This window comes from Pinus tabuliformis, chromosome 2_2 (genome assembly GCF_031772625.1).
Source record: "Pinus tabuliformis cultivar Carrire ecotype Pingquan chromosome 2_2, CPIR1, whole genome shotgun sequence".
Lineage (NCBI taxonomy): Eukaryota > Viridiplantae > Streptophyta > Pinopsida > Pinales > Pinaceae > Pinus > Pinus tabuliformis.
This window is the reverse complement of record NC_142300.1, coordinates 974667286-974739374: the sequence shown is the minus strand read 5'-3', so window position 1 is coordinate 974739374 and position 72089 is coordinate 974667286. Positions and strand designations below refer to the sequence as shown.

Genomic DNA, 72089 nt, shown 5'->3' with positions numbered 1-72089 from the left:
TTTTATTCATTTTCTCATACACTTTCATTTGTGAATCACTTGGAGAATGTAGTGAACCATCATTTTCATGCAATTAAGGGAAGGGATGTTGGTGCAATTAACATGAGAATACTTATGAGGACGTCATATCTAGTAAGGAAGTATACATGCACAATCACTCATCCAAGCATATGTCAAGAAATGATGTATGAGAAGATTTGATGACTAGTTGGTCTTCCGAGTGATAATTGACCACAAGAAGTTGAAATTCCTACATAATAGTTTTGAAATTCTCCACTAAGTATTGAAGTTAATGTGTATTGATTCAAATGCACCTATGATATATTAGCAGGATTATATACTCGGTTTCCTTTAAATTAGTTTTGGCTATGTCGAAAACATGATCGACATGAAGGGATAGACAAACGGGATTGCACTTTGCTAGATTGAATTGAAAGATTACCTTTTGAATTTATGGTGATATTTTGAAGGAGGTGATGGAATCCAACATTGGTCAAATTATGATTATTTGAGTTAATCATCTGTGTGTTTAAATACTCGATCAAATCATGTTAGATGGATTGGATTTTGGTTTGTGAGATGATTGATCTGCGCTGAGCAATATTGACAAATTCATTTTTTGTGGAATATCATGGATGGATGATTGACAAAGGTGTGGTCAAGATAACATATCTAGGGTCTCTTTTGTGGAAACATTTCTTGGAGGTTTGCCTAGAAATAAATAAATCTCATGTGCAAAGATCTTGGGCACTCTGTGAGAAATTGATGGCTAAGCTTGAATATATTAGAATTAAGATATTATATATAATTGGAATGCATAGGTGGAATTCGTTATTGATGTGCATTTAATGGTTCCGATATCATGATTATTCAACATTAGAGTTTATCATTACATTGAGTTCCAAAAACAGTCATAACTATAGTTGTTAAGCATTAGAAGGTGGATATCGCCCAACTGATGTGTGTTGGAAGGTAGGTCACCCTTGAATAAAAACTCAAATTTCCAAGAAGGAAAGTTTTCATTTGGAGTTCTGCTTAAGGTAAATCTTTCTCACACTGCCTATTTTATGCAAAATTATGTTTAGTTGTAATATTGAGAGACTGAATACTTTGTAATTTGAATTTTGGTATGAAGCTAAACTGAGATCCATGAGGAGAGAATATTTAGGCAGAGCATTTGGTTTATTAGAAATTATTTTCGCTCTTATGAAATTTGAAACTAAAATATGAAATGATTATGCCCAGCTTTAAGATGAGTTGTGAATGGTTGGAGTTAACCTTTGGTATTAAGATCTATAATGGGGTAATGAGCCCAAGAAATTATGAACTTAACATGTGAACTATAAATGTCTATATATCCAATTTCGACCATTGTTATCACAACTTTTCATATAGTTCTTTAAATGGTGCTAGCTCAATGGAAAAGAATTTGGCTTATAAGGAGGAGGTTGTTGGCTTGATTCCACTATGCCCTAATATGAATTAATCAATGATATTATATTTTATTTTTAATTAAATACTTCTTATATTGATTTATTTCAATGATGAGATTTTTTTGTGGATTCATTGTTTTATATTGTCTTTAAAGAGACAAAAGATATATTGTCTCTATGAATACAATACATCTCTAATCCAACTATTGTCTCTCGTGAGACAAAAATTTAATCCAACTATTGTCTCTAGAGGATAAAAATGAAATTGTCTCCTAATAGCCAATAACGCTTGTGTTATATATCGTTTTTATAGATACAACTTTTAAAGACAATCATTTGAGACAATCGCTTAAAGACAATACAGATGTTTTCTTTTGTCTCACGTTGAGACAATTTATCCAAAAATTGTCACAAATATTGTCTTAAAACTGCCCTCGGCCCTCTTTGTTATAATGTTAGAAAAGAATTTAAATCATTTTGGAATGCATTCTTTGTTCCACAAATCACATTGATTTACGTAACATTTAAAATTAGTCTAAATGAATTTCCTATGTTTGAACTCATGAAATAGATGGAAATCATTCTCCCCAACATTGTCGCATAAAACACAATTAACCGAATCCTTGAACTCTTGCATCTTCAACTCATGACAAGTTAGAACCCAATTCGTTAGAATGAGTTTAATTAGAATGATATCTTTAAATAAAGTCACTATTTTCCATTTGTTTTTTTATTACTAGTTATACCTCAAGCTAATTACATACTAACACCTAAAATATGGTATGCCCCAACAAAGTCATTCTTTGTTGGTTATTCTTATATTGTAATTTTTTTTTAATTCATAAATAAAATTATTCCATATTAATCAACCTCTATACCTGAAAACATTTATCAATCTTCCATATATATATATATATATATATATATATATATATATATATATATATATATATATATATATATATATATATATAATATTATATAAAAACTCACGATAAAATCCAAACCAATCCAAACCTTACTGTAATCCACTTTGTATCTAAAAAGACTTACAACCAAAAAGTCCACCTACAAATCTAATTGTTGAAAGAATTCTTAAAATTTAATGTTTATATATTTTAATATTAAATTGAATAATTCAAATACCATCTCAGTGAAAGATACCTTCATCAAAATTATATATATATATATATATCTCACATTTTCTTTGGGCGCTTCAAACGTCATTGTATTGTGCATCTCATGTATTTTACTGTTTTCAACGTATAGCATGTTAATTTTGTGATTCAGTTAACACGCCGCATATACCGTACCTACATAATAAGAGGAGGGAATAATACCGGAGTTGTCTAACGAGGCAGAGGAATTGCTCGGACAGCCAAAAGTGGCTGGAATCCGGGCAAAAAAATTTCAAAAACTCTTGTGGACATAGTGTTTGAATTGTGTTTTTGATGGTGAAAATGGATTCAACACCATCAAAAATATCTAGGACACCTAAAATTTTGAAGTTTAATAGCGATAACTTGGATTTACAAAAATCCTTGCCGGATTTTCTCTAAATATGCCCAGAATTTCCATAACTTTCCAGGCAACTCCTCTAGGTAGTTATACTATGGAAATAATACCTATCAAACACGTCAACTCAACAAATATCAACGCAATGTATTGTTAAAAACCTAGAGGTCGTTATATACCAGGTATTTATTCTTTTAAAAATAAATAAAGAGCTTTATTACAAATATCTAAAATATAAAAAATATTTTATAATAAATTATAGTAGAGGAAGATAAATAAGACATGACTCATAGGAAATGGTTCAAACAAGTTTTACTTACTCCACCATAAAAATCTTTCTAAAAATAAAGTCTCGTATTTTGTTAAAATTTGATTCACTTTTAGAAATAAAGATGTCATCATTGAATTTTTCTTCATTCAATGATGAAAATATTAAGATGGCCCATTCAAGCTTCCCTGTAAAGCTTATAAAATATTATCAAACACACCACACACTCCTCCAATTGTAAGACTATATATGAATAAGACTTGGATCAACAGTCTAACAATTATTTATCATTCATTGTATAACCATTTTAGAATATGCAAAGAGATGTAAAGTCCAAACATTTAGGGATATCTTAGGATATAGTAACCCATGGAATGCATGTAAGTCTGCAAAATTATTTATTCCATGGTTTAGATATCAATTCCCAAGAAGAAAAATCATTTTCCAAGAGATGAAGAGTAAAACCTAAGCCACTATAAAGAATCTCCTCCTACCCATCAAAAATAGATTTCATTTCTTTCAATTATAAGTATCTCACTAGAGAGCTATTTGTCCTTTTAGAGAAAATTATAGAATGTGAAATAAAACACCCACAAAACTATTAAGGCTGGGGTATGATCTTGTCTTTAAAACATTTTATTATGCCTCATGCCATAGTAGTAGGTAATAATTTAAGCTCCTTGGTGGGCTCCAGTATTGTAGCAATGATGTTGCAACTCCTGGGACTACCTTCTTTACTTTTATCAACCCGGTAGTTCGTAACAAACCTGGAAGCAACGTTGCTATATGCACAAGTACTAGCTCTTACTGCAGGCTGTAACTTGATCAACTGGCACAAGTTCGCTAGAAGCTTAAGCCAAATTTTATGAGTTCTTAGAAGAAGATTTTAACTGTTATGGATAAAAGCTAACTCAAAAGAGGCTAGCCTACTTGCAGAAAGGAGATAAAAGCTTAAAGGAAACGCAAACCCTAGAAAACCCTAGTTCTATCGACTAACCCTATTTGTGCAAGAAAATAGATGTAAACTACTGAAATGGATGCCATTGACTCTTGAAAAGGTAAAATGCATGTGCTTAAGCTACTTCTAAACGAAAATATGGAAAAATCATCTTTTTGTATTTTTGAGCAATTTTATGCAGAATTATTATGCTTGTGTTTTATTATTTCTGATTGTGCATAGGTTTAGAGCCGAAAAGAAATGGAGTGGGCATTTGCAGGAAGTTGGGAAGGTGTGGAGAGGACTTAAGGAGTCCCTAACATCCCTATGGAGATTTCCACTATGCTTATATTTCGGAAAATCGCTCGCGTGAACTTCTATAGGAGGTTGTAGGGGATCTACAGGAAATTCTACAGGAAGTTCTACAGGAACAGGCCGAAAGTGGTTTTTAGAGGGTTGATGGTGGAAAAATGGTGGGAAAGTGGAAATGAAAGATGGATATGGATGTTATGGGGTCTAGGATCTGATAGATGAAGCTCGGGAGTGATGAAGATGGTTGGATCTATTCAAGGATGAAGGAAGCAATGTTGCATAAAAATGTAGAAATTAGGGTGAGTAAGGAAAGTGTGGTGAATGAGGGAAAGAAATCTTGAGTGAAGGATTGGAGCAAGTTTCATGATGGAGGTAGGATAGGCTGGAGTGTATTACAGGTTTTCTACACACTACTTTCCAAAACTGATCCAAGCAAAGGCTAAAAAAATAGATATTTATCTATTTTGACCTAATCTGACATAAAAAACAGAAACATGATGAACAAAAGTTTGTAGAAAGGAAATTATGCAAGAAGGATATGGAAACTGAGCAAGAATAGATCTAAATATGAAAACACAACTAATAGCAACTTTTCCAACTTAAAATCTAACACTAGTAATTGCATTGGAAGGGAAAAACAGTGTTTTGTGGCAGCAAGTATGCCTTGGTCTCAGCTCATGGTCCCAAGGAGGGATAAATGAGATCAGGGACTATTTGATAGCCTTTTTGTGGATCTTTTCTTGTTACCAAACTGTCAAATCAACCTGAAGCATGAACAACTATCTTAATCATAAAAAACAACCTAAGTAACAAAGTAAGATTTAACCTATATAACAGAAATTATCCTATGAATGTAGTAGAAACAAATAAAAGTACACAAAGGAGGTACTCGGCACTTGGGTTGGGCCCAACCCCAAGAGATACAACCTCCTAAGAAAGCTCAGAGCTAGTGCAAAGTGGGAATCATCTTCAATGATCAAAAAAATAGTTACATCACAAAAACTGTCAGCAGGAAGAACTCGAAAATGTGTTGATACAGGGTTGTATTGAAGTGCGAAAATAGACTATCAATTGGCTAAACTACTAAGGCTTGAAGCCTTCCTACTTATGCAAATGAGGACTCCCAACATTCTTCCTTAACTTTAGGAGCTTGGCTGCCGAAAACTATAGTTAATCAACCACTTCACTAGACCTACTCAACTGCCCCTTGAAATCATCTTTGGTGGGCTGTTGAACTCCCATCTGATGGTGGAGAACTAGAAGAAACGGTCATTTAGTGCAGGAGACACCCATCCTATAAATCGTCAGCCTTGTTTCTTCGTATTTCGCTGCCAATCTACTCATAAATGCCTGATCTTGGTCCAAAAATGTCTAAAAGTATGCAGTAAGCACGTATTAGACTTTGTGGTCAAGTGAGTATTCCCATTCACTCAATTAACATAAATATATTCAAAATCATGCATAAAACTACGGAGAATGGTGGATTAAATGAGAATAATAAGCAAAATGAGCCCATATAGTTACCCATTTCGGGGGCTCATCATCACCCAAGATGGTGGGCTCCAGTATTGTAGCAATGATGCTACAACTCCTGGGACTCCCTTCTTTACTTTTATCAACTCAGTAGTTCATAAAAAACTTGGAAGCGACGATGCTATATGCACAAGTACTAGCTCTTACTGCAGGCTGTCACTTAATCTGCTAGTACAAGTTCGCTAGGAGCTTAAGCGAAATTTTATGAGTTCTCAGAAAAAGCTCTTAACTGTGTTGGATGAAAGCTAACTCAAAAGAGGCTAGTCTACTTGTAGAAAGGAGATAAAAGTTGAAAGGAAACGCAGACCCTAGCAAACCCTAGTTCTACCGACTAACCATATTTGTGCAAGAAAAGAGACGCAAACTACTAAAATGGATGCCATTGACTCTTGAAAAGGTAAAATGCATGTGTTTAAGCTACTTGTAAACGAAACTATGGAAAAATCATCTTTTTTTATCTTTGAGCAATTTTATGCAGAATTATTATGCTTGTGTGTTACTATTTGTGACTGCATAGAGGCTTAGAGGCGAAAGGAAATGGAGTGATCATTTGTAGGAGGTTGGGAAGGTGTGGAGAGGACCTAAGGAGTCCCTAGCACCCCTTTGGAGATTTCCATTGTGTTCAAATTTCGGAAAATCACTCGCATGAACTTCTACAGGAGGCTGCAGGGGATCTACAGGAAATTCTACAGGAAGTTCTATAAAAACAGGCCGAAAGTGGTTTTTAGAGGGTTGATGGTGGAAAAATGGTGGGAAAGTGGAAATTAAAGATGGATAAGGATGTTAAGGGGTCTAGGATCTGGTAGATGAATCCCAATAGTCCTCCTTAACTTTAGGAGCTTGGCTTCCCAAAACTACAGTTAATCAGCCACTTCACTAGACCTGCTCGGCTGCCCCTTGAAATCACCTTTGGCGGGCTGTTGAACTCCGAGCTAATGGTGGAGAACTCAAGGAAGGGGTCATTTAGTGCAGGAGACACCCCTCCTATAAGTCCTTAGGCTTGTTTCTTCGTATTTGGCTACCAATCTACTCATAAATGTCTGATCTTGGTCCAAAAATGTCCAGAAATCTGCAATAAGCACGTACTAGACTTTGTGGTCAAGTGACTGTTCCCATTCACTCAATTAACATAAATATATTTAAAATAATGCATAAAAATATGGAGAATGGTTGATTAAATGAGAATAATAGGAAAAATGAGCCCATATAGTTACCCATTTCTGGGGCTCATCATCAGCCCCCTGTTGAATGTGTTGCTCATCCTCTGAGCAACTAATCTAGCTCGTCATCTTTGATTGCTTTGATTGCCTCTCTGAAATCCTAGGCCTCTGAGGTGAGGTCCTCTTCTCTATCATGAAAACTGGCCATTCTGCCTATTTCCGCCCATTGCCTTTGTTCCTCTTCTTCCTTGACCCCTTCTAACAGCCCTAGTAGTAGTGGAGGGCTGAACATAAGGCCAATCCAATTGGCTTTCAATTTCTTGATTGACTGTTTGTACAGGGGTGCTCTTGTCATAGCCTCCCTCATTTTGGTTGGGGAGTGGTACTCGCTTATCTTCAGACTATGGGACAATGTTTCCCATCTCCTTGTGCAAGCATGAATGCAATTATCACTAAACAATCTTTCCATGTCTTCAAAGTGAGCAATGAACTGAGCTTGCCTTTCAACATAATCCGGAAGAACTTTAGGGTTGTTGGCAAGGTGTTAATGAGCATATACTAAAGCTAAGGGATCTTCTGGTTCTACCCTGATCATGAGTGGCTCACTTAGCTCCCATGCCATAATATTCTGAATTTCTACTGCCCTCTTTTCCTCATGGCTTAACCAAGAAGCCATATCCATGAGTTGTACATCTCTCGATGTAGCATTGGGGTCCCATAGGTTCATGTTTGGAAGTGCCAAGTTGTGTAAATAGAATTCTGCTAACCTGGCCTTATCTTCAGCTCAACTATTGTCACACAAATGCATAAACTGATTGTAATTCTGGAATGGAATGGTGCCCCTTTGGGCCAATGTGTTAATTTGAAATTGCAACCATTGATCTTTAAGATATAATGCATAGGACATAGCATGTTTCCTACATTGTAAGGCTTCTACTACCCAGCTAGCCATGCAGGCCATTTGGGCTTCTTTTTCTTGCAACTATTGTTTTAAAACCTATATTTCTTCTACTACCTGAGACTCCTTTTCTTGCAGCAATTTTGTCAGCATCTCAATATCAGCTTGTAGCTTTCCCTCTTTCTGTTGTTTCTTTGTTGTTTCCTTGTCTACTGGAGGTCTTTCTTGCTGCTGCTGCCCTCCCAAAATGGACAGCCTATCTTCCTTATGAACTTCCTGTAGCTACAACTGCTTTTTCAGCAACTCATTCTCCTCCTGTTGTTGGGCTCTTTTACTGCTTTCTATGTCCCTCACCATGGCCAACTCCCCTCTTAATTCCTTTAGCTTGTCCTCCATGAGGCCTCTGTCCTCAACTCCTGTAGATTTGGTGATTTGCATCCATGTGTGGCTTCTCACCCTCTCTTTTTCTAATTCGAAGAATAAAGGTACAACAAATTTCTGTGGGATGATTTTCCCATTCTCTAACAAATTGTAATATGAGCCCAAGTTAGGCGGAGGGGTTGGTTCAGGTATTTCTTTAGCCTCGCTCTCCCCCTGTGACTCTTTGGCTACCTTCTCCTCCAATTCCTCAATTTCTTTTAACTTGGCTAGAGTTTCCTATAGAGATATTTCAACTTCTTGTAGAACTGCCTTTGAATCCATCAACTTAATTTTCTATTTCCATGTGGAGGTTCTTAGGCTTCCTCTTCCATAGATGATGGATATCTTGGAAGGAGACTCTTCCTTCTTTTTAGTCGGTGTGTCCTCAATGACAACTGGTTCCTTTGATGGTGGCTGGGGTTCACCCACTTTGATCCTTGTGCTTCTTCTAGCTTTAAAGTACATGGATGTTTACCTTTTTGTTTTTCCTTTTTGTTTTGTAGGTGTGCTTAATGCAGCAAGCACATCTGCTGCTTGCTTTGCCAACATTTCAGGGGATTTCTCTTTCTGTTGTTCTTCCTTCACTTCCTGTAGAAATCACTATGCCCACTGTTTTTGCCTGTGTCACTGATATCTTAGGGTGTGTCTTTTCCTTCTCTTGTTGGGTGCTGGCTTTGGTTGTTGCAGTCTTCTTTTGGGCTTTCTTGGCCCTTTTCTTTCCAATATGTGTCCTTTTTCCCTTCTCTATTCTTGTTGTTGTCTCATTCTCTATCTTAGGCTTAGCAGTCTTGTCAAATTCCTCTTTTTCCTTCTGTTCTTCCTCTATTTTTCCTTCTGCTTGAATGTCCTGTGCTCCCTTATCATTGTTCTTCTCAATTTCTTCATTTTTCTCCCCTTCATCACTGCTGGATGGGCTGATTTTCTCAGCCAAAATTCTAATGTCATCATCCCTGGACATATTTCTGAAGATTTCCCAAGCAATGGGGATAGTATAGGTGTGCAAAACATCTTCCACCAATAGTTTGATGAGCCCATGGTGGGCCAACTAATCTGGGACCCCTGCATTTAGCTTCGTACCACATTCAATTAAGGATTGAAGGAGAAAATATGGGATGCTCAATTTTCTAGTTGGAGGAAACTCCATCCCATACCTTAATTCATGTAACAACCTAAAATGATATCCATAAATGATGTTGAACCTCCCTTCACATGTGATATACTTTATTATTTGATAACTAACCTCACTCCAGAGAGGAAGTAAGCTTGTCCTTCTTCCCCCATTTTTATCTTCTACAGAATGCTCCTCAGGCAAAAAAAATGTTTTCTTAGCAACTTCTCCAAACGACTTCTCCTCTTTGCTCCAAGGGAGCCCCAATGGTAGACTAGTAATTCTACTGATGAGATCAGGTCTAAGTTCTAGGGTCAAACCCCTAAAACTAAATATGCCATGTGTCTTTGAATGTGGTCTTAGGGACACCAAAAACTCTTTAGTCACCTCCTCATCATAACCCTAAATTTTGTCGAAGAAGGATATCCAGTTTGCCCTGGTGAAAAGGTCCACCACCTCAGGGTGATCATGCAATTTTATAGAGTTTAAGGGTTCTTTCCCTATGATTCCTCCTGGCATGGTCTTGAGTGCTCTTTTTGTGTTTTAACCAGAAAAGAAAATGCTCGGGTGGAAAAAAATAGTCAATCACTGAAACAGAGGATAGCTGAGTTTAGTTTTTTCTGAACCCAAGAAGGAATTTCCCATGTGCTTCTTTACAACATCAAATGGCAATAATTCCCCTTTTTTAAACTGCTGTTACCCTGAATTTGACTTTTTGTTTTTGAAAAGAAAGAATTTTTTTTCTACAGAACAGAGTATAAGGACAAAGGTTCTTTTCTCAGCACGTAGATAGATATGCACATTCATTTTTTTCACACACAGACACACACACTGGCTAGCCTTTATTACTACATGTATATTTCTTACACAAGATTTTGAAAAAAGATGAAGAGATTTCGGATGCAGAGAGAGAAAGAAACTGTGTAGACTCAGGAAAATATGCAGGCAGACTTTCACTTTTTTCAATGCACAGGAAAACTTTCACTCTCTTTTCAATCTACTGTCATGTTCAATTCACCACCTTACTCAAACAAATCATGCACAGAGAAGTTTTCCTGAGCCTACCTTGTTTTGACCTTGAATTGCAACAAAAATCCTAGGTTTTCTTTCTGCATAGTTGTTCTCTGCCTTTCCTGTAGAACCCTTCCTGTAGAAAGCTCCCAGCTCCTATAGAATGAAACTGTGCTTCTTGTAGAGTCCGATAGGCGGGAGATTTTCCAAAAACAGGCATAAAACTGGCAGAGGATGACTGATTAGCTACTCTAGAAGTGGTAGATGCGTACTCCAGTCAAGGATGTTGTGAGTGCAGAATGAACGAAGGGTGGTGAATGTTTCAACTAAGCTATCTTTTAACTATGGGTGTGATTCGTGGTGAGGAGATGAGGTGGCCGGATTGGACCGTTGATCCTACGTCACGGTCATAATGTTTCTGCATGTCATATGACCACCATCACCTCCCTTACTCTTGTTATCTGTTGCCACCACTACTAGTCCCAAATATTTCTTCCTGAATGGACATACCACATGTGTTGACTGTGTATCTTATCGGTAGTTTAGAATTTGATGGGGCTTGTTTGGATTCCACGAGGATGTGTAACTGATCGAATCTGAACCATTCCCATAGTCACACAGCCTTGAAATATGATTCATCTAATCGATGAATAGGTTTAGGCACTTACCTGTGTAGTCGCAGTCGTGTTATGCATATTTCAGATGTTGGAACCCATTTTTTTCATTGTTGTAGTTGCTTGCACTTTGCATTCTTAGCCTCGGGCTATTGCTAATGTTCACACGTTCAAATAGAGCTCCATGCATGTGTCATATGCCACACTTTGCTGTCCCTGTCTCTGGAGTATGTCTCTCAGAGGGATCAGCTGCAACATTAATCTTGTAGGATTTCCTGTACCTAATTCTCCTTCTGAAATTCAAGCTAAAATGAGCAGGGCTACAACTACTGATGAGGGTCTCGGTTGATAAGGAATCTAGATGGAAGGTATCAGGTCTAGTGAGTGAAAGAAACCACTGCTTTGATTTTTCATTAAGAAAAAAATTGTTTGCAGCATGAAGGAGACAGGATTTCTGTGTTTGATTATGCAGGGACATAAAAACGAGTGCAATGGAGGTGTTTAGAGATGGAAAAAGGGTGACAGATGGTGATGGATGGAAGTAGGGAGGTTTACAAGCCTCATAGACATATTCCCAAACCTCGGGTCCTCTTCTAAGATCGATTCTGGCTTTTCTGTAGATTCTATAGGATCCTCTTGTAGAAGATATAGAATTTCCTATAGGAGGTGAAATTTTAGCCCGAATGAGACCACATCTTAGGAAAGGGTAATGGTCATGGAGGAATGGGTTGTGAGGGATGCATGCAGCCTGGTCATGTCCTCTATCTTTTTCTTGTGTGATCCTCCTAAAACTTGTAATGACCTTCCTGCAAGTTGCAATTTATTTAATAGAAATGAGGTTTATTTTTCCTTTTTTCCTTCTTTTTTTTTTCTGTTTTTAGTCTGAGACAGTGGGGGCACCTCCAAGAGGTTTTCACCCTCATTGTCTGCCTTGGGCGCCTACAAGAGGTTTTCACCCAAGGATCTTTTATTCCTTTTTCCCTCTTTTTTCTATGTTCTTTCTGCCTTTTTTTTTTTTTTTTTTTTTTGCTCATGGTGTAGGTGGAGTGGAGAAAGGGACCTGCTCCACTACCAATACTAATTTACCAAGAGTCTCAATGAAATCCTGCTTGGAAAGGGGCATTCTGTAGATATTCAATCTATGCCCATTGACGAGCATGGGGATGGCTTCTTCATCAATGGTCTGAATAAGGACTGAACCACTGTCATTGCATGTTTCCACTGTATATGGTCCCATCCATCTTGTCCTTAGTTTTCCCTTGAAATCCTTGTATCTTGAAACATATAGCAGTGCCCAATCTCCTGGCTAAAATTTTTTTTCTTTGAGGTGTTGGTCATGCCATATCTTTCTTTGATGTTGGAATACCTCTAAGTGGAGAAGGGCTTGCATTTTCTATTTATCTAATCCATTCAACTGAAGTAATCGTTCATATTGTGCACAGCCAAGATCTAGGTCTAGATGAGCTGCCAAACTCAATGTGCTATATTCAAATTCTATGGACAGCAAAGCCTTCTTCCTATAAGCCAGCTCATAGGGTGTGAAACCTGTTGTAGTTTTCCAAGTAGTGTTATAGGCCTAGGTAGCCCCAACTAAGCAATCTACCCAATCTTTTCTATTGCTACTCACTACCTTAGTCAAAATCCCTTCCAAAGCTCTGTTAGTAACTTCCACCTATCCATTTGCTTGCGGATGATAAGGGGTAGAAGTTTTGTGCTTAATCTTGTGATCAGTGAGTAGGTCTTCAATCAGGTTAGAGGTGAACCGACTTCCTTGATCTGTGACTAATTCTCTTCAGTAACCAAACTTGTAGAAGATACATTCCCTCAAAAACTCAGCTACTTTTTCTTTTGTTGCTGCTTTGATTTCCTTTGTTTTCGCCCACTTTGTCAGGTAACGTGTGCACATAATGATGTAGGAATTCTGTTTTGAAGGAGGGTTGATGAGACCCACAAAGTCCATGCCCCACTTTTCAAATGGCATCTCATCCTTTGGAGTAGGCTTCCCCATCCTTTGACATCTGTCGCATTGGTTGATGTATCTCCTAACATCTTGATGAAGAGTGGGCCAATAGTACCCTACTTGTAGAATTTTGAAGGTGGTTTTCTTTGCTGCAAAGTGACCCCCACAGGGCCCATCATGACAGGTTAGGAGGATGTCAACAACTTCCTCCTCCCTAACACATCACCTCAAAATCTGATCTGGGCCAAGTTTGAAAAGATTTCCCCCAATCTAGGTGAATGGGGCACCTTTCCTCATGATCTTTCCCTTCTCTTTTGAGGACAGGTATGGCGGAAACTGTGTTGAAACCAAATAATTTGTTGTGTCAGCAAAACAAGGAGAGAGTGCTGAAATAGAAAATAGGTGTTCATCTGGCAATTGATCATCCACCATCCCTTCTTCACCTACAGGAAGATCTAGTCTAGACAGAAAGTCAGCAACAACATTTTCTTTACATGGCTTGTCAATAATGGTCAAATCAAATTATTGCAATAAAAGTAACCGTCTAATGATACGAACATTTACATCAGGTTTATTCATCAAATACCTAATTGCGACATGATAAGTGTGTATGAATGTTTGATAACCAGTGATGTAGTGTTTGAAATTGTTTAGCGAATGGACTATAGCTAGGAGTTCTTTTTGGTTACAGTGTAGTTCAATTCTTCCTTGGACAAGTTTTTACTGAAAAATATATGGCATATGGTAGCTTCTCTTCAACTTGTCCTAAGGCTGCTCCTATGGCTTTGTTCAAGGCATCTGTGTGAATGTTGAAAGGTAGGACCCAGTTTCGACCTCTCAAGATTGGGGTAGTTATCAGCGTACCTTCCAAAGCATCCAGAGCCTCTTAACAGTTGTCAGTCCATATGAACTCAACATCTTTTCCCAAAATACCAAACAATGGAGAGGCTAGCTTACTGAAATCTTTAATGAATCTTCTATAATATCCTGCTAAGCCTAGAAAACTCCAAACATATCTTACTTTTTGAGGAGGCGGGACCCTTTGGATGATAGAAATCTTGTTGGGATCCACCTATAAACCTTGCTAGGAAATTGTATGACCTAGCATGGTCCCTTCAGTCATTAGGAATTCACATTTATCAGGAATAAGGGACAGGTTCATTTCAATACACATGGCTAAAACTTTCCTCAGGTTAGTCAGAGCTTCTTGGATGTTAGAACCATAAGCGGTAAAGTCATCCATATAGATTTCCACTAAATCATGAACCTGCTCAGGGAATATACTCAGTACTGCTCTCTGGAAAGTGGTAGGAGCATTGCATAACCCAAAGGAAAGGACTTGGTAGGAAAAGGTACCCCATGGACAAGTGAAAGTGGTCTTATCTTGGTCTTCCGGGCTAATTTGGATCTGATTATACCCGCTAAACCCATCTAGGAAGGAAAAGAACTTTTTCCCTGCCAGGCCATCTAACACTTGATTTATGAAAGGCAAGGGGAAATGGTCCTTCTTGGTGGCTTTGCTAAGTTTTTCTTAGACACAAGCACCAAAGGAGAGACCCACTCACTGTCAGAGATGGGGTAGATGAATCTTGCATCCAGAAACTTTTGCATTTCTTCTTTGACAATGTCCTTAAGGGTTGGATTCATCCTCCTTTGAGGCTACCTAACTGGTTTACAATCCTCTTTAATGTAAATGTGATGGGTACAGACTGAAGGGTGGACTCATTTCATCTCCTTATAGCTCCAAGCAAAAGCATCCAAATGGATATTCAATAAACTACACAGCTCTTTCTCTTGAGAGGGGGATAGGGATGATTTGATCTTCAAGGTTCTTTTAGGGACAGATTCCACATTCTTAACTCAGAGAGAGGTCAGATCAGCCACATACATATCAACTAAAGCACTGGCTTTGGTTTCTTCCACCAACTCTTCTAATGGCAACACACTAGGGGGTGAATTTTGAATCAAATTCTCAATAAGATCATCCTCGGTTTGAGGACCTCCCCTGGTGGCTTCCACTATGCATAGTGGTGTAGAGTAGACTTCATCATCATCTTCCTCCTCCAACCAGAGAGGTAAGTCATGTTCTAGCAGAGGTTGGGCAGGAGGATATAGGACTAGCTGTTTGGACATATGCCCATTCTTGATGGTCATGCTCCCAACTCGACAAATGATGTAAGCATCTGTAGTAGCTAACCAAGGCCTTCCCAAGATGAGGGGGTACACAGTGAGCTTTTCCTTTGGCTGAAGAACCAAGGATTCATCAAGGTACTCCCACGAATCAATGGAGACCATGACATCTTGCACAATCCCCTCAAGAGTCACAGTGGAGCGGTCTGCCAATTCCAGTACTGTTGAGGTCTTTCTTAGGGAACTCTGAAGGTTGAGTTTAAGCATAGTGTCGCTGATCATTACATTAATGGCAACCCCTAGATCAATCAAGGTGTGGGGGATTATGGTGCCATTGATGTGGACATCAACTATAGGACTCCCAGGGTCTAGATATTTTGGGCAGATTACATGTCCCAACATCAGGTCAGACAGTTTTCCTATAACATTGATAGTTGGGGAATCTCTCTTCCGCCTGCCTGGGTTCCTGAAACACTTCTCTTTGACCAATTTTTTGTACATTGGTACATCTTTTATGGCTTGGAGAAGTGGTATTTTTACACATCACTTTTTAAGTTCTCCTAGAAGTTCAGTCTCTTCTGGGTTTGGTTGCATGGTTCCAGTTAGTCTCTCAAGAAAGGGTGGAATGCCTTTTGGTTCACTTTCCTATTTCTCTTCTTCATCATCCTTAGGAGGAGGTTGGCTATCTGGGAGGACCTTCCCAGATCGCGGGTTGATCTCCTCAATCTCCACAGCATAGGTAGGGCATGTTGTCTCCCAAGTATATACCTGTTGGGCCTGTCTGTTATTGGGGTTCAGGTTTGGTTGAGTATGTATCTGGGGTTGTCTTAGAGGAGCAGGAGGTAATGGTTGTGGTTGAGCAGGTGGTGGAGGCAAAAGATCGGGAGGAGAGTTGTATTAGGGCCTCCACCCGTGATGAGGTGCATTCCGCTAAGGTTGTGGCTGAGTGTGAGAATGAAACAAGTGAGCAGTTGGTTAAGTATGGTATTGAAGAGAATACAACCAAGGAGGGGGTGTGGACTAGGAAGGATGAGCAAGGGGACCCCAGGAAGGTGTGTGAGTGGATTGATTGGGGTTGTAATAAGTTTGGGATGTCCCTTTCATTCCCTGTTGGTAAGGTCTGGGTCCATGTGGCCTCTTTTGGTTCATGAAGTAGAGTGGTTCAGTGGCCCCTTTAGCCCCTTGGTACATAGCTTTAAATCCATGTAAGGATGGGCACTGATTCATAGGATGGTCTTCTTCATAGACAAAACATACCTCTACGGAGTGCAATTAACACTCGTTCCTAGGATGCTTTCTAGTGCATTTGGGACAAAAGATGGCCAAAGCCCTCTCAGCTTCCTCTTGCTTCTTTTATATTTGCAAGGTATCCATTTGCATGGAAATGGTCTGTCGCATCTCACTTTGTAGGTCTTCCATCTGATTTGAAAACTTGTTTTTGGATAAGGGGGCACTGGCTAAAAGTTGGCTTCCCTTACCTCTTTTTCTGGCTACCCTAGAATGGTTTCTAAACACGGTCTTGATGTCATCATAAGGTAGCTGGTAGATGTCTCCCCCAACCAACAATTGGAGGGTATCTAGAAGGCCTTCAGGGACTCCTCGAAGCAGAACCAGCTTCCGAAATTCAGGGTCAAGTGTGCACCTGGCCCTTTTATAACTAAGTTGGAACCTCTCTTCATAATCTTCTAAAGATTCATCACTTCCCAATGTCGTCTGAAAGATTTCTCTCGTTGTTTCCTTTGACCTATAGTAATCCCAATATTTGTTGTTAAAGGCTTGCTGCATCTGAGGCAAAGTTGTGATACTGTTTCCAGGTAACCCCATGTACTAGCATAGTGCTGCATCCTTGACGGTAGAGGGAAAGAGTTTCAACTTTTGTTCATCTTCTGCATAGTCATAAGTTTGACAAAGGACAACAAACTCAAACAACAAGGTATAAGGGTCTTCAGTGGTTAATACATGGAAGTGAGGTAAGGCTAAGGGACTTATGTTTTTCATTTTTGTGTCCCCATTGGTCTCTCTGATGGGAAAGGTGCCTTCTATGCTCTCCTCATTTCCTATACCATTTCTGTGTTCAGCCATGGTCTCAGGAGGAATCTTTTCTTGCTCTTCTTCTGTTATAGGATCTTCGTATATCTTTGGATGTTCACCTATAGGTCCTTTTGGATCACTGCCACCAAAGAAGAGAGAAGGGTGACTCAGTGATGTGGTGGGGGTGTTGGGTAAGAATTTTCTTGATTGTCTCTGCTCCTAAGAGGCATGAAATGAAACCTTTTTTTTTTGGATTTTTGTGTTTCTTCTTTTGCTTGTGCCTGCAAAAACTTTGAAATGGATTGAACAGAAATTTGCAACTAACTAAAATAAACCTAGCTGAAATGGTAAGTGCAAAATTGAAATGAAAGCGGGAAATGGCTAATCTATGTTGCTGAAATGAAATTGCAGAATTGAAATGCTAATCTACGCTTGCAGAATTGAAATGCTAATCTACGCTGGCAGAATTGAAATGCTAAGCTTCACTTGTAGAATTGAAATTGCGGAATTTATGTGAAAGCAGGAAATGTCTAGCCTACGCTTGCTGAAATAAACTACTTAGCAGAATGTTGTAGTAGAAAATAGAAGAAAAGAAGTAATCACAAATACTCTGACGCTTCTCGGGCAACGGCACCAAAAAGATGGTGGGCTCCAGTATTGCAGCATTGATGCTGCAACTTCTGGGACTCCATTCTTTACTTTTATCAACCCGGTAGTTCGTAACAAACTTTGAAGCGACGATGCTATATGCACAAGTATTAGCTCTTACTGCAGGTTGTCACTTAATTAGCTGGACCAAGTTCACTAGGAGCTTAAGACAACTTCTATGAGTTCTTAGAAGAACCTTTTAACTGTGATGGATAAAAGCTAACTCAAAAGAGGCTATTCTACTTACAGAAAGGAGATAAAAGATAAAAGGAAATGCAAACCCTAGCAAACCCTAGTTCTACTAACTAACCCTATTTGTGCAAGAAAACATATGTAAACTACTGAAATAGATGTCGTTGACTCTTGGAAAGATAAAATGCATGTGTTTAAGCTACTCCTGAAGGAAGATATGGAAAAATCATCTTTTTGTATTTTTGAGCTCAATTTTATGCAGAATTATTATGCTTGTGTTTTAATATTTTTCATTGTGCAGAGGTTTAGAGGCGAAAGGAAATGGAGTGGGAATTTACAAGAGGTTGGGAAGGTGTGGAGAGGACCTAAGGAGTCCCTAGCACCCCTCTGGATATTTCCACTGCACTCAGATTTCGAAAAATCCCTCGCATAAACTTCTACAGGAGGCTGCAAGGGATCTACAAGAAATTCTATAGGAAGTTATACAAGAATAGGACGAAAGTGGTTCTTAGAGGGTTGATGGTGAAAAAATGGTGTGAAAATGGAAATGAAGGATGGATAAGGATGTTAAGGAGTCTAGGATATAGTATATGAAGCTCAGGAGTGATGAATATGGTTGGATCTATTAAAGGATGAAGGAAGAAATGTTGCATAAAAATGTAGAAATTAGGGTGAGTTGGGAGAGTGTGGTGAATGAGGGAAAGAAATCCTAAGCGAAGGACTAGAGAAGGTTACATTATGGAGGTAGGATAGTATCGAGTGTCTTACAGGTTTTTTGCACACTACTTTCCAAAACTGATATAGGCAAAGTGTAAAATAATAGAGATTTATCTATTTTGACCTAATCTGAGCTAAAAGCTAGAAACATGATGAACAGAAGTTTATACAGGGGAAACTACACAAGAAAGCTATGGAAACTAAGCAAGAATAGATATAAATGTGAAAACACAACTGATAGCAACTTTTCCAACTTAAAATCTAACACTAGCAATTGCATTGGAAGACAAAAACAATGTTTTTGTGGCAGCAAGTGTGGCTTGGTCTCATCTCATGGTCCCAAGGAGGGATAAATGAGATAAAGGAATACTTGATAGCCTTTTTGTGGATCTTTTCCTATTACCAAACTATCAAATCAACCTGAATCATGAACAACTATCTTAATCATCAAAAACAACCTAAGTAACAAAGCAAGATTTAACCTATATAACATAAATTATCCTATGAATGCAGTAAAAACACATAAAAGTACACAAAGGAGGTACTGAGCACTTGTGTTGGGCTCAACCCCAAGAGCTACAGCCTCCTAAGAAATCTCAAAGCTGGTGCAAAGCGGGAATCATCTTCATTGATCAAAAAAATAGTTACATCACAAAAATTGTCTGCAAGAAGAACTTGAAAATGTGTTGATACAAGGTTGCACTGAAGTGTGAAAATAGACTAACAATTAGCTAAACTAATAAGGCTTGAAACTTTCTTACTTATGCAAACGAGGACTCCCAACAGTCCTCCTTAACTTTAGGAGCTTGGCTGCCCAAAACTGCAGTTAATCAGCCACTTCACTAGACCTGCTCGGCTGCCCCTTGAAATCATCCTTGGTGGGTTCTTGAACTCCAATCTAATGGTGGAGAACTTGAGGAAGGGGTCATTTAGTGCAGGAGAAACCCCTCCTATAAATCATCAGCCTTGTTTCTTCGTATTTGGCTGCCAATCTGCTCATAAATCCCCGATCTTGGTCCAAAAATGTCCAAAAATATGCAATAAGCACGTATTAGACTTTGTGGTCAAGTGACTATTCCCATTCACTCAATTAACATAAATATATTCAAAAGCATGCATAAAACTATGGAGAATGGTGGATTAAATGAGAATAATAGGCAAAATGAGCCCATATAGTTACCCATTTCCGGGGCTCATCACTCCTGTGGAGATTGATTCTATAAAATAATTTAAAACATTCCAGAATGTATTGTGGAACTAATTTAAGTACCTATAGAGATTGATTCTATAGAATAATTTAAAGCATTCTAGATTGTATTGTGGACTTACTTAAGTCCATGTCGAGCTTGATTCTCAAAAATAATATAGAACATCCTAGAATTTATTGTTTGTTACAGAGATCATGTGGTTTTACGTAAGATTCCAAACAAATGCAAATGAATATGGTATATTGGTACTAAACAAATATATGACAATTGTTGTCCATGGCAGTGCTACATAAAGCACACATAACCAAATCTTTGAACTCCACCTCTGTATCAAATGGCAAGTGAGATCCTAACTCTTTAAAATGGGTTAAAAGAGAAAGATGCCCTTTGAAGAAGCTACTATTTTCCAATATCTTTTTTCTATTACTAGCTATAACCCAAGTTGGTTGGATACTAACATTAAAGTGTTGTATCCCAAGCAAGTTGATTCTATTTGTTCCTTACGCTAGTACTTCATAAATAAATTTATTTGATATCAATCAGCCTCCAAACCTAAATAAAAAACAAGAAATTATTTGATATCAATAAACGTCCAAACCCAAACGAAAAGCAGAGAACCACCTTTATCTCTATTAAGAAAAGATATCTAAATTAACTATTTAATAAAAAAATGTATTTATCAATCTAAAATAAATATAATATAAAAGCCTTACATTCATTTTGATAATAAACTAGATATAAGAAAAACATCTAAATTAATTATTTAATAAAAAAATATTTTTATTAATAGAAAAATTTTAATATAAATAAACTTATATTTATCTTAATAATAATAAAATATAATAACTCAAAACCATTGTCCTAAACAATTCAATATATAAACACATGAACTATTCAATATATAAGTAAATAAATATTTTATTTGTAATTTATAGTAACTAATACAAATCTGACCAGCATTCACTTTCTATCCAAAATATTTATGAACCACCCAAAAAAGCCCACCTCACAATTTTAATTATTAAAATAATTCCAACATGAATATATAAATATAATGCTTATATATTAATATTAAGTTTAAAAACTTAAATTTCATCTTAATAAAATATATTTTCATAAATGCTATATATAAAATATTTGTGGCTTCTCTCTTTTTGTCAATATATTTTTTTCGGCGCTTCAATAGCATTTTTAGTTTTTCAACGTATAAAATCTTAATTTTGCAGTTAAGTTGACACGTCACATATGCCCTAAAACCATTAGTCATATGAAGGGAATAATAGATAGGAGTAGTCTAACCAGGCGAAGGAATTGCCCGGTTTCCAGGGTTTCCCAGAAAAACTTCCGAAATCGGGAATTCCCTTCGCACCATCCTCCACTTTTGCCAACTCTGCATTCCTCAGCCACCCTTCCGCATTAACTCCAATAGGTATATGTCTGATAGATCCTCCGGTCCGGACGATTCGGGGTTGTTATCACTCAGGTTGTTCCCCAAAAGATCTTGAGAAAAGGGAATACGTCCGAGGTAACCACTAACCAGTCTTTTAGCTGCAGACTGTGGCCAATCTGCGACCAAAGAGGGCTCTCTCTTTATGATTTAGATTTGTTTTGTTATATGTTAGGCTAGTTATGAAACACAGGTAGTTGTTTGGTGTTTGGAAGGTGACATTCAGTAGAAAAGGGCTACAAGATAAGAGGAGTTCAGACCATTGGGTTAATGGAGTCAGTTGAAAATGAACCTCTGGTATGGTTTCTTAGGAAAAAGGAGGACTATAGAGCAAGATAATTAAACACAGAACAATTTTTAAGCTGGAATAAGATGAAATGAAGTCAGGGAATGAAAGGCAATCAAGAATCTTTCATTATGCTCACAGAGGGAAATTGAATAAACATTACCAAGGAGCAGTTAAGAATTCCTTGATGATATTTAGAGTGAAAGAACCAGGGGACAAGAGCAGTCAAGAATTCTTGCCTATGCTAGTCCTGTAGAAAACATAAAAATTAACCGGAATTGAACACAGAGTACAATCAAGTAAATTCTGGGTTATCCCTTTTTCCTGCAATTCAGAATATTATATATAGATGATATGTATAACATAAGAACAGTAAAGCAAGGGTGAAAAGACTTATTGTTCCATTAAGTGACACGAGAATTCTGCAATATATTCTTCTACCATTAATCCCGCAACAAAAAGTTCACGAGCAAAGCATTCCAGCAATCTTCATTCAGAAAGTTTCTCGAAATTACAGCACAGGTCCAGAATGATATTCACTAGAAAACAACAATAAATATCTTGAGGAGTTATTTATATAAGGAGAATTACAAAATATCGCATAGGCAAAATATCAGGAAATAAATTTATCCATCTACTTCTTCAAAGGAAATAAATAATGTTGGAAACAACGCGTAATGAATGCAGAAGTAACTACGTTGTACTGGCTGCCTTAGGTGGTCTGTTATATTTGAATTTTCAACTTATCAAGTTGGATGGGCACTGTCTCCTTGATTTTCGTTTTTGAGTTGCTGTCACGGCCCTTTCACCTATGCCTGATTCTGCCTTAATGCATCCTTGCGTGAATTCTTTCCTTTGTTATTTTGGTTTTCTGATAGGTGACCCATATATTGGAATTTTCTTTAATGCAGATGATAAAAGAAAGAGAACCAAAATTACCTTGGTAAAACCTCAAGCATGCTCTGCGACCATTGATCTGTTGGCATCTAGTGTCTTTGTAATTTTATTAATGTCTCATTAGCTTCAGTATACCTGTAGTAATTGGGCTGGACTTCAAAAAGATGTGCTATCTCATGTTCAATGTAGAAAAACATTTCTAATTTGTCATATAAACTCTGTCCAGAGGGAGGCACTGTGTCTTCTGAAATGCTTGATGATGCTATAATTTGATTGGTAACATAGGTATTTACCCTGTGAGCATACTGTTGACGTGTCAATAGTCTCCCATTGCTAGTCAATAAGCTAGGTAACCCTTTGCTCTGCAACATTGCAAACTTTTCTCTAAAGGCATTTGTTTCTATTTGCATCTCTTGGCACTTTCATTCCAAAGTTTGTACAAAATTCCTCATGGTCAACACCTTTTTTACTGTTAAAATTGTATCTATTCTGTCCTGAATGTCTAGAGCTGCTAGCTGCTCTCTGGTATGAGTATTCAAAAAATGAATTAGTTTATTGGCATGTTCGGGCTTGTTTGCCAATAATGCTCTGGATTTTTTAGTCTCCAATTGAGATATCGCTATCAATTCAATCTGGTCATGGATAGTCCGGATTTATCTCCATTGATCAGTGATGGACTGGCCAATTCTAGCCCACAAAATTGTTTTGATTTCCGCCAGAGTCTTGTGAAGAGTAAGTTCCTTCTCCAAGTCTTTTACCTTATTTTCCAGGGCCTTTACTTCTCTTGTTTTCTCAGCCACAGTTATTTTGGATTTATCATAATTTACCTCAATCTTGGCCAGTTTTTCTTTGGCTTCCTTCAGCTCTGCCATTTGGAGTTCCAAAGCCTTTATTTCTTTCATCATATCTTCCATGCTCAGGCTGGTATCTGGTACTGCTGTAGTTGTTGCTGAAGTTGTTGCTGAAGCTGAGGTACCTGCTGTTGATGCCAGATCAGTAGGAGGGACTGCTATGGTGACTGTAGGAGGAGCAGTTGTGAGAATTGGAGCTGTTTGAGCTGGCTGAGAGGCCAACTCTCCCTGTTTTCCTTGCAGTGCTACCTCCAAGGCTTTCTCTGTTTCTGCTAGCCTTTCATTCATCCTCATTAGAAAACTTACCACATCCTCCTCTTCTTTCTGTTGTGCAACTTCTGTGGTCTGAGGGTGCATTGTAATTGGCAGCTTGAGTTGTTTTCTGAGGGCTGCTATATCTTCTTCTTTATTTTTTATTAAGGCATGTAAGCCCTTGGGATCCTTGGGATCATGTCCCAGCTCCATAATAATTTCCTCCAAGGATTTGATTCTATTATCCTTCACTAATGAGGAGGCCTTCTCCAATTCCAACTATACAGAAGTATTGTGCAATGAGTTCTGCAGTCTGTGAACCAATAATGCTTTGTCTGCCAAGGTAGAGTATACCATTTCTCCAATTTGTTTATGTAACTCAATCTGGTCCATTTGGTGGATGTCTTTAGCGACGACTTCCAGATTGGTCTTGATATAATCAGCAGCTGACTGTGGCTACTGTGTTGTAGGCCTGAAGAGACTAAGGATCATTTTCCCTTCTTGGATATCATAGGCTACCATTAGCCTTTGTTGATTGGTGGGAGCCATTCTTAGCAATTGATTATAAAGCTGGAACCTTACTGGCTCATTTCTGGCCTTTATTTCAATGAATGATTTCTTGATATCTGAGCCTTGCTTCCTCTGTTTCTTGGTGGATGTAACCTCCACACCATGCTGCCTCTCTTGCTCTTGCTGAAAAGAGCTAGTTGATGTTTCCAAAATTGGAGGAGCTTGTTGTTCAGTTGTTTCCTCACCCCTTAAGTTTCCTGTTGTTTCTACCATCAATTCTTCCTTAGAGTAAGGGTTCAACCTTTGCCTCTTTCCCCTTGCTATTCTGTGGATCCCCCTGTGGGTGTCTCTTCCTGCTTGTCCCTCTTCTTGGCTCTTTCCTCATTGAGAGGAGTTTGTAACACAGGGATTTCAGGCACTTTTGTTTGTGTCGAAGGACCTTGCCCTTGACTTTGCTCCTTGGCTATATCAGGTCGGTCTACCATTGTATAATGTTGCTTTGAATGTCGTACTTCCTTGCCTTTGGGTGTCCCTGCAGGTGGAGTACTCTCTTGGGCAGGTTTTTGTGAAGTTGTGGCAGATGATGTGCCCGCTCCAAGGTATTGAGGAAATGTGAAAGGGACCTGTCCAAAAGAGTCTAGGTCAAGTGTTTTTTCAAGCTCTTTCTTTTCTTTTTCTAATTTCTCTTCTTCAGTAAGCTCTTCAACTAGTGTTCCTTCTACCCATTCCTGTTGATTAGCATATTGTTCAATTTTAGGGATTTTGTGGTGCACATATCCTGTAAGCTTGTTTTTGACTCTTCTAAAACTTATGAAATGTTTAGGGTCATATGGTGACCAATGAAAACTTTGTTTCAACATAAGTTGATCTTTCAATATCTTATCTGCTTCTTCCCAGGTTTCTTCCCTCTTATTGAAGATAAAAGGGCCCAATTGATGTCTTATCTTGACTTGTGCCTTTTTCCTAGCATCATAGAAATGAGTTAAATCTGAACTGCTAAATTGCCGGTAGTATTCCAGGGCAAAGGGTCTCATAGGGACATACTTCGGCAGCTTGTAGGGAGTTAACTGACAGCCATAAATCCTGATCACTGTGTGGTTTTGGTAAAAATACCAATCACCAATACTGTATTCCTTTGAGAGATGTAGGATTTTCTGCATTTCAGCAGAGAGCCTGGCAGGAGGAGTTTTTATCAACAAAGAAGTGGCTGGATATATGAACAGGTCTATGAACTCACAATATGTATATGGGGAGTTGTGGAATTCATGGAAAACTGAGGTCCAGAAGATCACATGCCTCTTTTCACCTTTGAGGTCCAATTTTTTAAGAGGAACTGGGAAACTATCAGGTTGATAGTACAGCAGCAAATGATATATGTAGGAAGTGTATTTGAACACTCTTTATCTCTCCAAATTCATGAATTTCTCATGGATTTTATCTGCTATGAAGGTGGCATAATCATACTTGACAGCAAGGGGCTGTCCTGGAGTGAATATAGACATTAATAGCAAAACAATTTCATCAACATACTCACTGGTTTTGAATCCTAAAATGTAGGATATCATGTCTATAATGAGTCTTCCTGCCTCATTGAACCAGACTTGGAGATAAGGAGGATGCTGATCAGGCTCGCAATTTGGTTTCATAAACAACTAAGCAATTCATGTTATCTCTGAGCTAGGCAGTTTAGCACCTTGGTCAAGCAAGAATTTCATGGTTGGAGGAGCCGGAGGCTGAGTTGGCTTGAAGCTCAACATCTCATTTATGGATTGAGGAGTAACATAAAAGAGCACAGTCCCAGATGGAGCCATAACTTCTCTTTTTGTGGGTTCATAATTTGCACAGCATAAATGGATGAAATCAGGGAGCACATTCATTGAAGGGAGGTAATAGATAGGCATGTTGGACTCCCAAATTCCCGAGACATCAGTGCTGCTTCTGTAGCTATTTCTAATTTCACAAAAGGCTTGCAGGTGAGATTTGTAACCCATGATATCCTTAATTTGGAAGTCCCTGTAAGCAAGGGTTATCCATTCCAATTCCTTATGTGGGGCATTCAAGGGGGTAATATTCAAGGCCACTGGAGCTTCCATGGTTCATTGTCTATGTTTATAATTGGATTTTGGGTTTCTGTTACAACAGGAAACAGAGTACTGGCACTGGGTCTTTCACAGGAATTTTGCAAACTGAGTTTTATATGGAAATGGCCTTACTGGGTAAAATTCAAAGGAAAGACAGAATCTGCAGAGTTTAATTGGGAAGCTGGATAAAACAGAGGAAATGGTGCTCTTTTGGAAGTGAGTTTGACAATTTTAACTCAGTATTTGGGAATTTTTGGAGATTTTGCTTATGGAAATGGGCTTGAATTGCAATCTAGTGGGCAATTTGCAGAGGAGAATAGGATTTGTAGGATTTTCTTTGGAAACAATGGTCAAACCGTGACTTAAAATGCACAGGTTTGTAGGCAATAGCGCATTTTACTCAAATTTAGCTCTTCTGGTGATTGTAACAGAGAAATTTTGTAAAAACAGGGTTTATGGGCGACTATCGAGTAAATACCTGTTTTACAGGCGTCTAGAATGAAATGTGGTTGCAGACTGAGCTGAGGGTGTTGGGTTTGCAGTGCGAACTCGCCTGGGTGGTGGATTGGAGCATTGGTGGCGAATTGGATGTAATATGTATGCACAGTCTCCGCAACACAACAAAATAGCAATAAACAAAAAATCATCACTTTCATGCCTTTTTAATGAAATTTGGGATTTTTCGACCTTTTTGGCACTTTTTGGGATGACGTCATCATGATGTAATTTTTTCCTGTACCAGAGTACGGAAGGTGACGTGGCAGATGACGTGGTCGCTGACATGGGCGGATGACACAATAGACAGGGCAAACGAAATAGTGACGCGGCTGCTGACGTGGGCGGATGACATGGTCAGTGGGAGGCAGGAGTGGTTTGTGGTTTCTATCGCACTGCCTTATGTACGGGGATAGTTTCTGGCAGAACGGGCCCGATGCAATGGGCTGACGACACGCGTCTCAAGGTATGGTGGGAAAACCACGTTCTATCGGGCACTAATGTTCGGACATCGGAGCGGCTCCGATATTAACGCGAGCCGTTGGATGGGTAGGGCCCAATCTGATGTTTGATAGCACATGGAGGTGGTGGGAAGTTATGGCGCCAGAGCCCACCAAATATTAATGCTTTATATGCATTACGGGGTTATAAACTTTGGTCCTCGGGGTATGCGGGTATGGTTATTTAATTAACCGAATGTTAATTAAATCGCACTGCTATTGCGCAGCAAACTATGGTTATTTGTTTAACCAAGGGTCAAACAAATCCCGGTGGGACACGTGGTGGGTTGTTATTTGCCCCAGGTGGACCAATGACTCCCGAGAAAATTAAAATATAGCCATATTAGGCCAGGGCGGGATATTTATAATGTTTTTAGGTTTTCTTGTTATTTATATATAGTAGGGCCAGGGAAACTTTATATAGGAGTTATATAATAAAGTTAGGTTGTTAATATGACAAATGATAGGTGAATGTTAAGTTTAGAAGGTAGACACTTAGGTTTTTAGGGAAATGAAACAGAAATGAAGTGATTATTTTACACAAGAAATGTGGCTTGTTCTGACCAAGTAAACACAAAGTTCTACTTAGTATTTCTCATAAAATAAAATGATCTAGGACCACTGAGTAGATCCCAATGTGCTTGAGTGGATGCTAGTAATGGTTCTTGGGGAAATGAGAGGAGAAATCAGTCATGCTCCACTGAACTGTAGCCACATAGATTACATTAAAACTAATCACCAACTTGCTTCTACAACACCAGTATTACCTACCCATTCTGCTACACCTAACATTTTTTCTTCATATTCTTTGGGTGCATTTGAACTAGCAAACCCTTTCTTTCTTTTTCTTATGACTGCCCTCCTATTTAAGTCTACCCTTATTTCTTCCAAGGGCCCAGATTACGAAGTTGCGCTCCTTTGTTTCTCTACCTATTTACTCATATGTCAAGCTTGAACTGTTTGGACAGACCTTTATTCTCTATTCTAAAATAGGAAATTTAAACACAGACTGGCCAAGATTGAGCTATTGGGCCACCCATCAAGTGTGACAAATTCATTGATTGCATGATTTGAAATTCTTTGCCACAAGTAGTACAGTAGTGGGATTTTGATTAGCCACTTTCCTGGTATTTTTTAATTTTTTCTGTCTTTTTGGAAAATATGGAACCTTTGGAGCATGGAAAGGATGATCATATTTGGCATTTCCACAGTCAATCATGAAATATGACACCTATTGGTATAGGAATCTAACAGGGGTCACGTCGCACCACAAGCATCTACATTTATTTGCTAAAATTCAAACTGAGGCCTCAACCATGTGCAGAGCCCCCATAGCGTGCCTTCAGAATTTGCAACCAGATAGAGCTCACAGATACTGCGAATTCTTCATTTTACACATCTCATAGAGATACACTAGGTTCCGCATTTTTCCTGCACTACTCACGTCGCTAAACTAGATTATTAAAGATCGCAAGCAGACTTTGTCTATCTGTTTTTCAGTGGTATGGTCCTTCTAGACTTGTTTTGGGCATTTTCAGGTTTCTTTCCTGGCTATCGGATTGGAGGTTTTCCTCTGGTTTTAGCTGTATTTAGTGCTTTTTGAGTGTTATAGATTCAAGGGATTGTAACCTATTTTATTTTTAATAAAAGATGTTGGTTTTTCTTCTGGAAAAAAAAGGACCTTTGTCCCTGTGCTTAGCTCAGTGTCCTTATATGACAATACCTATGCGAACATTTTCCTCGGAGGAAACTTGATCACTGACTTGACATTCCTTGATAGCCCTACCTAGGCCTCTCCCACCCATGTTGGATCATATGCCTACGATGGTTTCTTTTCCTTCCCATTTAGACTTTTCAGGGATTCCAAAATGGAAGCCCTTCTTGACATCGTTTTCCTATAACATAATAGTCAATATTATAACCTACAACTCATTTTCTTCGCATTAACAAAATGGGATGGGGAGATATTGTAAACATCTTGACAAAATCTATAATCACCCAGCACTGGTGGAATTAAAAATGATTAACTACTTACCAATGATAAGATGACAAGAAAATAAATGAACAATCAAGAATTTTACCTCCCGTTGTTGGTAATTTGTGCAACTCAGACATCTTAGGGCACAGAGGTAACAACGTTAAAATCATTCAAACATAGGGCAGAGTGAGTAATTTGAAGGTTTGAGTGTGGACTTAAATAGCAATGGTTGAATCTAGGTATCTAGTCATTACGATCAGATTCTCTAAATCTTCAAGCTTAAATGCAGCTCAAATCATTAAATCCACCATTAATGACAGGTCTAGTGCATCAAGAGCGTTCAAAGGTTCAAATTTCATCCATTTCAGTGCTTTTGAAAAATATTCTCCCAGTGTGCTTTACCGTGCTTATCGGCATTTGGTGGAAAACTGCAAAATTAGAAAATTCTCAACACTTCAACACCATTCCATAAACCCTTGAAAGAATATTTTAGTGATATTCATAAAGTTTCATCAACGTTGGGCAAAAAATGGTGAGGCTTGAGTACTACTAGTGCAAACGAATTGTAGATCTCCGATGATTAGCATTTAACAAAAAGGGTTGCATCAATAAAAAGATGTTGGGACTCAACCAAAAGGTGAAACCCCAAAAACATATCAGCATTCAGTTGAATCCACATGACTTACAAATTTCAACTCTCATACGAATTAACTAACGCTAGATAGCTGATCGGATTTCAATAGGGAATTAACACATCAACCTTCCGATGGGCCAAAAACAATGGTTGTGTATCAGTCTCAACACTAATGGTTGTGTATAGTTGTGTATAGTGGATGAGAGGGTTACAATGGCCAAAAACATGGCCAAAAATGATTCAGAATATTACAGTAGTCTTAGATTTCATTTTCACTCTGCCTTTGTAACAAATAGTATTATTTTACAAGCTTAGTTTTTATCTGAATACAGGGATTATACCATTTGTTAAATATTTTTTGGAAGTAAAATGAATAATCAATGATTGCGAATATCAATAGTAGGTAAGAAATTTGTTTATAACTTTGAAATATCAAGAATACGTATATATTAGAATTTGTCCTTAAAAATAGTATTAGGGATATTAGGATTTAATGGGTAAATTATTTGTTTTGGAATAATTTGTGTCAGGGATGAGTTAATTGAAGATATCGTAGGTCATTGGGTAGAACTAACATTATCCTCCCCACTCAGGTTAAAATCCCCCTAGTAAAATGATGAGCTTTTGATGTCTGGATAGAAAAACACTCTTAAGTGAGTATATCTAACATTGTTATTGTATTGGAATTTGACATATCTTGTGAAGAGATGATAATTTGTAAAAATATAAAAATCTAATGTTGTTGTTGCATTCGCATATCCCTGTGAAGGAATAATAAAGAATCAGTATAAATTTATACTAATCATAGTTGTTAAATTCAATACACTTACAAATCTCTACATACTAACAAAGGAGACAAAAGCATTGGTGAATGTGTATCTAAATTTAATTATATACTCACATTAAAACATACTTTTATACCACCATGTAATGACATCTGGGCATATGAGAAAGAGGTCTGAGTTATTAATACTCAGGAATCATAGCAGAATTGAATTTTGCACCCTACCATGCAATGGCATTTGTGTATACAAGAAAGAGGTCATAGTTACCAACAAGTTGTTCTATATAAAAATTTCAGGGTACACCAATAATAGTTAGCTACTAGCTACTCAAGCTTCACACCAGACCTGTTCTTGTTAGCATTGAGTATTTTGGATAATGTTGATAGTAAACAAATGCCTTTACACCAGTTTAGGCCACAAGTGATTTAGATTTTATGAGAAACATGTTGAATCATAACAGAAAGAACAATCTTTTGAAAGCTTGTAATTTAAGAATATCAACATAAATGAAGAAATAATGTGTAAGAATCTACCATTGACTTATTACAACAGACAATGAAAAATGAACACAAAATATGTATAATGTAAAGCTCCCACCAACCACTGGAGTTCTTGAATAATTCAGGTTGAATAATTAAGGTTAATTTCATGGACTGGACCATATGAATAAGGAAGTCCAAATGGCAGGGAAAGAGACATACATAGTTTTGCTTTGTTTGAAATAGAGATCAATTAAGGAGGTTGTTGAGAAGAATTTTGACTAAATCCCATTAAGCTCCCTAAAAAATTCTAAAATGTATGTAAACTTGTTATAGAATAATTTTTCTTGACAAGTTTAAATATCAATATGTGTAGAATGAAGCTATCGAACACAACAAGATTCAACAAACCCAATAAGCCTATGAAGCCTATGCTCAGGACTGCTTACTCAAAAATGAGATCTGTAAAACACATCCTTGATAAAATATCTGGCTGAAATTCTGATTAAACTCATTTTTCAATACGCACCAAGTATATCTCAAGGGAAATTATAAATTAAACATAATACATTAACACGATCCAAATAATCCTACAAAAGCACTGAGAAATATGCAAACTCTTGAAGCAATGAATTTGTAATAAACAAAATAAGCAGAAATACCAAGAGATCTTCGATACATATGTAATATTTAGGAGTACTTCACTGTGTTATTGGTAAATAATAAACAAAACACTTCCAAAATCATGACCTTGAGCCAAAGATTTTGAAATATAACGCATTAAATTTCATTACATGAAACAAGGACCTATATATAAGTGGCCACAACAAATAGCATTCTGGAGTTTGGAGTACAAAATTGTGATTACAACAAGGTTGTAGAGCCCTTCTAAGGTTGGTTGCCATGTAAACATCTAGTGAGAGTTGAAGGCATTCACTCAGCTTTCTGCATCAATGAGTCGTCAGTCCCCTCTTGTTCTCCAGATTGATCATTTTTATTTCCTTGATTTTCTGCATCTTTATCCTTCCCAATTGCATTCTCTTTCTGTTGACAAAACCCTTTTTCATGGGAGAATGAAATGCTTTATTGGGATTAATCACAAATCAATGTAGCTTAATCCACCCTTATATGAGCAAGGTGAGTTTGGCTATGGCTATGGTAGAGAGGTTTGGGATTTCTCACCTCACAATGGAGGTGCTTTCGCTAGCCTCATGCCTAGGACAAATCTAGATTTATAATACCAAGATGTTATTGGAGGATGGCATAGGTGTAGAGGCTCTTCAATGTTTTGCTTAATGCTAATGTTGGGTTTAGCTACCTAATAATCACTCTAGTCTACAAGTTCTGTGTGACTATTTCTGTCGATCATCATTGGAATCTGGCTATACAATTGTTCGTGAAATTATATGTTTTCTTTTTGAATGCATCAATAGATTTGGCTCCATGAAAAACCCCTAAAACACTAGAACTGTGCGGATTCATCAGCTCAAAGATGCAATTCCAACAATTTCTAATTGGATTTAGGAAAAATTTGTTAATAAATATGAACAAATATGGTTTAGAGCATTGAATGTTTATACTATGAATCTGGGACTTGAGATCATTGTATTATCCCCAATAATAGACCACTATGCCTGCATGATTGACATTCTTGGCCATTCTGGGCACTTGGGTGAGGCCGAGAAATGAGGCCATGAAGCGTTTTTATTGTGGGGACCTTTAGGTAGGGTATGTCACCTATGCCAGTCTCTTGTAGGGATGTGTTGACACAAAATCCTTGGCAAAGGTTAAGTGGATCCATACCCATATGATAAAGAGTGGGGTACATCCAAATGTATTTGTAGAAAACAATCTCATCAACATGTGTGCTAAATGTGGAAGTGTTAATGATGTGAGGCAAGTTTTTAACAAAATGTATGAGCAGAATACTATTTCATGGAATACCATGATTATAGGATATGTTAAATAGGGTGTAATTGATTTTTCTTGCCAAATGTTTGACGAAATGCCTCAGAAGGACTTGGTTTTTGGGAATTCAATCATTGCAGGATATGCAAACACTGGGGATGGGGAGAAGGCACTTGGTTATTTTCTCCGAATGTTGAGGGTAGGGATGAGGCCAGACCGGATCACTTTAACTAGTGCTCTTGGTGTTTGTGTTGGTATTGAAGATTTCATTGCATTTTCTTTATTCTAACACATCTCTTTCTCCACGAGTGGTGGAATGTGAGCATAATGATTGATTTCTATAAATTTCACATATATTATGGCAGCACTAAGAATCTTTGAGGACAGACTACTAGTAGAGTTGTGATGTAAACATACATTGTAGAAAGCCCTTTCATTCAAGTCTAGTTCTGCTTAGCAAATGGTCACCCTAAAAAAACATGGCCAACATTCATTGGATTGCATCTATTCATGTTGTCAAAGGAATCTTTCCTTTTAGGAATGCCATGTTCAAAGTCAGTGAGGAAAGAAGCAACATCTTAAAGGAAATGCTTGCATCCCAAATTTTTTGCATCCTTTTGTGCTGTTTATTATTGTCATTATTGAGTGATTGATATTTTAGACCTCAAAATGATAATGATGGTGTTGATTAATTTTCAAAATTTTAACGTGGATGCTCTTTCTTTTTAGGTTTTTCTACAATTCTGCTACCAACCAGGATTGGCCACGCATTCAACCTCAATGTGGAAGACATAAATTCTTAGCCAAGCACACAATGTGGTATTTTTCCAAGCATTCAATTCTCATCCAAGCACACAATTTTTATCTATACAAACATTTTTTTTTGTAAAACGCATCGTGGAAGTGATGGTCATGGCTGAAGGCTTGTATTTTATCTAGTCCATGATTTTCCAACTTCCAGTTGTACAACAAGTGATAAAGCCGTGATAGATTAATTTACCTTTTGTATAATCATCATTACATGAAATGATCCTCTGGAAGTACAAGAGAAGTATTATTCAATACTATGGTAGTTTCCATGGTCTTGAGGAAACAGTTCTAGCATTTTGTAATAAATTGAATATAATGAAATCCATTGTAGTGAATTTCTTGCTAGCAATCTATTATATTTCCAAACTTTTGATGTTCAGCTCTACTCCATTTTGGTATCTTCCTTTTTATGTTTGGAATAACCATGAAATAAGTTTGATTATTTGTAAATAAGACAATAATTAAATAGAGGAATAATGGTGGCTTAAAAACCCTATTGTGGACTTGAAAGCAATTGTATTTTAATAGGACATCACGCTGGACCATAAACTAAATAGTGCCTTACAAAAGATTAAAGACAACCAAAAATGTAAGTATTATAGGTAATGAAGACCTCATGTTTAAGTCTTAATGATCAATGTGTGATCTAAATATTTCAAACAAATATTTGTTCAACAAATAAGCTTGTATCATGCCAATAAATTATAATCAGATGGAGTACTACTTGAGTAATATACTTCAGTCAGCAACATTCCCACCCAACAGTCAGCAATAGTCTTCATCCATTATGATGCTTTTCCCACTGGCAACATTCTTGATATTATCTAAAACTTCAAAAGGATGATTTGCTTTACAGGAATCCATATGTTTTTTTTTATAGTTTTTCTCCGATATGGTCTTGAGTATAAGCTCAATCCTTAAAGGCAGAAGTTTTTCCTGATCTAGGAATGGTGAAAAATGCTATACTTTGTTTGTATTGTCTCTTTTCCTCATCTAGTTTTACTTGAGGCATTAGAAATGGTGAATAACATCTAATGGCTTTGAAAATGTGAGTTTTGTCCACATGGATGGTGTGTTGATTCACATGATTTACAGAACTTATTAACCTTCTAATCAATTCACCCAAAACAGGTCCTTATATGAAAGATAAAATCATTTCGATCTAGGAAAAGCTAAGAAACTTCTTCCTACTGAAATTTGTTTGTAGTTGCACAATCAATCTCAAGATAGATCTAGAAAAAGAAATGATATTTTCAAAAAATTAGAGACAAAGAATATTATATAGAACAATATCCAAAAGAAAATTATTCTATTAGAACAAAATTGAACATAATAGTCCAATTTGAATATGCCAATAAGTTAATAACATGATCCCCTAATATATAGAAATTATAATTTTACCAATATCCATCATCTGCAAAAAGATTAGGATATTTCAGAAAAGATGAAACCATATTTTATTTTTTCATCACTCAAGGATTAACATAAATTACAAAAATGGGAACAATAGTAGGCTCACCGCAACCATTAAGAAAATTGGCCCCAAATCTCTAGCAAAATAATAGATTCACAGAGACCAAATAAACTAAGGTTGTGAACTAGCAAAGACTATGCCATCATAATGCCTAACTGACAAAAAAAAAAAATCTAAGAGGCATTAGATAAAAATATACCTCAAAGAAGTTGTAATTTTAGCTACAATTATGTAATCAATGATTTTACAAGCCAAAGAAGCCAAAATAGACCAAGTTTACATGTTCATCCAGAAGCTTGAGAACTTGGTCAATGGTGATTACAGGTAGTCGGAAAACCATCATTTTCATGTGGTTGACCTTGTCCATATATGGTAGGTGAAACTAAACTTATCACTCAAGAGGAGGTTGTTTGAAAATCCATCCATTCATTGGTTTATGCAATGGCCACACATTTATGGAGTAACTACATCATCACTTGGACTAGGGTGGGGGAGAAGCATGAAAATAAGCCTTGGCATTTCAGAAAGAAATCTGGAATGGAGTTTTGGTTTCTTGCAGCTAGTTGATATGAGAGTAGGTTGGTCCAAGAGAAGCATTCATACTAGCTTGGAAAATCTAGGGTAAGTTGGCAAACATACTTAGGAAAGTTTTCGTTGTGTAGTTGGAGATTCAAACTAATTCTATTTTGGCTAAGATTCATGTTTGATGTTTAAAATTTTGTTCTACAGTTTCATGGTGCTGTATTTCAGAATATATATCTGTTGTATTTTCTTTTTCCCTGAAAAATAAAACTTATATTTTCATAGTGAAGTGAAATATACATTGTCAGACCAGGTTTGAAACCTGATCTAATATGGATAATGATCCAAGAAGAAAATGACCAAAAGGATAAACTGTAATAGACAATTAAACATCTTTATCAAGATAATCGTTCATCTCAAAACTTCCTTTCTTTAAAGATGGAACTCCATCACTTGAATTTCCTGCCCATCTAGGATTTCATAGATGCCAAGAGAAACAAATGGCAATTGTAGAGTCTCTTTAGAAGGTTGATCTCCTTTTGAGTTCAATTCCCTCAGTATATGCTTGGCAGAAAACCGTTTCGTCTTATTTATTTCTCTACAAATATTCCATAGGATACGTTCTAAACAAAGGGCTTCAATGAAAACTTTTCTATCCAACCAACCAATGACAAGATTTCAATCTCCCATGATTTACAGCTTAAAATGTTTTTAAAATTGGTGACATAAAACAAGGTCAACAAAGCCATAAATTCTACTTCATTGTTTTTATCAAAACTAGGGGAATATCGAATAGGCATATGATGATTCTAATGAATGAAGATAATGACACAACATCGCAGCATGGGGATGTGTTATTTTTTGTAGCAGCGGACATGTGTTCTGGTCACAGATTTTGTCTAAGAGACTAACGAACACGAGATCTCTAGAACCTAGAAAAGGTTTTGAGAGAAAAGAAATGGAGATGCCTTAATTAACATAATTAGCCATAATTAAAATATTCCTAAGTCTAACCTAGGAAAATTGGTTAATTAAAGACAATTAATTAAGGAAGTTTGATTTTGCTCGAGAGACTTCCATAGCTGAAGTCAAGATGATCTTGGTCATTGGTTGAGATGTAATCATGGTCGTTGAGACCCCAAGGAGAGATTATAAGAGCATGTCGAAGGGCTTAAATATAGATACAATTGGTAAGTTGAGCAGTTTGACTTACCCAGTTTCAATAATTAACAAGGGCACAATTCGATCTAGGGAAACAATCAAAGTGAGAGATCAACAAAGAATTGAGAGCAATAGTTTGGAGGAATTTTCCTTAGTATTTTCCAGTGTCCAAGACACAAGAAAGAGGAGGCCGAATACAGTAGTGCGAGTTAGCCATATTTCCCAGTGCGAGTTGCTGGAGGAGCCATGTTTTAGTTGCAAGTTGTTGGATCAGGGTTCCGAGGCAAAGAAAGTGGGTTCTAGAGACAGAGGGAAGCTAGACTTCTCACCTAGAAGCATTTCTGGGGTTGCACGGTTTTCTTCAGCCACTAAGTGCATATTTTTGGGCTTCAGTGTGAGTGGAAAGGGAGAGTGCAAGCAGGCTAGGAGAGACTAGATCAATTGCAAAGGGAGACAAGGGTGTCTTCCAAACTATTTTGTTAGTAGTATATTGCTGGAGCTTTGCCAAATTAGAAAGAAGATCTTTGTACTCTTGAATTTGTTGAAGAATTAATAAAACCCTCGTCTACTGCACTAGTTTTCCCTTTGGGGTTTTTCCAGGAACAATTGTCCAAAAACAACAATGTCAATTTTTGTATGTGTGCATCTATTTCTCAGTTCTGTATTTTATATTTCCGCAACATTTTTATTGTGAAGAATGCAATTGTGAATTTATCGTTGTTTGCTGAATAATAATTCAGAAGACAGACAAACTGCTAACAGTTAGAAGATAAATCTCCAGTAATTGCATTCAAGGAATTTTCACAATATGTCTCTGGCTTGCTCCATCAAAAAAGGCTCAAGGAGTATCGGGGAGCGATGGAGGCATAATTGGAATTCCAAATATATCTTCTGTATTTATTTTACTGTTGCTGAATTTCCTTAGTATACTGGAATCTGTCGTGATACAGATTGTTGAATTTATTGTTACAGACCTAGCTACATTTATTTCGTTGTTTTCAGTAAGATCAATCTGTCATTGAGTAATCTGTAAGAAGTGCTTAATACAATGTTCTCTGAAGAAGTTAAGGCCTGCCACCAAACATATATACTCTAGGATGAAGTATCATTTTCGAAAGTAATTTATCTGATTCAGATTAATAAATAGAATCTCTCGACACAGAAGTTCTTGAAAAAATTAAGTGCATTAGCAACACAGAGCAGATATACACAAGTTTGTCATTATTTCAGCCTGGGTATAATCCATTTTTAAGTAGCATATCACCAAAAATCCCCACAGGAACACTGCCCATCCTTGAAATGATGGAAACGGTTAGTATCTCTCATAATGATTTCTCGTAAAGCAATCTTGGAAATGAACTTAGTGGCAGAATGACAGTCACCACACACTCGAAGGTTTTTAACAATTCTAATGGTTGTCCCATGATATGTGTTGATAAGCCCAAATACAATGGCCAACTTCTCACTATGGTGGAAGAGAACATGTTCCTTCTGCTCCTCTTCCACATCACGCAGCACAAAGTCTATGTCTGGCACATATCCTGCCTCTTTCATATACAGAGACAACCTTTCCAACTCTGCAAAAATGTCCTACATCTATAAGTTTGATCTATTTCCTACCATGAAAACATAAACCCTAATATTTACCTCAATCCAGCTGCATCCTGGCATCTTTTTTACCTCCCATCTTTCATCATTTTCTAGACATTTTCTGTATCATCCCACCTAGCCGCCGCTGTCGCTGCATAGATGTTTGCAAGTTGCACATATGGTGATGATTTTTTAGGATCTAACTCAAAATGTAGTTGCGCCGTAGATTCTCTTAGTTCTATATTCTTATGGACCTCACAGGCACCTAGTAAAGATCTCCACATAGCTGGTCCAGGATTTATTTCATTATGTCAATAAAGACTTGCACCTCATCTAGGTTCCCAGCACAACCAAGGAGGTCAACCATACACACATAGTGCTCAAGCTCTAGTTCCATGTGATAATTATGACTCATGCAATGAAAATATTTCCAGCCATCCTTCACCAAGCCTCCAAGCCTCCATGGCTGCAAGTAAGCAAGACACCAACAAAGGTTACATTATCTGTTATGGTGCTATCCTCTCTCATTTCTTCAAAGAGTAAGAGGGTTTCCGTGCCATGACCATGCATTGCATATCCTAATATCATTGCATTCCATGACACCACAACACGTCTGGGCATTCTATCAAAAACCTGACGTGCATCCTTTATAGTACCACATTCGGAATACATGTTTACCAGGGCACTATCCACAAAATCATCATGATTAGATTGAAATCCATTTTTAACTATATAATTGTGTACCAACTTGCCATGTCCCAAAGCTATCAAATTGGCACATGGTAGAAGCACACCAACAAACGTGTCCAAGTCTGGTTTCATATCAGTCGATTTCATTTCCTGAAAAAGTGTCAATGCCTCATAGAAATTCCCACTCTGAACATAACCTGCAAGCATTGTATTCCACGAGACAATATCTCATTCTGGCATTCCTTGAAACAGTTTCACTGCTTCATCAAGATACCCATTTTGAATATTTCCAACAATTACTGCATTCCATGAAACCACATCCCAAACAGGGATTTTCACAAAGAGAATCACAGCTTGATCGACATACCCATGCTTCGCATATCCTGCAATCATTATATTCCAAGAAATGACATTTTTTTCTGGAAAATTGTCAAACACGGTGCGTGCTTCCTGTATGCTCCTACATTTGACATACATGTCTACAAGGGCACTCCCAACAACAACATCGGAATGCAACCCGCTTCTAATTATGCTCTCATGGATCTCTTTGCCATGTTTCAAAGATCCCATATTTGCACAAGCAGAGAGAACACTGGCAAAAGTAAATTGATTAAGCCGAATGCCAGTTTGCTGCATATGGCCAAACAATTTAAGGGCATCCTCCGCATGACCATGCTTAGCAGAAGCAGTAATCATTGTCATCCAAGAAACTGTACTCTGATGAGGCATTTTCCAAAACAGCTTCAGCGCCTCCTCAATTTCCCCATTTTCGGCATATCCTAAAATCATCATCGTCCATGAGATCAAATTTTGTTCAGGCATTTTTTCAAAGAGTTCCCTAGATTCATTAATGAGTCTAGTCTACACATTCGGAGATCACTGCTGTCCATGAAACCGATCACTGTTGTCCATGAAACCACATTTCTTTTTGGCATTTCCGAGAAGAGATTCAGAGCCTCATCAACAAACCCATTCTGTGCATTCCCTACAACAATTGCTTTCCATGGGACCAAATTTCGTTCAGGCATTTCATCAAATGCCTTTCGTGCATCCCCTATCAACCCACATTTAGCATACATGTTTACAAGTGAACTTACCACAAAAACATTAGTATGGAACCCATTCTTAACTATTTCTTCATGGATCTCCTTGCCATCACCAAGAATTTACGAGTTTGCACAGGCATCGAGAACAGTGGAAAACAAGTATACGTTTGCTGCAACACCCTTACATTGCATCTCATAAAACAACTTCATCACCTTCTCACCAATCATAGCAGTCCATGAGGCTACATTCGGTTCAAACATTCCATCGAACACTTGGCGAGCTTCCACCAAATTCCCGCACTTGGAATACAGTCCCAAAAGCTTAGTTGCTAAAATTGTATCTGCATTGAATCCGGTTCGGATCATGTGGGCTTGGATGAATTTGGCTTCTTCCCATGCTTTCTCCATAACACACTCCTCTAGCACCCAGTCGTACGTACACCACACCACTCCAATGCCCTCCTCCTGCAGAATCTGAAACGCCTCTTTCAGTTTTCCTCCCTGGGTGTTGCATACTCTCAGAACTTATTTGAATGGTAAAGGTGTTTCCTTCATTGCGCCAATGTTGAACGTGTAGGTACATTCTCCGCGCTTCTCTGAATGGTTAAGGGAGCAGCCCGCAGTTTGCAAAATTTCTAATTGAAACGTGCATTAACTCTCCGCGGCACGAATTCTACAAGACAAACTCCAATCAAATCAGGACTTTAATGTGGAATGGTGGTGGAGTGTAACAGGGCTAGCGGAGGGTGGCGGAGAGCGGAGGAATTGCCGCGCTGAAGTGAGACGTTTTTTTGGGCGGTGACGGAAATCGGGCAATTCCTCCGCCTAGTTAGACTACTCCATAATAGATATGAAACACATCCACTCTGCCAATATCACCACAATGTACTGTAAATTGCAAAAGACTGAAATATCCATGGATTTCACTATTTAAAAAAAGAAAAGGGTCATCCACCAAGTGGACAAATTGGGACAAATTTGGGAGAGTTAAATTTATAGGAAAATTGTTAGTTTTTTTTTCAGAACGAAAAAGGATTTATATTATACCAGTAATAAAGGTACATTATAAACATGATTTTGTAGGACGTCACTATAGGAGAAACTACAAAAAATAGAGTTGTTTACTCTTCAGCAGATCCAAGATCCTGACCCTAAATAGATTCAACACCATCAGGACAATAGTGATGTCATAGAGTGCATTTACAGATGAGTTGTATGTAAGAAGAAAACAAAATATGTTGCAAAAGGCTGAAGAGAATATCATATGCCTCAATTGAAGCTGAGCTGTAGGAACATATTCCTGTTTGGAGTAATAAGTCCTCCAAATAAAGAGAATACTGTGTCATCAAAAAGACCTATTGCATATAAGTCATAATCAGAGGTGAAAAGGTTGAACGAAAATTATGTACATTCAGATCAGAACAAAGCTTTTGCTTAGTAAAAAGAACCATCTAACGAGGAGGTGCATGCCTACCTCATAGAGGACATTGTTTTTCCATAGTGGTCAGGCAGATAACCTTCCAGAAAATTTTACAAAGAAAGCATATATATAAACATACAAAAATCTGCGAACAATTCAACTTTTATAGGGCGTTTCTGAGAGTTCATTTCTCCTTTAGTGTTATCCTAAGCAGATTTAACATTATGAATGTATGTAACAACAATTTACAAAAAAGAGAAAACAATTTCAAGTGGCAAGCAAAGTAATAGTTAACCCGCATATGGAAAAAACCCCATGTCGAATGTGGCCTACTCCCATGTAATTTCTAGATACCATTTATCAGTGTTTACTTGTAAGCCTTTTTTTGATAGTCTATCTTCATCCATATTACATTGTCTTATGATGTGCTGAATTGTGCAATTGTCTTGAGCTTTCCATTGAAGATCAATTATTTCCATCCATCCTTGTAGTCTGGGATTTTTAACGGATGCCTTTCCCAAGACCTTGTAGATTATTATTTTGGAATCACCATATATATGTAGCTGAGGGATACCCAAAAAGTTGTTGAACCATAGGAGACCCCAGAGAACTACTGCTTCTACTTTAGTATTAGAACCAATACCACAGCTCCAATGCACCCCGTATGTCAATTCAACATTTAATGCAATCAAAAAGCCACAGGCACATTTGTTTCCCTGTGTTGTTCCATCAAAAAACCCCATAAGATAAGTTAATTGAAATTATTTCTTCATTTTGGAATCCTCTTTTGTGATTAAAGTTTTTGCATAATATAAAGAGAGATTTATGATTATTTTATCTATAATTCTAGAGAAATCTTCTCTACTGTTATGAAAGATGCTTCTATTCCTCCACTTTCAGACTTCTCCGAACATGACTAGAGGTATGATTAGCTAGGTTGTTTTCTATTTACTCCACCGTTGTAGAGACTCTCTAGTACATGAGTGTTGTATATAAGGAAAGCCGATAAGTGAAGACAGTTTTTTCCAAATCCAAGTTATAGGAGTGCAATGTAGAAAAATATGGTCATTTCCTTTCATGTGGTTTTTGCATATGTAGCATATACCAAGTCCATATCAATTCCTTTTTTGCAAGTTTTTCCAAACAATGTTTTTGTTATGGAAAGCAAGCTAGGTAAAAATTATAACTTTATTTGGGGCTTTTGTTTTCTAGAATGCATAGAAGGTGTGGATCTCCTCATTCTTGTTTGCTTTCCTTATTAAAATCAGGTATGTATCTGCTACAACTATGTTATCAATATTCATTTTTATGGACCATATAATTTTATCTTGGGAACCTGTCTGCATATGCCTAATTGTTTCATGGATGTGATAATCCTTAGCCATTCATCTTGAATATGATCAGTTAGGCCCAGTTCTTCTGCTTTTTTCTAGATTTGGAGATTTCCTTTCCAGCCAATTATGACATGGCTCCAGAAAAAAACACCCTGCTCATTTAAGAGCGACAAGATACTGGTTGGGATGAATATATTTGGTTCATCCCCCAAGATTGGGTCAAAACTAGTGAGAATTTTGTTTCCAGATTGGAATTTCCAAGACAAAAGATTGATGCAACTTTTTTCAATTTTCAGGAAACTTCTCGAGATAGTAGAACCTTGTTTTTTTCCCTATCGCATCAGAGTGGTACCACCATATGAAATCATTGTTTTTTAAATATTTTTGCTGTAAAACCATACTCCAATTACTATTTCCAAATAAACCTCTCCATAGAGATTTTATGAGTAAGGCCTCTTCAAATCTTCGAAGCTCTAAAATTCCCCATCCTCCCATGTCTTTTCAAAGGGTTACATTAAAGAGTTTTGTTAGATGGAATTTCTTCCTAGAGAGTGACCATGCCCAGATGAAATTCGCCATGTGGCAATTTATGTCATTTATAATGGATGGAGAAATGTGGAAGATATGTGCCCAGTATACTCCTAGTTGTGTATGGCTCTCCCTCCTATGGAAAGACATCTAAATTCCCAACCAAAAATTCTTTTATAGAATTTCTGGGTAAGCCATTTCCAATCATCTATTCTATAAAAGGCAGTTTAAGTCTTTATTCTAAATACTTCAATCTATTTTTTAGAGGTTTTGAAATAATTCCATAAAGATCTTTTATATATCTTATGGTTGTCCTATCAGTTTGATTATAATAAAGAACTATTTTGTTGGAATTCATGCACATTCCATAAGCATTTTCAAATCTGCTGAAAAAATTGAAAAGATAATACCAAGAGAAATTACATAACATACCCATGATGAGGATGTCATCGACAAAGAGATTGTGTGAGATGCTTATGTTTTCGTCCAGCTTCAATGGTTTCAAATGTTGCTCCATCACAGCTCTTTTTATATGAAGACTTAGAGAATCCATTGCCAGAATGAATAATAATGGGGATAATGAGCATTCTTGTCGAAGGCCTCTTTCAGATCTGAAGAATCTTGTTGGTAGACTGTTGACGATAATAGCACAATGTACGTTTTCCACACATGCCATAATCCAATTTATGCCCTTCCTTCGTAAACCGATCCTCATGAGAATTAGTCTAAGAAAACCCCATTCCAAATAGTCATAAGTTTTACATAGGCCTACCTATAGAATAGTCGTGTCCATATTCTTTGTTTGTATAGAGTGCATACATTCCTATGTATTTGCTACTACATCATGTATGATTCTTCCCTAAAGGAATCCATGTTGCTCAGGAGAAATGAACTGTGAGAGGGTGTTTCATAATCTCCCCGCTATCATTTTTGAAACAAATTTATAAATTACATTACATAATGATATGGGTCTATAGACAGCAAATGTTCCAGCTACTTTTTTCTTCAGAATCAAGGCAATGAATGTAGAGGAGATCCTTTGTTGTATGCAACCTAGATTTCTTGATTCTTCGATCATATCTAGCAAGTCTTCTTTTATTATGTCAAAGAAATGAGTGAATAATTCAATAGTCCAGCCATCAAGCCTTGGACTTTTGTCACTTTTAAATGATTTTAGAACCATCAGCAGTTCTTCCATAGAGACTTCCTTTATAAACTCCTCATTTTTTGCTAGATCAAACATATTTGGATAACGTTCAATTCCCCAGATCATATTTTCAATAGATGCATCTTCGTTCCTTCTATAAGGATTTTGAAAGTGATTTACAATAGCATTACTAATCTCTTCTTGTCTACGGACTATATTCCCTTCCTTGTCTATTATTTCCCGTATCAAATTTATATTCCGACAGAAATTTGGATTTCTGTGAAAGAATTTAGTATTTTGGTCTCCTTCTTTTAACCATATGGCTCTGCTCTTTAATCTCCATGTTGTCTCTTCCATCTCCAGAATTTCCTTCTTCTTGCACTCCAGTTGTTGTATGTTGGCTCAGATATATTCTCGCAAGAAGTGTGTCGACATAGATTTATGAAGATAATCCAATTGAAGCTGTATTTTTTTTAATTCTTTTATGTGTTCTTTCATTTTATTTTTTTGCCATAGTTTTACTGATTCTCGAAGGTAATCAAGCTTTTCCAGAATGTTTTTCATAAGAGAGGAACCCTTGGGTATGGTATTTCCTCAGGTATCGGATATCATTTTATTAAATTTTGGATCCAATAGTAAAATTCTGTTGAACTTGAAAGGAAAACTCGTACAGGGAACTCTTTCTTTCCATTGAAGGGTAATAGGTCTATGATCAGATATAAAATTACTGATGGTATTTTCTCACACATCTCCCAGTCGATCCAGTAATCTCTCATGAATTAAAAAACGGTCGAGTCTTTTGGCTATGTATGCAGAGCCAAACCAATCATTGTCCCATGTTGGAGAGATTTTGTTTGGGCATATATCTATAAAATTATTTATGGTGATGGCATTTTGTATTTTGTCTGCCATAGGGTCAATTTTCCTGGAACATCCCTAGTTCTCATCTAGGTTGATAGTGCAGTTTAGGTCTCCTGTGATAATGAGGGACTGGAGATCCAATATGCCAGATGATATGAATCGGTCCCAAAATACCCCTTTTTCTCTGTATGGGGCATATATATTTAAAATATGTACATATCCCATCATGCCACGAATGTTCCCTTCCAGGAGAATACCAGCAAAACATTTGAAGGCTTTCATTCTGATTCATCTCGGGTCCCATAATGCTACCAGGCCTCCTGAGAGACCCATGGCAGGAGTAGGAGTTATATGCCAAGATGGATACATTTTTCGAGTATATTGGATGGTATTAGGTACACTGTGCATCGTTTCCTCGATGAGGATTATGAGCGGATGAATTGACTCTAGGAGGTTTTTGAGGGCTAGATATTTAGGGGTAGCCCCCAGTCCCCTAATGTTGAGTGAGATGATGTACATCATCGCAGATATTTTTTAGGCATCCATGCTCTAAGGGCCCAAGAGGAAGATATATCAGCTATCGGAATGTCAACAAGAAATCTGTCCATTGGAGAAGAAAATGGATATTTGTTGGTCCATCCCCTAAAGTGGCATCTTCCTCGGTTTTGTTTTGTTCGAATTGTGATATTCGCTACAGAGTTTGGACTGATATGGGGTGATGAACTATCTTTCGGTTTATGAATGGTGAGCATACGAAGATCTAAGGTCTTCTTTGTAGGAGGAGATCCATGTCACTCCCCAATGAGTTTGTCAAAGAGGTTGTTGGAGAATTTGACGTAACACTAAGACGTGGTTGTTTTCCTTTAGATTGTTGTCGAGGCGGGGCTAGGGTCGAAAAATATGCTATCTCTGAAGTGGATGGAACATGTGGATATGGATGAGGAGCTACCACCATGACAGGAAGGTCCTATAAAATTGCAAGCTCTAGGGGAGGATGGGACATAAAAACTGGGGGGCTATCAAATGATGGAATGTCTGATTTTGCTAAGTTTATCGAAGATGAGGGAATAGTAATGGGCGAAGAGATATAAGATCCAAACACATGTGAAGGATGGAAATTCCATTGAGAGAGAGTACCTGAAAGCTTTAAAGGGATGTTATGTGTCGAAATCTCCTTTCCTTTTTGACTATGTAACCCTTTATGACTCGTTTCTGATTGAGGTCTAGCGTTCGCTTTGTAGCATATTTTCCCATGTAAGCGCCCACCCAAACATAGAGGACACTATTGTTACATATGAGCGCTTTTATGGCAGAAAAAGAATCTAAACGGGACCCCCAATAATCTAGCCTCTGATGTAGGAAGATGTCACCCCAATGCAGCCCTATCTAGTCGGGAAAGCCCCCTCTGTAATCTTTCTCTATGAGGATCCATGCCACTCTTTTATCTTATGCACCCAGACAGTGGCGGTCCACGTATATAAATTTTCCTATGGCATTCCCAATGTCCGTCAAAGCCTTCTTAGTCCATAATTCTAGAGGGAGTCCTGGCAGTTTGACCCAAACTAACTTATTGGAATGGGTGTTAAAAAGAGGATTGTACCCAATGTACCATTTATGGAGGGCAAGAAAACGTTTTCCATGTAGCCATGGGATAGCTATGATTTTTTCCAAATCTTCCTTGCTGAGGAAGTGGAAACTTTACTAGCCTTTAAGCAGCCTAACACGACCATAGGCATGTACCCTAACATTGATTTCCATTTCTTCTCTATCCATTTACATGTAGTAGAGTCTTCCATTTCTAAAAAGTACTATCTACAAACTAGAACTCTCTTTTATAGGGTACTTAAACGATCAACTAGAGTTTCACTGTCCAAAGCTAGTGCGGGACGAGGAGCAGTTTTAGTGGGGTGATATTTGGAGCGTCGATGATGTTGTACAACTTCCTCAGCCAAAGGATCAAGGGGCCTCTCAGTAACATCTAGCATAATCCGAGCATCTAACATAGAGCTCCATGCATAAAGAAAAATTGGAGTATTTTGACTGTCATGTATGTCTACCCTGATTCTCTTAGATTCTGCCTCCATAGTGGCATGTATGGATGTAGAGGTGGTAGAGATATCAACTAGGTAGCCCAGAATTCCTCTATGAACTAAAGGACAATATTTGAGCTATGTTTTCACATACTAGCAATAAGATGATGGTCTAGCACGTTTTCAATTCCCATATAACAAATACCCTTACTAGAAGAGCTTTTCAACTCTATTCTCTGGATTTCTATCTTTCAAACAATTTTTGTGGATTAATCAGATTTCCTGGGAAAGAAATATACCTTTTTATGTAGCATTCACAGAGCTTCCTTTAGGATCTATGTAACTTTTCTAGACGAGCCTTCCTTTTTCCAAGAGATTCTCTGATAGCCTAATAAAGGGGGAAATACAGAATCATCATCTACCCAAAAGAAAGAAATGTGCATTTTCCAAATTGATGCTATCCTTATCTGATAGAGAACACTGATAGCCCAGTGGCGAAGCTCGTTGTGTGAAAAAAAATAGAATAAATAAAATCACCGTGACTCACGCCCCATATCTACGCAGATCATGAAAATCTAAGGGTTTAATATTATACACTTTAGTAGTGAGACTTGATCTCCTTATCTTATGTGCCTTCGCCTGATGCAGGAGCATCTAGCTAATGGGTCATCATGACGAAAGGTTGTTTGGTCTCTGAGAGGACTGAAAAGGAAATTGCTAAGTGAACACTATAGTTGTTTTTGTTTATGTTGTTTTAATTTAGTAAAGAATAGTATGTAGGAATGTATATGATTAATTACGTAAACTATTGCAAGTAATTAATTTTATTTTCATGTCAATTCTTACAAGATTCTAACGTAGGACAATAAATAGGTTTTGCAACTTAAAAATTGTGTAACCAACAGAATGTAACCAACAGCAATTAGGAGAAAGAAGTTCCAGACAATTATTCAAAAGGAATAGAATACAATTGTAAGGGGTTCAAGTTTTTGGAGAGAGAGTGAAAATCTAATAAAATATCTCTGAGCACACATATTATTTTCCAATATCCTATAACTATCTATCTATCTATCTATCATTTTTTTAGATTGCCAGAAACAGTGAAAGAACGTTCTCTGTTTTATGCCACAAGCATGTACACACATATGTGTTTGTATTTTTATTGATTCAAGTAGGCCTACAAATCAAAAAAAGTTTGCAGAGATAATTAAAGAATATGTTGCAGAAGCGATGGCATACAGTCCCTAAATTTATCAATTAAAATAGCGCAGAGGAATCTTGGACGAGCATACATAATTCGAGCATCAAAGGTAGAGACAAGATGCAAGCATTTCTGAACCGCAAAGTCAAACAAATCCTACATGTACTTCAGAAGAATAAAGCCTCTTTTTTCATTTATAAAATAAGCACAAGAATCTTTGTTCAAATATTTACAGTCACAAAACCTCATTTAATTATACACATAGTCCATGCAATAACACTGTACAAGGTTCGAAAGGGTTATCCTAGCATATGGGCTTAGAAACCCTATCCATAAAACAAACCCTATAGAAACTACCCACAAGAAGAACAGAGCAAGTCTAACAGCCTATGCATACATATTGACGACAATCTCATGTCATTACAACTACTGTAACCCTAGCCTACAAAGAACGGAATACAAGCAACATGAATAATAAGGAACGACCCTACCCGGGTCTAGCCAGAGCATCGAGGAGCCGAACTCCAAAACCCTCCAGGACGAACATACCTACAACAATAGACATTAACCGAAGTTTGTGAGTAATATGAGGTAGAGAAAGTAAAGACCATAAGAAAACAACAAAACCAGGGTTCAAATCTACCTTGCAGAGATAGGACGCTAACATTACAGGCACCTAGGGTCACTCTGCTCACGAAGGACCAAGTGCATCAGTTTAACAGTGTGAAAAGAAGAGAAGATTGATAGCATAGAACAAAAATCTTACCTTGACATTGTGAAGGAAACCAAAGCCAAGACCCTGTGACTGCAACCTATCCATGAAACAGAGGAATACAACTAGAGCACTCAACAACAGTCGCATAGAAGGATTCAAGACCAAAAGGAGTCACACAATCCAGCTAAATAACCAACATTCACTTGTACACAGAGAAATCCCAGATTCCAACTAACAGACTATAATCCATAATTCGACAGAAAGATTAAGTGTAGATAGAGAAATAAATAACGAAATAACCAGGTTCAAACAAGAGTTCATTACCAGATGAAGAAGACAACAACTTTCTAGGTCAAGAGCCGATCCAGTGTACTAGAGGTTGCATAATATTTCACAGAGAAAACCGCATAGCATAACCACATTGCAGAGCCCTCAAACCTCAACAGTTCATGAGCAAAATTACTGGGAGATAGGGTTTGAGACCCTCATACCAAAGCAGGAGTGATAATTCCGAGGAGTGGGCACTTTTCTAATACCAATTAGCATGGGTGAAAAATCATAAGTGCTGACCCCAAACCAATTATTAAATCATTTCAATCAACCGCCAAATAAACAATATCATATGTAATCCAACTGCCTATCATTAGGTTCATTCCTAATCATATTGTTAGTGTTGGTAAGTGTGACAAGGGTGGGCTGGACCCATCAAGTGGTATCAGAGCAAGAAATTGAAAGTGCCATGATATGGAAGTTGGAAGATGAGGACGTGCGAGAGGTGTGCATAGAGCAGTAGACGAAGGATTGAGGGAAGAAAAAAATATCCTTACTACTCGTTTAGAGGCAGTGGAGGCAGGAAGGAGAAGGGATTCAGAAATAGGAGATGACAGTGAGGGGGAAGCCATAGTTGCAATAGACGGATCAGATGAGGAAGGGCCAGAGATGAGGTTGTTGGGGCCGGTTCTGTTGGCCAGCAGCAAGCCCAAATAGGAGATTCCTAACTATGATGGCAGCCTGTCCACAAAAGTTCTATTGGACTCGGTAAGCGAGTTGGACAAGTATTTTGAAAGTGAAGAGATTAGTGAGGATCAGAGAGGATCGGAGAGTCAACTTCGCTACAACAAAATTGAAGGGACATGCAGCCCTGTGGTGGGACCATGTCCAAGCAGAGAGAAGGAGGATGAACAAGTTACCAATAAAGAAGTGGTCAAGGATGCTGGCGAAACTAAAAGGAAGATTTCTGCCTAAAAATTACCAGGCTGCACTTTACTGACAAGTGCAAAATTTAAGACAAAAAGGGATGACAGTAAGGGAGTATACAGAGGAGTTCTACTGGGTGAACTTGAGAGCTGGTTATACTGATGGCACTCAGGAGAAGATAGCAAGATACGTAAATGGTTTCAGACTGGAGATACTGGATGAAATCAACATTCTTTCCCTGAGAAATATAGAAGAAGCCTATCATACTGCTGTGAAGGCTGAGGAAAAGATTACGAGAAAACAAAATGCTGGGAGAGGACAGAAAACCAGCAAAGGATGAGGACAATCCTATGGCAAAGGGAAAACCGCCAGTAGTAGCGAAGAGGGAAACAGTTCCAAGGTTTCAAGAACAACAAAAAAAGGAGACAGCACTAGAGGTGGCAGGCCATATCAACGAGGAAGAGGGAATGGCCGAGGTAGAGGAGCTAATTTCTAGTGCTACAGGTGCCACAAGTGGGGGCACAAATCTTTTGAATGCCTTGAAGTAGAGCAAGCTGGCCAGAGAGGAACGTTTGTTGCACAGCTTGAGGAAACTGAGGCACCACCCAAAGAAGCAGAAAATGTAGCAGAAATGGGGGAGGCCTTTGTTCTGAACAAAGTGTTGTTGAAACCAACCAAAGAAACAATGGAATAGACCCAATAGAAAGCACTATTCCGGACAATTTACAAATCACATGGAAAATGCTACAAATTGATCATTGACAGCGGGAGTACAGATAATTTGGTTGCCACTGAGATGGTGGAGAAGTTGGGTTTGAAGTGGCTTAAGCACCCCACCCCTTACAAGGTGTCATGGTTGCAGAAAGGCCACCAGCTGTTGGTTGATGAACAGTGTGAGGTTGAATTTAACATTGTCAGGTACAAAGAGAAAGTTATCTGTGATATTATGCCAATGGACGTGTGTCACATATTGCTAGGAAGACTATGGTAGTATGATCAGAAGGTAGTACATGATGAGAAAGCGAACTGCTACAAGTTTGTTAAAGATGTCATCAAGCATATGCTTGTACCCATCAAGGAAGAGGAGATAGTAGAAGCAAGTGGGATGAAAGCATTATTAATAGGTGGAAAACAGTTTGTGAAATAGATCGAGGTGAATGAAGTGAACTATGTTGTTGTGAAGAGGGCAAAGACAGTGTTGTTGAACACAGAAACATCTGATTTGCCTGCAGAAATTCAAGAGATACTGCAGGAATTCGGAGACATTGTAGTTGATGATTTGCCTAACAAGTTTCCTCCCAAAAGAAGCATTAGTCATCATATCAACTTTATACCCGGAGCAAGCCTACCAAATAAGGTAGCATATCGGATGATCACCAAATATATGAGGAGATCAGGAAATAGGTGCAGGAGTTGTTTGATAAAGGGCTGATAAGGGAAAGCTTGAGCCCTTGTGCAATATCAACAGTTCTCGCTCCCAAGAAAGGAGGAGAATGGTGGATGTGCATGGATTCACGGGCCATCAACAAAATCACCATTAGGTACAGGTTTCGCCTACCATGGACGGACGATATGATGGATTGCCTAAGTGGCGAAGTGTACTTCACGAAGATTGATTTGAAGAGTGGCTATCATCAGATCTGGATCAGGGAAGGAGATGAGTGGAAGACAACCTTCAAGACTAATGAAGGGTTGTACGAGTGGTTGGTCATGCCATTCGGTTTGAGTAACACCCCTAGTACTTTTATGAGATTGATGAACGAAATGCTGAAAGAGTTCATCGGCAAGTTTGTGATAGTGTACCTTGATGACATATTAATTTTTAGCAGGACTAAAGAGGAGCACCTTCAACATGTTCGAAGAGTGCTGGAGAAATTGCAGCAGAATAAACTGCTGATAAATTTGAAAAAATGTACTTTCCTACAAAGAGAACTGGTTTATTTGGGCTTTGTAATTGTAGCAAACAAGTTGAAGATGGACCCAGAAAAGATTGCAGCAATCATTAACTAGTCATCTCCGAAAAGCTTATTTGAGGTACGTAGTTTTCATGGGCTGGTGAGTTTTTATCGCAAATTTATAAGAAATTTTAGTGAAATCTGCATACCTATGCTAGACACTATCAAAAAGGCCAGTCAATCTTTTTGTTGGACCAAGGCAGTAGAGGACAACTTTCAACTCCTAAAGAGGAAAATTATAGAAAGGCAAATTTTAAGGCTACCAGATTTTAATAAGCCTTTCAAGGTTCAATGCAATGCAAGTGGTATAGCTATTGGCATTGTACTCAGCCAAGAAGACAAACATGTTGCATTTTTCAGCGAAAAGTTGAATGAAAGCAGGCAGAAGTATTCCTCCTATGGTAAGGAATTTTATGTTGTCATCCAAGCTCTTAAGCATTGGAGACACTACCTGCTGGGGAGTGAATTTGTGTTATTTTCTGATAATTCAGCGCTGCAATATGCAATACAACAGCATAAATTGAACCACAAGCATGCCAAATGGGTGGAGTATTTGCAGAGTTTCACCTTTACGTTGAAACACATCAACAGGTAGCCCAATAAGGTGGTAGATACATTGAACAGAAGAGCCTTGCTCTTATAGGAAAGTAAAATACAAGTGTTGGGTTTCGAGCATTTGAAAGGTTTGTACCAGACTTACACGGATTTCAAAGAAGCCTATGAAGCCTGTCAAAATCCTGTACTGAGGAACAAAAGTCCATGGTTGGACTACAACTTGTTGGAGGAACTACTATTTAGAGGGGGAAACTTATGTATTCCTGATTACTTGATCAGAGAAAATATTATATGGGAGAACCATAACGAAGGTCTAGCCGGACATTTCAGCATAGACAAAACTTTGGAGCAGCTTGGACACTTCTATTACTGGTCAAGAATGCGAAGGGATGTACAACGATATGTGAGTAGGTGTAAATTCTGCCAACTGGCAAAGGGACATAGTTAAAACACTGCACTTTACACACCACTGCCTGTTCCAAGTAGACCATAGGACTCAGTAAGCATTGACTTTGTCTTAGGACTGCCTAGAACATAGCGATGTTATGACTCAGTGGTGGTGGTGGTAGACAGGTATTCGAAAATGGTGCATTTCATCCATTGTCAAAAAAATAGTGATGACACTCATGTAGCTCACTTGTTTTCAACAGAGATTGTTAGATTACATGGCCTACCCAGATATATTGATTCTGATAGGGACCTAAAATTCATAGGACACTTTTAGTGCACCCTATGGAAGAAGTTGGACACACAGTTGAACTTCAGCTCTCCATATCATCCGCAGACTGATGGACAAACGGAAGTGGTGAATAAGATTTTGGGGAACTTGTTACGGAGCTTGACTGGGGAAAGTTCATGATTATGGGATCGTGCGCTCGCTTAGGTAGAATTCGCTTATAGTGATTCACCAAACTGCAGCACCGGACACAGTCCAGTTCAGATCCTGTACGGCATGCATCCTCGTAGAATACATGAGTTGCGGGATCTAGGAAAGTTGGAGAAGGGAAGTGCTAATGGGGAAGATTTTGTTGAAGCGATGAATGAACTACACGAACAAGTGAAAACAAATTTGCAAGACAGCATTCAGAAATACAAACAACAGGCAGACCTAAAGTGATGGGAAGTACAATTCAATGTAGGTGACGAAGTCCTTGCACACTTACACAAAGAACAGTTTCCTAAGGGCACATATAACATGTTGAAATTTAAGATTGCTCCCTGCATGATTTTTCATAAATTCTCAGCCAACACTTATGAGATACAACTGCCACTAGATATATGTATATCACCTATTTCCAGTGTGGTAGAACTATTCCCATATACTTCCAACCCGGAAGATGAAAGTGTGGTACGGCCGGAATGGGACACCCAAGTTGGAGATAGTTCTTGGATGAGGCACATGCCTTCGGCTCAACCCCATGAGATCGAGAAGATTCTCGACACACAGGTGGCCAAGAGGACTCATAGGAAGGAATATCTGCGATACCTTGTCAAGTGGAAGAACTGTCCAATCGAGGACAGTTCGTGGCTCGATGCGGCGCAGATACAGAAGGTGGGTTATTTCGTGGAGGAGCCCATGGAATGGAACCATGACTTTTTCTTACCCCAGGGGCCTGATGCAGGAGCATCTAGTGGATGGGTCATCATGACGAAAAGCTGTTTGGTCTCTGAAAGGACTGAAAAGGAAATTGCTAAGTGAACATTATAGTTGTTTTTGTTTATGTTGTTTTAATTTAGTAAATAACAGTATGTAGGAAGGTAGAGGATTAATTAGGTAAACTGTTGCGAGTAATTAATTCTATTTTCATTTCAATTCTCACAAGATTGTAATGTAGGACAATAAACAGTTTTTGGAACTAAAAAAAATGTGTAACCAATAGTAGTTAGGAGAAAGCAGTGCAAGACAATTATTAAAAAGGAACAAAATACAATTGTAAGGGGTTCAACTTTTAGGAGAGAGAATTAAAATCTAATAAAATATCTCTAAGCACAGAGATTATTTTCCAATATCCTGTAACTGTCTATCTATCTATCATTCTGTTAAATTGCGAGAAACAGTGAAAGCACATTCTCTATTTTATTCCACAAGCATGTACACATGTGTTTCTATTTGTATTGATTCAACCAAGCCTACAAATCAAAACAAGTTTGCAGACATAATTAAAGAATACGTTGCAGAAGCAAGGGCATACAATCACCGAATTTATTGATTAAAAGAGCGCAGAGGAATCTTGGATGAGCATACATAATTCAAGCATCAAAGGTAGAGACAAGATGCAAGCATTTCTGAACAGCAAAGTCAAACAAATCCTACAGGTACTTCAGAAGAATAAACCCTCTTGTTTCATTTATAAAATAAGCACAAGAATCTCTGTTCGAATATTTACAGTCACAAAACCTCATTTAATTATACACATAGTCCATGCAATAACGTTGTACAAGGTTCGAAGGGTTATCCTAGCATATGGGTTTAGAAACCCTATCCATAAAACAAACCCTACAGCAACTACCCACAAGAGGAACATAGCAAGTCTAATAGCCTACGCATACATACTGATGGCAGTCTCAAGTCATTACAACTGCTGTAACCCTAGCCTACAAAGAATGGAATACAAGAAGCACGAATAATAAGGAATGACCCTACCCGGGTCTAGCCAAAGCATCGAGGAGCTGAAGTCCAAAACCCTCTAGGACAAACATACCTGCAACGGCAGACATTAACCGAAGTTTGTGAGTAATATGTGCCAGAGAAAGTAAAGACTGGAAGAAAATAATGAAACCAGGGTTCGAATTTACCTTGTAGAGACATGACGCTGACATTGTAGTCACCTAGGGCTACTCTGCTCATGAAGGAGCAAGTGTGTCAGTTTAACAGTGTGAAAAGAAGAAAAGACTGATAGCATAGAACAAAAATCTTACCTTGACATTGCGAAGGAAACCGAAGCCAAGACCCTGCGACCGCAACTTGTCCATGAAACAGAGGAATACAACCAGAGCACTCAACAACAGTCACATAGAAGGATTCAAGACCAAAAGGAGTCACACAATCCAGCTAAATAACCAACATTGACTTGTACACAGAGAAATCCCAGATTCCAACTAGCAGACTATAATCCATAATTCGACAGAAAGATTAAGTGCAGACAGAGAAACAAATAACGGAATAACCAGGTTCAAACAAGAGTTCATTACCAGATGGAGAAGCCAACAAGTTTCCAGGTCAAGAGCTGAGCCAGAGTACCAGAGGTAGCATAATATTACACAGAGAAAATCGTGCAGCATAACCACATTGCAGAGCCCTCAAACCTCAACAGTTCACAAGCAAAATGACCGGGAGATAGGGTTTGAGACCCTCATACCAAAGCGAGAGTGACAATTCCGAGGAGTGGACACTTGTCCAATACCAATTAGCTTGGGTACAAAATCATAAGTGGGGACCCCAAATCAATTATTAGGGTTTGAGACCCTGATACCAAAGCCGAAGTGACAATTCCGAGGAGTGGACACTTGTCCAATACCAATTAGCATGGGTACAAAATCATAAGTGGGGACCCCAAATCAATTATTAAATCATTTCAATCAACCGCCAAATAAACAATATCATATGTAATCCAACTTTCCATCATTAAATTCATTCCTAATGATATTATTAACATTGGTAAGTGTGCGCCCACGGGGCTTTGGATTGACGGTGAATGGGTGCAGTGTTAAAGCAATCCTTGCGATAGGTCACTCGTTCAAATCCCCGTGGGTGCGTAGGTTAGTCTTAACAAGAAAAGAACATTGGTAAGTGTGACAAAGGTGGGCTGGACCCATCATCACCGTAGCCTACCTTATCGAGCTTTGAGTAGTTGCATGAATAATCTCTATATCGCTCACAACAGAGGCGTCGAACAAGATGCTGTCTGAAGATGCATCTACCGCATCGCCCATCGCCCAACCTTACGTGAAGCAACAACAAGAAGAAAAAATAACAAAAGATATGTGAGAACTGCGCAAGAAATTTGTGAGTTTTATCCCAAGAAAAAAGAATATATATATATATATATAAAATAAAACAAACAAAAAGATATGTGAGAACTGGTTTTATCAAATATATATATATATATATATATATATATATATATAATAAAACAAATATAATGATAAAGAGTGTTTGAATTTTTTTTAAGTAAAAATAGATTGAATATTATTATCAAAATTTTACGAATTTTTTTTTATTATCTACTAAACAAATTTACATCTTTAAACTACACGGAAAAAAAGATCTTTAAACTACACGGAAAAAAAGAATAAAGTAGCAGTGCAATCAAGTTCAGTGGAACGATGAAGAGCAAGGGGTGGCTAAAAACACGGAGTTTTTCTCTGCTAAACCAATTCCACCCAATCCTTATATTCCTATGTCAGTAGCCGTGGAACGTTGTATCTCACATTCTGATAATCAAATGGCTGGCCATCCGGAACCCTTGCATGCTTTTGTCTTTCTATCCCAGCGCATTGAGTTGAGTTTACATTATATAAAAGTTTATCACTTTCTAGTCTTTTCAAAATATCTAATGATTTTTATTTAAGTTTATAGTTTTACTGCTCTACTATTTTTCGAGAATTGACTAAAACTGGAAAAAAAAAGCAAGTTATGAATTTATATTAAATTTTATATTTTTGATTTATGAAGTGTGAAAAAAATAATTATATTTAAAAGATTATATATATATATATATATATTATATTATAGTAATAATGATATTGATTTTTTTTTTTTAAATTATATTTATGAGGTTAGATTTATTTTAATTATGGATTTAGTAAGAGTCTACAAAGATTAATTTGGTGTAAAATTTTTTATAATGTAAAATTAAAAAAAAAATGCATCTCTAAAAGTCATATCTTTCTAGGGACTTGTTCGCTGATGTTTAAGATGAACTTTCTCTATATATATTCATTTGTTAAATTGTATTTTGGAATGCATAAAAAGTTTCAATATCTTAAACATATAGAATAATATAGAATAAAATAGCTGAAACATGCAATTACAAAAAATATTTTCTGCATTCAAAATTAATTCTTATTAAAATGATCAAAATATAAAATAATGATATTAGAAATTATAACAATATGAATTTAAGTTTTCAATATTAGTACTATTATTTTAAAACTATATATAATATGTAAATTGTTAACATAAATTAGGTAACATAAACATTAAAATATTTTATTTATGAATAAAATTGTTTATATCAAATTTTTTTTTATTAATCTATTTTTAAGTACATTTCAATATTACTTAATTTTATATATTGAATATTTTAATTACATATCTTAATTTAATATTATGAATTAAATTAATTACATATCTTTATAATTTTTTCATTTATCCTACCATATTTTAATAAATCATTTTCATAGTTTCCTATTTATCCTACCTAGATATTTTAATAAATTATTTTCATAGTTTCTTCTTTATCCTACCTTCCTTTTTACTAAATTGTGACGTAAGTATTTATTATTTTATTCTACAATTAAATTTTAAAACTAAACTTTAAAGTATAAACACCCTTCTCATTCTCGAATAAAACAATCACCTTTTATATATATAGTTGTGGCATCCCTCTTTTTGTCAATTTATTGTTTTCGGTGCTTCCAACGTCTATGTACCTTAGCGTTTTCATTTTTTCAACGTATAAAATATTAATTTTGAGATTCAGTGGATACGCCTCATATGCCACACAAGCATCATGAGTCATAGTATTATATACGCAGGTAATAATAGATATGAAACACATCCCAATATCGCCACAATGTACTGTAAAATGCAAAAGGTCGTCATATCTTGTCTACGCAGGTAACATTCTCTTAAAAAAAAAAAGGAGTTGTCTATAATGCGATTTTTTGAAGATTCCGGTGACGGAATCCGGTGGAAGAAATTGAGGTCAAATCTTGATTTCTTGCAGTTAAAATGGTTTTTTAACTGCATATTTGGATTCAGCGCCCTGAAAAACCCTGGGATGCTTTCATTGTGCAGAAACTAGCTATCAAACTTGCGATTCCAATAAATTCCTGCCGGATTTCGACCGGAAAAATCCGCCAGAAAAGCTTTCAAAAAGTCGCGTTATAGACTATTTCAAAAAAAAAAGGTGGTGGGCTAAATGGGGACATTTTGTTTTATGAAAATGTAACATCGAATGGTGCACCAATATTTATTTTTTATAAAGTTTTACTTACTACGGTTAATGTTATTTAAAAGAAAATAAGTGGTTTTGAAAATATAATACCTAATCATATATTAATATTTATTTATTACAAAATTTTACTTATTATTTTTAATATTGTTTTTTATAAAGTTGGAATGTTAAAATTATTAGGTTGCAAAGCCAGAATATATGATATTAATTATTAATTTAAATAAATTGATCAGTGTGAAAAATAACTGAAGAATCAGTGAAAATAATTTCTTAAACAGTTACAAGCAATCTCTCATCTTTCTTTTGAGAAAGGGAGAAAGGAGAACAATAGAACTTGGGGTTGGCCAAAAAAATTGTTAGAGATAATGTTATTGTGAATGGTTTTTTTAGAGCTGGACAAATTAGCTAGTGAAAATAAAACTTTGGGTAACAGTTGAGAGGAAGTATTAGGTTTGAGGTTAGACAGAGTCGGGACGCCCAAAATACCAAGCTATTTTAGTCATCCTCGAGAGTTGGAGAGTTCAAAGAGCTCGGACATGCTTACAAGTAAATCAGGGAAATAGATAAATAACAATTCTATGTTTATTAAATATCAGTAAGAGACAGATTCATGGCTTTATTTTATGAAATGAATTGGTTGACGTGCTAATAAATGAATAGTATGATATGCTAATGAATGAATAATATGACTCTGTGAATAATAAATTCTAGGGATATTGTCATCCTTTACCATCTCAATAGCCCCAGAAGCTGAATGGCCAGTATGACATCTCGGACTACCTGCTCGGACGCGCATCTTCTCCTCGGGGAGGGTTCTGTGGAGATCAAGATGACCAAAGACAGCCGCTGCCGAGGACTCTACGGCACCGAAGAAATAAGGACCGGGCAGCTCTTGCTGGTAAGCAACACCATCGTAGTTGCTTATAAGAGCGTGTCTATCGCCATGTTTCAAGTGGACAACAGGCGTAAAATGAACAACGCGTCTCAGGTAGATCTTGTGGCCGCCGTAGTAGGCTAAGTCAAATTCTTTCAATATTAATTTGAAGATAGTTTATTTAGTAAGTAGTTGAGAGTCACCAAAAATCTAGATTTTTTAATAAATTAAAATTAGTGTTAGTTGTTAGTTTAGATTTTTTTAATAAATTAAAATTAGTGTTAGTTGTTAGTTTTTTTTCATGAAGAACTCTAATCTAGATTAAACTAATTTTTCTTTAAAAATAACATCTCATTAACAAACACCATCGAAAGTACACCCATCAAACAACGTAATCTATATTCAAGATAATTAGCAATCTAGACTTTCTATATGGGAGAGTTAATAAGCAATTTCAACCTTTTGGCCTTTAACTTCACTTCATATTGTAATAAGCATGTCTTTCAGATTAATCACATCAATGTTATTTGGTAACATTTCGAACCAACTAGTGTGGTTCACTTCATATTCCTTGGAATTTTTCAAAACCAATTATTATCTTATAGTTATAAATATTATTGATGTGATTCTTTTTTATTTTTCAAAGTTATTATTTTAAGCGCTAAATTTAAATTAAATTTTAATAGTTTAAAAATGTAAATAAGAAAAGAAAGATATTTATAACTAAGACTAAAAAAAATATCATTAATATGGTTCTTTCCTATATTTCAGAATTATTATTTTTCTTACTGATTTTAGATTAAATTTTCAATGTGAGTAAAAATATGGAAATAGATTTATATATCAGGGAAGGAAGATATTTATATTTAAGAGTGAAAAAAATATAAATGAAATGTATATAATTTAGATTTGATGTTTAGCCTCCCACAAGGCTTTATTATTGTATTTGACAATTCCATTTAAAAGTGAAAGATTGGAAATGACATTTAGTGCAAAAGAAATTGTAATTTTCACCTGTGTATTTGCACAAACTATCAAATTTTGTTAAAAATATATATTAATATAGTCTTATAAATTAAATGTTTGATAAATATTAATATACATCAAACAACATAGATATAACCAAAATCTATATCTTGATGTCAAAAAAATTTGGTTATAAAGCTATCACAAATTTCTCCAACATAGAGCTCCAAAAATTTGTTGGATAGTTTAACTGTGGTATGTTGAGTTCTTTGACAATGGTTTTAAAGGACACACAATCCAAACACTTCATAGATTCTGAAATATTCGTAAAAGAAGTCTAAGTCAAATGCTGTCAATACTAATTTGAATGATAGTCCATTTGCTTATTAGTTCTGAGTCTCCGAAAATCTAGATTTACCTAATATCTTTTCTTTTTTCTTTCACTACTTCCAGCAATGACCAAATATAGTTCGTCTGCCATGAAGATCTCTAATATGGATTAAATGAATTTTGCTTAAAAATGGCATATTCTTAACAAACACCATCGAAATACACCCATTAGCAACATAATCTATATTTAGGTATCATTTCTCATATGGATTAAATGAATTTTGCTTAAAAATAGCATATTCTCAACAAAAACCATCGAAGTACACCCACTAGCAACATAATCTATAGTTAGGATATCTATATCTAGGATAACTCGCAATCTGGACTTTTTTATCTTAGAGTTAATAAGAAATTTGAGATTTTTGGCCTTTAAATTCACTTCATATTCATATTCCTTAGTTTTTTTTGCAAAATGAATTATTATCTTATAAATATTATTGATGGGATTCTTTTTTATTTTTTAAATTTATTATTTTACTTAATAATTTTAGATTAAATTTTACTTTCTTATAATGTAAATAAAAATGTGAAAGAAGAAAGAGAAAGAAATATATTTATAATCAACAGTAAAAAATAAATATCATTAATTAATTTTTTTTCCTATTTTTTAGATTTATTATTTTACTTAGTGATTTTAGATTAAATTCTCATATTTTAATAATGTAAATAAGAATGTGGAAATATATTTATATATCAGGAAAAGAAGATATAAATGAAATGTATATATTTTAGATTTGAAGTTTGGGGTCAAGACTATTATTATTATTGTATTTGACTCTATTATTATTATTATTATTATTGTATTTTATTATTATTGTATTTGACTCTATTATTATTGTTGTTGTATTTAAATATTCCATTTAAATGTGAAAGACCGTAAGTGACATTTAGCCCAAATGAAATTGTAATTTTCATGGTGTATTTGGATAAGCTATCAATTTTTGTTAAAAACATATATTATTATAGTTTTATAAATTAAATGATTGTAAAATATTAATAGACATAAATCCATAATAAGTATTTAAAGATTTTATAATACATCTCATGGTATAAATTCGTTTTAACTAAACATCTAGTAAGTAGGCTAGAAGGATGAAACCTCATGAGGCTCAAACTTCTTTTAGGGTACCCAATTTAAACATGTAATTCCAATAAATCTTTTTTGGAATTCACACTACATTGAAATATCATCCTAGCAATGATGTTTTATAATACTTTTAATTAAATCTAATCAAATATGTATTTTCATTTTTGTTTTTTCTATATATTTTTTTCATTTAGAGAATATTTTATTTTTATTTTAAAAGGAACACTTGTCAACTTTAGGTTGAGCACTAAGGGAATTATACAATTGTTGTTGGCACAAAAATTGTAAAAATAATTAAATTATTATTATTATTATTATTTTTATTGTTATTAACCATAAAAGGAATTGACATATAACTTAAGTATGTATGCATTTAAATAAACATGTAACAAAAAAATTCAAGGATTAAACCTCACTTTATGATGAAGATTTTTAATTTGTAAATAGATTTTGTTAGAATACTATGGACCAATGCCAAGGTTCATCAATATCATATCCCAAAAACCATAACCCATTTCATGACACTTGTTCAAATGACATTTTTATTTAATTAATCTATTCGATTAAAATGACAAAAATGGAATAACTACTTTGAAGATCAATTTCAACTTTTGATTTGTGGATATTGTTAAGAATATTTTAGAATGTTTCATGGAGGTTAAATAATTATCATTTACCTAACAATTATTGGTAATTAAAATGAAATTATGGAATCCCTATTCCAAAATAAACAAGTCTACTAATATAATTCATATCAAACTGATGAATCCAACACATAAGACAAAAATTTGTAATAACTTTTAAAATAAAATATCATTTGAGGCATGGAGGTTAAATGTAGGAAAGGAATTTTTTAAAAACTAAAAATAAGTGTTTCAACTTATAGTTGAGATTTTAGGAGCTCCTTTTACTGATATAATTGATGAGTTTTGCAATTTTTTAATATTTACCACGTTAATATTTTTAGCTAGTGAGCTATCTCATAGGATTTTGACAAAGAACTCTAACTTCATTTAATAAATAATTAAGTTATGCCTTTATTCAATAAAGACTTTATTATATAAATGAAGAGCAATAGGAGAGGAGGCCTTGTATGTGGCTTTTGCTCCAACAGTGGCCTCTGATGGCACCCACTAACTTGATCTGATAGGTCTCGGCACTGCCACTTGCTTCCATGTTTCAATGTAAGCCCCTACCTGACATACATCCACGTTTTGGTTTTCATTTTGAGGGAAGAACGGGTTAAGACTAACCCTCCCAATCAATGAAGAATTCACCAGAGCTAAACACATTGTATGATTAACAGACAAAGTTTAAGCTCCCCCATAATGACCACAGAATACAGGAGTTAGTGCTACATGCATTTTATGGTAAATAGTTTTGCTATGGAAGAAACACTAGTCGATAACTCAGAGGACCCACTAGTGGTTAAAACCATTTTCTCCTCATCGACAACCAGTCCTCGAGATGAGCAACAACTCCTGTAGTGGCTATGAAACAATGGATTCATTGATGGCACAATTTCATCTCCAAGGTAGCATTTTGGATGGTCATTTTGTGATAAGAACACATTAAAAAGACCTAACTGAGGATGTTGTTGGATCAACTCTTCCCTCAGGAACCTCAAACCCTGAAGGTGGTCAGTTCACAGTTCCCTTCCATGACTCTTCTTCTGATAACACTAGATATACCTACTTATCTTCTTTGTATGAAGGTGCAACTCCTTTCCAGAATTTTTCACGGTCAAAGAGTTTTTTCTTTGAAAATCATGTTTTTTTGGCTCCTAGTATCCTCTGTCATGCAGGTCACCCCTCAATTTTGCCTTTTTTAGAAGATACATTTCTTGTGAGTTTCTTTGCTCAGTCGTCTCTATATCCCCTTTTCATCGACTCTAGAAATATCCTTTTAATAATTTTTTAAAATCACCCAAGTTCATTGGCTATTAGAAAAATTTGATGCATAACATAAGAAGTGACCAACATATTTATCTTATCACCAACAAACATACTAATGATCAATGAAATGTGATGAGTAGCATAATGTGCTACCCAAAATATTTCACTAGCCACTGACAAGCCTATCAACATTAGGAAAAATTCAATGGGAAATATAATGTGCAACCTAACATATTTCATCGATTTTTGACACCCTTATCAATAATTCGAGAAATTTGATGAGTAGCAAAATATGTCACCCAAAATATTTCATTGACCTCCAATTGGCCTATTAGTGCTGAACGAAATTTGTTGGGTAGCATAATGTGTGACACAATGCATTTCATCGATCACCAATAAGCCTATCAGTGTATGTATCAGAGTGTTGCTCCATGTTGACTTCTCAACACATCCTCTTATAATTCACTACACAAAAATTTTAGGATACCACATTGTTTTCTCAACTTCAACTTATTATCCCATTTATTTTTTCTAAGTAATCATCTTGTTGAAAATTTTGATGAATAATGTTTTCTATTGTTGAGATTCATTTTAAAAATATCCAAGAAAATTTGGAAAAACACAATCAACTTTAATAATTGCCTAAAATAACACAAGTTCATTGGATATTAGCAAAATTTGATGCATAACATAACACATGAACAACATATTTGTCTTATCACGAAGAAACCTACCGATCACTAATGAAATTTGATGAGTACGATAATGTGCCACTCGAAATTTTTCACCAACCACTGATAATCCTATTAGCGTTAGTAAAAATTCAATGGGAAACATAATGTGCAACCTAACATATTTCACCTATTTTTGACACCCCTCTCAATGATTAGAGAAATTTGATGACTAGAAAAATGAGTCAGCAAAAATATTTCATTGACCACCAATAGGCCTATCAGTGTTGAATGAGATTTGATCGGTAACATAATGTGTGACACAATGCATTTCATAGATCACCAATAAGCTTATCAATGACAATTAAATATCTTTGGTTGGACATGGTGTAACTCAAAATAATTCATTGATGGCCAGCAAATCCCATAAGTGTTTAGAAAATTGTGTTACCTAGTGGATGTCATTGGTATCATAGAGATTATCCATCACCAAAAGGTCGTCAACATTCAATGACTTAATGGACATTAGTGAAATCCTAATGTTGATTTTCAATGTTAACCAAATCACTCAATAGGGCACTAATAATATTTCTCAACCATCCATTTCAAATATGAATTTCGATTCGAGCAATTCGATCTTGTGATAAATTAGGCCCAATGACATCAAACCATCTAATTCCATGTCATTGTTGACACAATCAACAAAGATTTAACTTGAAAATGTTATCTATGATGGTCAAAAATCAATAATTGATGGAATTTACCTAGTATAGCATCAATGTAACGATAAGGAAAACATCAAAACTTGAAATACATAATACTAATTATCGATTCATGATGTCATCCACTAATGGGTAATCATTGAAGAATGCATCCAAAATACTTTTGAAATCACTAAATGGTAGTTTCACATGCTTGGAACATCATACCCAACGTCAATGTCGATTCAAGCATACACTACTACGTTAGGACTAGAGAATTCATAAATTTTGTCACAAATAACATAGATTGGGCACCCAGCTAGATTTAAATTCACCTAGAATCTTGTAATGCTTCTATCAAGAATTTGATACTTATATATTGGGACTTGAAACATCCCCAATTCGCACAACTTGGGTGATGTAACTAACACCGACACCATTACCATAATCATGAAAGATACATATACATAACATGACATAATAACATGAAATAAAAACCATAAAAGATAAACGATGGGCATGCATAAAATAAGTTTCAAATACTTATATGTTAAAATATGTTGATTAAAATATGGAAATTGGGATAACATTATTTTAGAAAACATAAATACAAGGTCATGGTTAGGCTTCGCTATCAAAATATACAACTATGATCTAGCAAGGTTTCTTTGGGCTGGAAAAAAGGAGCTTGAGCTCCTCACAAGAATTTTTGAAAGACACAACCCCTATCATATAGTTAAAGAGAATTGCAAGTATTTGAAACTCTTACATTCATATGAACATTAGTCTCTTCCTAAGAACTCGTGCTCCAAGACATGCCCACATATGAGGAGTTGTGGAAAAAAATGCAACAGAGAGAATATTATGACTTGCTTGCTATCCAATACCCCAAAATAAGGAAAAGGGAAAAACAAAGAAATCAATTCCCTTCAAAAGTAGAGGCCCTTTGAAGGCCATAAATGAAGAGAAAAGGTTTAAAGCCAAGGCCCTTGAAAGGAAAATATTTCAAGCCGAAATGAGAATAGAACAACAAAGGTTGGCTGAGACCAAAGCCTTCATTGTTAATCAAGTAACTCTTCATGATGATGAATGAAAAACATAGAAAAATGTATGTAACCTTCCAGTATTCACACTTGATACAAGTTCTCAACTATGAACACGTTCATTATATGTAGGCATAGTTTTGTTTGTAAGTTAAGGTCCCACCTACAATGGTCATGTTGGCTCCCAATTTTTATATAAACACATATGTTGAAGTGAACATATATGAAGAAAACTTTTGTATGTGTGTGAATTTTTTAATTGCACACAAATATAAAAACATGCATATCTAAAAGCCACACATGTAGATATGGAAGTGCATATAGGAAAAAATTTATAAAAGCTTATTGTCATATTTGTTGTTCTCCTAATACTTTAAATTTTAATAGGTACTCTATAAATGGTATCTCATGAAAAATGAGGCCATGCATGCCCACCACTTGTCATCTTATAATTGAATGCAAAGCATCTCGGGATGCACTGGGGCATCTAGTAATCAATCCCTTTGTTGCGCATCACATTGGCTTGATAACTAGATATAGGATACATTTGGATAATTTTTTTATATCTAGGCATATGGGCCTCCACCAGTGCAGCCGAGAAATTCTTAAGAAAACAGTTGGATCTATATTTCCTTACCTTAGCCAACATGTGGACCCCAACAAAATGGTGATATAGACGGAATGATAGGTGGCTCTAGGTGGCAGAGGACACAAACATGGTAGCCAAAGGTTATGACACGTGACACTCATTTTTTTCACTTTTAGGTGGTTAATTGGATAGGTGGTAGATGACACATGGATTTAGCAGAGAATAACACATGGAAATGTGTTGACTTGGAAGATTAGGTGCCAATGACGTTGAAGTGATGACATGGTAGTGACATGGAAGAGGTGATGTGGTAGTGACATGGAAGGCATGACATGGCAAGAGAACCAAGTTGAAATTTTTTATTGGTTCTCAAAATTTCCACATTAGAACTCCCGAAGTCTCAGGTCTTGCACTGGGATTGGTTTGGTAGAATTTTTCTTTTTATTTTAATTTTCTCAAGTAGGACCATACCATGCCATGCAAGAATCCTATTGTCTACGGGTGTAGGCAACATGCACATGAGATTGAAGTCATGATCTGAATTCATCAAAAGCAAAAGAATTTGGTTGAGGTTCCAAAATTGGTCTTGATTTCGTGTGTAAGAGGTTATTTGGTTATTTGGGCCTTCGGGTATAAATAAATATAGTTTATAAAATCTTAAGCTTGGATATGAATATAAATGAATAGGTGAGATACCTATTAAATTTCTTGTCTGCACTTGGTCATATGGATTCAATTAAATCCCTTAGAAATGAAGTGTTATATGAAAGTGCATATAGGAAATTAAAATTTTTGAAAAAGAATTTGCTTTTTTATTTTATGAAAAGATGATAATGCTTTTGACACAATATTTAACTATATTATTCACCAATGACAAGTGGTAGACATGCATGGCCTCATTTTGCATGAGATCCCATTTATAGAGTACCTATAAAAATTTGAAGTATTAGAAGAACAACAAATATGACAATAATATGATAATTATTTTACTATATGTGCTTCTGCATATACATGTGTGGTTGGTAGATGTGCATGTTGTTATATTTGTGCACAATTACAAAATTCACACATATACAAAATATTTCTCTGATATACGTGCACTTTAATATATGTGTGTATATAAAAATTGGGAGCCGACATGACGGTTGTAGGTGAGACCTTAACTTAGAAATGAAAATATGTTTAAATATCAAAAGAGATTAAATATATTAATATTTTCATATGCAGGAATGAAAGTGTATTTATTAAAGTGGATTTCTCTATATCTTCTTGCATACCTATATGCATATACAAAAGTTCTTGCATATACAGATGGCTTCTAGCATTGAAAGTGGTTGAGTTTGGGGTAGTTATTTTCGTTTGTTTCTCTTTCTTGCTAGAGACTGACGTAGGGTGAGAGGTATGGTGACAAAAAACACGTGGGTGAGCTTCTCATGGGGCTTCTTACTCAAAGACATAGTAAATGGTTTGAGGCATCTCATCCACTATTAGAGTAACACGGAGTGTTGGTGTCACTGTATTGGCTTGATGCAGGGCCTCTAATGCATCTTGTCAAGTGTATCCAACCATATACCACCTCTCAACATATCATGCATGTCCAGCATGTATCATGATTGAGACCTGATATAAAATTCCTCATTAGTCCTTTCCTCTTGCCCATGGATGATCCTCAATTGTTCTTGTCTCTAAAAATTTGATAGGCTATGAAGGATTACTGCATTACCTTCTACTTGATTTTCCTGAGCTTTGACAAGTCTTTCCTGTGACTCAATCAACTTGTTAATTTTTGCCTTGAAACTTCTGATATTTTCCTTGAAACTTCTCATTGTATCTGCTAAATTAGGAGAATACTCATCTCCTTTCTACTCAGATGATCTGTAAGGAGAGTCACGTGAATCTTAATCCACCATTCTTCTTATCATATTTGATCTTTTATCCCCTGCAAACATTCCATGTTAGATAAACCAAATATAGACATAATCAAATCATACCTTAGTGTGTTTCTTGGGAGGCTATCTTGTATGCAACATCATTTGATATTAGCATAATATACATAATGACACCAACACCATCATGATGAAATAATTGCCATAATGACCACCACAATGCATGTATAACCTACTATGGATGATAAACATAATAATCACAATGCATGCACAACAAACACATTGAAAACTAACATGCATGCATAACAATCACATTCACTAGACTCTTCAGCCCAATGACTCTTCAGTAGACCTACCTATCAAAGGCACACTGATCATACTTTAATGGTTTTCATACAAATTCTAATTTTCCTTCCTTGGACAAGAATGGCACCTCTTTCCCCAAGCAATTTGACCTCCCTCAGACCTCTTAGTGTTGGGAAAAATACTAAGAGGGGAGGGGGGAGGGGTGACTTAGTATTATAATCTCACATTAAACTTTTCATTTATATATTCTTCATTTTGTATGCTACTATCATTTATGTAAGCCACGTATGTACACGACTTCTATGAAGTAAAGCCACGTATATTCGATTAACTAACTTTTCGTATGTTCCATCAAATATTCATCTTTAACTAGTGCATCATTATGTCATTATTCATTTATTAAGAAGAAACTGTGAGAAGTAAAGAGAAGATAACACAACACATAAGAAACACACATAGAACACTGATATTTTATGTGGAAACCCAATGTGGGACAAAACCATTATTGTCGTCTTCTTTGTCTTCTTCATTTATTACAAAGGAAAACATATTGCAATCTTGTATTGACGTAGACTAATACCAGTGTACAGGGTCCCACCTATAGAAGGCTATAACCTTTTGTCATTCTCTAGCACCCATTGGAAGGGAGCTCCAATTGCCTGATCTTGTTTATTGACTCCTAGCAGAAGGGAGCTCCTACCCCCTATACAAATTCTCTAGCTACTACTTGAAGGAAACCTCGACTCCCTCAGTGAAGGCTCCAACCCTCAACACCCCTTGTTGACCACATTTCATAATGTTTCATACTAGATCCACTTGACTCAACACATCAAAAATGTAGGCCACCTTTCAACATATTTTCATATTGGACCCACTCTATCATTAAGCTCAAACCAAGTAACAATTGTAAAACCAATCACTGAATCACATCACCCAATCATTGAACCAACTGAATCATAAAATCAATCACTGAATCAAATCACCCAATAATTGAACCAACTGAATCATCAAATCAATCACTAAATCCTTGTCAACCAATGCAACTAGATCAAAGAAATTCATATCATATCATATCAATGCATAACCACTAATAAGTATACTAGACCATATATTATTCATCACAGAAACCAAATGTTGTCACTGTAAACCCTGATCAAACACATGTCAGAATGTATATGCTGCTTCTATGAAGCACACCTGTGTGTGTACACAATTCCTCTAAATATGACCTTTGTACATATCTCAATATATTGATAGATGAATATGAATCATTGTAATACTGAAATAACCACTAAACCAATTACTAAATCAATCATAGATCATTAATCTAGTGACATATCACAACACAGTAGCATATTTACTAATCAACATTTCATTCCATAACCAACTCAACTCAACCAGTATGGTCAAACACATATTATCATGATAGAGACATCATTGACAGATAACAACAAACATAACATAACAGATCAAATGTCATCAACAAGCCATATTGCAAAACCCTATAAGACATACATGACTTCCATAAAACATATCAATGTATGTATGAAACAACCATGCATAACACCCATCTACAAATTTCGAACACACTAAAAAGTGTATATATTCTACGAAGACTTTTCAGTGTTTTTAGAAAAATGTATATATATTTTGTGAAGTCTTTTCAGTGTGTTCAGAAAAGCATATATGTTTTGTGAAGTCTTTTCAGTGTGCTCAGAAAAGCATATATATTCTCCGAAGTCTTTTCAGTGTGTTCAGAAAAACATATACATATTCTGCGAAGCCATCTCAATGTGTTCAAAAAAGTGTATATATTCTGCGAAGTCTTTTCAGTATGTTTAGAATAAGTACATGGGTGTTATGCATGGTTGCTGCACATTAACTACAATCTTGTATACTATATTTTTCTAGCATTTGTTTCAAAGGAAATAGTTAATACAATGAGCATATTTTGTAGTTTTTGTTATGAAATAAAAAAATAATTCAAAGTTGTTCTTGGGTTCATTCTTGTATGCTATGTTTATATGCATTTGGTCCAAAGTCAATAAGTAATACAATGAGGATT

General features: G+C 36.4%; 2 protein-coding genes and 1 pseudogene across 2 annotated transcripts; all 3 read right to left on the bottom strand.

The window, feature by feature from the left end:
* Positions 1–39196: 39196 nt before the first annotated feature.
* Positions 39197–39652, bottom strand: LOC149196510 (putative pentatricopeptide repeat-containing protein At3g23330 pseudogene; annotated as a pseudogene).
* Positions 39653–39673: 21 nt separating this feature from the next.
* LOC149196509 (pentatricopeptide repeat-containing protein At4g18520, chloroplastic-like) lies at positions 39674–40524 on the bottom strand. Its single transcript, XM_089408309.1, has 2 exons — positions 40326–40524; positions 39674–40224 (listed from the first exon to the last, which is right to left on the bottom strand). Exons 1-2 carry the CDS (start codon positions 40522–40524, stop codon positions 39674–39676), a joined length of 750 nt encoding a protein of 249 aa, XP_089264435.1.
* Positions 40525–40611: 87 nt separating this feature from the next.
* Positions 40612–44326, bottom strand: LOC149196508 (pentatricopeptide repeat-containing protein At1g06140, mitochondrial-like). Its single transcript, XM_089408308.1, has 3 exons — positions 44206–44326; positions 41148–41164; positions 40612–40992 (listed from the first exon to the last, which is right to left on the bottom strand). Exons 1-3 carry the CDS (start codon positions 44324–44326, stop codon positions 40612–40614), a joined length of 519 nt encoding a protein of 172 aa, XP_089264434.1.
* Between the last annotated feature and the right edge of the window lie 27763 nt (positions 44327–72089).

What these genes read in the sequence shown, in the direction of transcription:
- LOC149196509 (XM_089408309.1), bottom strand. Translation starts at nt 40,524, where the DNA reads ATGTATGCTAAATGTGGGTTGATAGGGGATGCACGAAAGGCATTTGAT. An exon ending in GATCGGTTTCATGGACAGCA is followed by an intron (nt 40,225 to 40,325) that starts GTGATCTCCGAA and finishes TGATGATTTTAG; the next exon opens with GATATGCCGAAAATGGGGAA.
- LOC149196508 (XM_089408308.1), bottom strand. Translation starts at nt 44,326, where the DNA reads ATGGATTCTCTAAGTCTTCATATAAAAAGAGCTGTGATGGAGCAACAT.